This window comes from Podarcis bocagei (assembly GCF_964188305.1).
Source record: "Podarcis bocagei genome assembly, chromosome: 2".
Taxonomy (NCBI): domain Eukaryota; kingdom Metazoa; phylum Chordata; class Lepidosauria; order Squamata; family Lacertidae; genus Podarcis; species Podarcis bocagei.
Genome location: NC_138126.1, coordinates 77,696,093 through 77,768,181, shown reverse-complemented (window position 1 = coordinate 77,768,181; position 72,089 = coordinate 77,696,093). Strand labels below are relative to the sequence as shown.

The 72,089-nt window shown below is 41.6% G+C and overlaps 1 protein-coding gene across 6 annotated transcripts; it reads left to right on the top strand.

Moving 5' to 3' along the window:
• The first annotated feature begins 18,764 nt into the window (after nucleotides 1-18,764).
• YIPF5 (Yip1 domain family member 5) lies at nucleotides 18,765-28,027 on the top strand. 6 transcript variants are annotated; one of them, XM_081181041.1, is made up of 6 exons: nucleotides 18,765-18,920; nucleotides 20,489-20,605; nucleotides 22,444-22,616; nucleotides 23,377-23,522; nucleotides 24,568-24,749; nucleotides 26,326-28,027. In XM_081181041.1, exons 2-6 carry the CDS (start codon nucleotides 20,499-20,501, stop codon nucleotides 26,486-26,488), a joined length of 771 nt encoding a protein of 256 aa, XP_081037167.1. In that variant the 5' UTR covers nucleotides 18,765-18,920; nucleotides 20,489-20,498; the 3' UTR covers nucleotides 26,489-28,027. The 6 variants fall into 6 exon arrangements, with proteins under 6 accessions (XP_081037167.1, XP_081037168.1, XP_081037170.1 ...); XM_081181042.1 differs by lacking the exon at nucleotides 18,765-18,920 and adding an exon at nucleotides 19,105-19,127; XM_081181044.1 differs by lacking the exons at nucleotides 18,765-18,920; nucleotides 20,489-20,605 and adding an exon at nucleotides 21,633-21,751.
• Nucleotides 28,028-72,089: the final 44,062 nt, after the last annotated feature.

Sequence of the window (72,089 nt, the reverse complement as noted above, 5' to 3'; positions counted from 1 at the left end):
AAGTGAAAATTATCCACTGAAATAAGAGGTTATCTATTGTCATAGTGGTAAGACTTACAAGTGGTAAATGTCTACTTAAATGCAGCTGAAATCCTAATAAAAACCTTTCACCACTTAATGGCAGGCTTTATCCCAAACCTGGCAGTCATCAATGTAAGAAGCTGGAGTGCCATAAAATATAATACATTCCAGCAATTTATAGTGTGATATTATACAACTTTGCCCCAGATGCCAAAGAAAAGAATGTCTTCCCCAGCTATTCAGTGTGGGGCGGAGAGAGCGAGAGAGCAAGAGCACGCAAGCAATTACAACACAGGGAAAAGAAAGAAGATAAAGCTTCTTCACATACCTTTGAAGCACATCTAAAGCATATCATTTCCATCCAAGAATTCTGGGCTCTGGAGTTTACCCCTCACAGAGTTACAATTGCCGGCAACACTTAACAAACTACAGCATCCAGAATTCTTTCAGGGGCGAGGTGTTTTAAATGGATAGTTTGTACTCAGCCACAATGTAAATGAAAATGTGTATACGTGGTTTTGCACAGAAAATTGCACATTTCATTTCTTTCACACCAACTGCCATTCTTAGGACCCAGACTCTCCGAAAAGGGAAGACATAGCTTGTATTGTATGTCAAGATGATACGCTGGTTTCGGATGGATGAATCTTTTGTTAGCAAAAGAAGAAGAAGCCTAGACCAGGGGTCAGCAAAATATGGCCCGAGGGCTGGATGCGGCCCAAAAGGGTCGCGAACCCGGCCCGCGCTGCCATTTGAAAACACCCGCCAAGTGGGACTTCCGGGTTGGCGCCATCGCTGAATGGCGGACTCCCTCCGAGCTCCGGAGGGAGTCTGCTCGGCAGGGGCTGGGTCCTACCGCGCTGGCGACACGGGGACCCTTAAAAACCACGGGCACGGAGCCCGTGGACATGGGGACTCGGCTGGTACCATTAGCGCCCTCCCGACTCGTGAAGGAGCCTTTTTAAAGGCTACGGATCGGGTGCCGGGGAGTGGCATGGTGCTGTGAGTCTATCGCTTCCCCTGCCGAGCGCAGCCGCATGCCATTCGTCGGAGAGCGCTGGCTTCTTCCATTGGAAATTCGGCTATTTAACAACAACCCATGAGTAATTGGGCAACCGGGTATAAAAGGAGAAGTCAAAGTAGCTGTCAAATCTTGAGAACATAAAGAGGACTTTGTTATAAGTATTTTGCTGGTAAATTTTGTTATAATTGGACATAAATATGGATACAAAATGTCTGGGGAAAAAGAAACAACAACTTGACTTTTGGATTGAGGATACAAAGTTATTGCAACCCCCCTAGGGGGGCTTTGGGACATTACAAGTGGCGTATGTGGAAAACTACTCTGGGATGTGCACAGGACTTATCTCCTGGGAAAGCAGCTAAACTGAAATATTGTTTTGTCTACAGAGGTGACAACACAATAGAATTTTTCTATTGAAGCAAGGTAGGAACTGGACGTAAGTTTTTGTTCCTGAATAACAAACCTCTGTAGAGATACTAGATTTCGGAATAAGAATGGTTTTGCAGCTGAACAAGAAGAAACCTGAGAAAGTAAGAAATAAAAGAGCAAAGGACCAACTACGCCATGGAAAGAACAATGGGAGGAGCAATTACGATCAAAGGAAATTAAAGGCCTCTATTTGACTGGACTTTTGAAGTTAAACAGCATCAAAATAAGCAAATTTAAAGAAAACCGGCAAGACGGATTGAGGAAAATTTGGCTGTGGACTTGAGACCTCCAGGCCGACAACATACAGACTGATGGACATGGGGAATCTAAACCGGGGAAGGGAGGGGGAATTCTAGAATCCAAAGGCTATGTAACCAACTTTTTGAATCTTCTTCTATCTTTTATCTTTCTATATAACTTTGGTATTTTGATTTAACATGTTTTGGAAAAAAAAGGGGGGAATTCGTGGAAGGAAACGGGGTAGATCTTGGGGGAAAAATCTTTTTTCTATTTTGTTAAAGATGAGGAGTGATGTTAAGATTGTAATTTAAATTGGCTAATAGGCATAACATATTAGGTTTAAATTGGGAATGAGAACTTGTGGAACCAACTTAGGGAAAGGGGAATACAGTCGGGAGGGGAAGGAGGGAGTCCCAGAAAGAAGGATATGAAAATAAGGGTTTAAAATTGGTCTTTCTTTTTCTTTCTTTTCTTTATCTTTTCTATTTTTTCTACTCTGTCATTATTGGAAATTTTAATAAATATGATTAAAAAGAAAAAAGAAAAAAGAAAAAGAAAACACCCGCCAAGTGTCTGAGGCTGAAAGGCCGCATCGGCATTCACCTCAACACGGGGTGGGGCAGGGTGGCAAGCATCTCTAATGCGGCTTTTCAGCAGTGCAGGGACTGATTTGTCAGTCCCTGCGCAGCGCTGAGGTAAACTCCGTTTTGGTCTTTCATTCATAGAGCTGCCGCCAACACACCTGCCTCTCAGTGTTATTCTTTGGAGATTCACGCCCAGCCTCCGATTTTCCTTCATTTGGTGCATAAATACCTACTATGAAAAATTTCTCTCCTTGTGATTGAATTTCAATTGCAACAAATCTTCCTTGGTCATCTTTAAATATAAATTTCGGTGATAGGCTCTCTTGCATAAAGGACTACTCCTCTTTTTTTAACTTTGTCTGATGAAATAAATTCCTGGCCCAATCTTTTATTACTCAATATCTTCCTATGTAGCCTTATCACATGTGTTTCTTGCAGACAAATCAAGTCCAATTGTTCTTTTTTGAGTAAATGAAAGACTCTCCGCCTTTTTTCCGGGGAGTTCAGACCATTAACATTCCAGCTCAATACTTGCAGTGCCATGATGTAGTTACTCTGCTTTTCCTCCAACTGCACCCAATGCCTGCTCTTCTTCTGTTGGTAGTGTCGGTGTCACGTTCACTAGACGGTCCAGCCCAAAAGGTAATGTTGCTATGTCCACTATTCCTCTTTTTGGTGATCTTCTGTCCAATGCTCTTTGCTCTATTCCTCTATCTGACAATCCTCTGTCAGACCCTTTTGACTCTTTTCCAAGTTCCTTCTGCAGATCTTCCTCGTAGCTGTTCAAAAACTTTACCTTGTCTTCTACTGATCTTATTTTTATTTTCCTTCCTTTAAAGCTGAAGGATAGACCTTGGGGAAATTCCCACCTGAAGATGATTTTGTTCCTTCTGAGCAGGGCAACCAAGTCTCCGTAGTTGGACCTAAGATCCAAAAGATATTTCGGGATGTCTTTAAATATTTCCACTCTTGACTGTTGTATTACCAAGGTCTTCTGGTAATGCCAACCCAAAATTCTATCTCTCTCTTCTTTAGATCGGAGGGTAATCAAAGAATCTCTTATTCTGTTCTTCTCTTTCTTCCCTCCTCTTCCAAGTCTAAAGGCCCTCACAATTCTAAATTCCTCTTGTTCCAAATCCAGATCCCAAAAATCTGCAAATTCCTGCATGAGAAAATCTATCAAACTGTCCTTTCCCAGTTCAGGTACAGCTCTGATCCTCAAATTTATCTGTTTTTCCTTGAGCTCAATCATAGAAAGCGTCAACTTGTGGTCTTCAAGTTGCCGCTGCAGGTCTGGAACTCTCTCTGTTTCCAATTGAATTACCTTGGCTTCCACAGCAATAACTTTTTCCTTGGCTTCCTCTGCGGTCTGTCGTGTCAAATTAGATTCCTGTATCAGTTTCTCGATAGTTTGTATTTGTATTAACCTTTTGTCCCAAGCTATTTATACTTTCTGTGTTCTGATCAATTTTAATATTTCCAGCATCTACTTTTTTATTAAGTATTTTTATTATTCATTTATCTTACTTAATGCAAGCGCTAGAGCCTCTTCTGATGGAGAGGATAGTTGAAACAATGTCTCTTATTTGGCTGTCTGTCAGTGAACAGTCTATTTACAGTCAAAGCATGCTCCAAATTACAGCAGTCTTAATGGCAGCCCATTTCCAGGTTCTGAGCAGTGGAGCTTTAGCTTCCTTCCCTCTCTTTTGCAGGCAAATACAGTCCAAAACTCCCCCCCCTCTTCTCCTGCTTCCAAGGGGGGGGGTTCACTATTTTTAATGCTGGGAATTTAGACTTTTACGATAAACTTTCCAGGGCTTTAGCTTGAGCCTGTTTGCTTCTGTCTATTTACAAAAGAGGAAGGCGGACTTCCTGTTTTGAGCCTCCCCCATTTCGTTGCTAAATGTAAACTTTTAAAATTCCAATTCTTCACTCTACTCACGGGTAGTTACTTTTAAATCCAATTGTCCACACGAAAAAGGCAGCGCTCTCTGGCAACAGCTGTGCGGCTTCACTCCGTGGAAGTAGCAGTCGATTCAAAGCACCGTGCCGCTCACCCCACTTTTTTTTTTTAAGAAATTTTTTATTGCGTTTCTTTCCATAGGTTAACAGATTTGTTTACATAACAACATGCAAGAAACATTTTTTATATATAAAGAAAAGTAAAGAAAAAGAAGAAAAAGTTAAGAAACTTTCATAACGTCCTTCGACAATTCGCTTTTGGACCTCCTCGCATCCTCTCGGCATTGCATTCATTGTTCTAGCCAGTTCAGCAATTTGTTATCTTGTTTCCCATCTTATTATACCTTTAAATTTATTATGTTACCAATTTCGAAAATTTGTAATTTAGTTTTAGCACTCTTAATAAACATAATATTTTGTTTCTAATTTGTCTCGTTTTTTTTTCCATCAATACTTACTTTATCATTTACTTAAATAAATTGCAGAAGCATAACGTTTCTTAATCGTGCACAATCTTAACATTCAAACAACTTATAATATTTTTGCAAATAGTCCTTAAATTTTTTCCAGTCCTCCTCCATTGTTTCTTCGCTCAGATCTCGAATTCTGCCAGTCATTTCTGCCAACTCCATGTAGTCCATCAGCTGCGTCTGCCAGTCCTCCAATGTGGGTAAATCTGGTGTCTTCCAGAACTTTGCGATAAGAATCCTAGCTGCTGTGGTTGCATACATAAACAAGGTTCTATCCTTCTTTGGCACCTTCCGGTCCACCATGCCCAGAAGAAAGGCCTCTGGTTTCTTAGAAAAGGTATATCTAAATACCTTTTTCAGCTCATTATGTATCATTTCCCAAAAGGCCTTTACTTTCGGGCAGGTCCACCAGAGGTGAAAGAATGTCCCTTCTGCCTCCTTGCATTTCCAACACTTATTATCAGAAAGATGATATATTTTAGCCAACTTGACTGGGGTCATGTACCACCGGTATACCATTTTCATAATGTTCTCTTTCAAGGCACTACATGCCGTGAATTTCATACCGGTGTTCCATAACCTTTCCCAGTCCTCAGACATAATGTTGTGTCCTACATCCTGTGCCCATTTTATCATAGCAGATTTAACTGTCTCATCCTGTGTGTTCCATTTAAGCAGCAAGTCATACATCCTCGAAAGTACCTTAGTCTTTGGTTCTAGTAACTCCGTCTCCAGTTTCGATTTCTCCAACTGGAAACCCACTTTTTTATCCATTTTAAATACCTCTTGAATTTGAGCATAATGTAACCAATCTCGCACCTTATTTTTTAATTTGTCCTGGCTTTGGAGCTTCCAATTATCTCCAACTCTTTCAATCAATTCCCAATATTTTGGCCAGTAGGCCTCCATATTGGGCCTTTTTTTAGAGATCTTGGCTTCCACTGGTGATAACCACCTCGGGGTCTTGCTTTCTAATAAGTCCTTATACTTCATCCAGACGGCAAAAATTGATTTTCTGACAATATGGTTTTTAAACAATTTATGAACCTTCGCCTTGTCATACCACAAGTATGCATGCCAACCATAAACATTGTCAAACCCTTCCAGATCTAGGACATCGGTGTTTTCCAACAAAAACCAATCCTTCAGCCAGCAGAAGGCTGCAGCCTCATAGTACAACCTTAAATCCGGCAGGGCAAACCCCCCTCTTTCTTTTGAGTCAGTTAGTATTTTGAATTTAATTCGGGGCTTTTTGCCCTGCCAGACAAACTTAGATATATCCTTCTGCCATTTTCCAAAACATTCCATTCTGTCCACGACCTGGAGGGTTTGAAATAAAAATAACATTTTTGGCAGAACACACATCTTTATAGCTGCGATTCGGCCTGACAAGGTAAGTTTCAATCTTGACCAAATATCCAAGTCTTTTTTAATTTCCAACCAACATTTTTCATAATTATCTTTGAATAGATTTAAATTTTTGGTGGACAAAGATACCCCCAGGTATTTCACTTTTTTAACCACACTTAGCTCTGTCTCTTTCTGGTACCCCTCTATCTCTGTAGGCGTCAAATTTTTGGCCAAAACCTTAGTTTTTTGTTTGTTTAGCTTGAATCCCGCCACCCGACCAAACTCCAAAATAAGTTCAAGAACTCTTTTTGTGCTAGATTCTGGCTCCTGTACTGTAATGACTAGGTCATCTGCAAAAGCTTTCAGTTTGTATTGTTTCGCTCCGACCACTATACCCTGCACCAACTGGTCCTCCCTGATCATATTCAGCAATACCTCCAGAACAGAAATAAATAACAGAGGGGATAAAGGGCACCCCTGTCGTGTCCCTTTTTCAATTTGGAGTTCCTCCGATACCACATTGTTCACTATCAATTTAGCTTTTTGTTCTGAGTAGATTGCTTCTAATCCATTTTCAAACCCCCGTCCCACTCCCATCCCTTTCAAGTTTTTCTTCATAAACATCCAAGAAATGTTGTCAAATGCTTTCTCCGCATCAATAAAGATTAAAGCAGCCCTTGTGTTTCTAATTCGCAACAACTCCAGTATATCAATAATGTTCCTAGTGTTGTCAGACATATGTCTCCCAGGGAGAAAGCCTGCTTGGTCCTTGTGAATTACTTCATTTAGTACATTTTTAAGTCTATTTGCTAAAATGTCTGCAAATATTTTGTAATCCACATTCAGGAGTGAGATGGGACGGTAATTCTTAAGCTGAGTCTTTTCCCTTTCTGACTTGGGAATCAATGTGATGAATGCTTCTTTCCACGTTTCCGGTGCCTTTCTCCCCTCCATGATCTGGTTACAAACCTCCAACAACGGTTGTATCAAGAAATCCTTCAAAGTCTTATAATATTTGGAGGTAAGTCCATCCGGGCCTGGAGATTTGCCCAGCTGCATGTTCTGGATGGCACCTTCAATTTCCTGTTGAGTTATCTTGCTGTTAAGAATTGATCTTTTATCTTGACTTATTTTAGATAGTCCATTTATCCTCAAAAATTGATCTATTTCCAGTTCTTTCTGAGGCCCCTGTGCGTAAAGTTCTTTGAAGTATCTGTGGAAGCACTTTCTTATTTCTTCTGGTTTCTGAACTATTTTTCCCTGAATCTCCAAGTTTGTAACCGTATTTAACTTTTGTCTTTTTTTCAGCTGCCAAGCTAGCAACTTTCCACATTTATTTGCTGATTCAAACGATCTCTGCTTCATTTGTTTAATTTTCCACTCAATCTCTTGATTGATCAGTTTCGAATATTGTGCTTGATGGAATTTGATCTCTCTTAGCACCTCTTTTGACTTTGGTTTGGTTCTCAACTTTTTTTCTCCTTCGCTTATTTTCTCTAGAATTTTTTCTTTTTTTCCATTCCAAAGTTTCCTCTTTATTGTATTCTGTTGTATCAGAAACCCTCTCATTACGGCTTTACTTGCGTCCCAGATTGTTCTTTTCTCCACCGTAGTGTTCAAATTTATTTCAAAGTAGTCCTTTAGCGTTTTTTGGGCCTTCTTAACAATCTCTTGATCTCTTAGCAAGGTGTCATTCATTCTCCACCTGAAGGATCCAGTTGGAAAAAGTCTCAATTCCATTTTTAAGGCATTATGGTCGGAGCAGGTTTTTGGGCAGATTTCCACTTTTCTTGTTTTCGGGGCCAGCCCTCTAGATATCCAAATTTGGTCAATTCGTGTCCATGACAAGTGGGCCTCAGAGAAGAAGGTTCCTTCTTTACCCAAGGGGTTCCTTGTCCTCCAAATGTCAATCAAGTCCATATTGTCTGTCATTTCAAAAAAGGTTTTAGGGAGTCTGCCGTCTGTTGTTAAATTTTGATTTTGGGATTTGTCCATGTTTGTAGACACCACCCCATTCATATCTCCCATCACAATAATGTTAGAATAGTCCAAATAGTCCATCATTGTCTCATGCAGCTTCTTATAGAATTCTGATTTTCCATCATTTGGCGCATAAACTCCTAATATCAAAATCTTTTCCCCTTGTGTTTGGATTTCAATTGCGAGAATTCTTCCATGATCATCTTTGAATAGAAATTTTGGTGACAGGTTCTCCTTTGCATAAATTACAACGCCTCTTTTTTTAACTTTATCTGATGAGATAAATTCCTGGCCAAGTCTTTTATTGATTAATACTTTCCTATGGAGCCTAGTCACATGTGTTTCTTGAAGGCATATTACATCCAATTGTTCTTTTTTCAGGATATGAAATATCCTCCTTCTTTTTTCCGGAGAATTCCCGCCATTTATGTTCCAACTAAGTAGCTGCAGAGACATCCTGTTCTAATTAAGATGTTCTTAGGATGAGGTGTCTTCCTTTTGCTCAGATCCCGAGGGTGCAGGCGTTGGCCCGCTTCCAGGCAGTATTGGTACTGGTAAGACTGGAAGCCAATCCACTCCTTTTTGGAGATCTTCTCCGTGGTCGTGAAGGAACTTTTGGTTATCTTCAGGTGTTCTAATTTTAACCTTCCTTTCTTTGTAAGTGAAGGATAATCCTTGTGGAAACTCCCACCTATAGGGAATTGCGTTGTGTTTCAGCAATTTTGCTAGTTCTGAGTAGGTGGCTCTAAGGTCCAGCAACTGTCTCGGAATATCTCTATAAATTTCCACCCTTTTATCTTGTATTTCAATTGCTTTTTTGAAGTGTAGACCTAGGATCTTGTCTCTCTCTTCCTTTGATCTTAAAATTATCAAACAGTCTCTGGATCTGTCTTTCCTTACCAATCTTCCCAGTCTATATGCCGAGACAATCTTGAAGTCTGTGTCCTCCTTTAAGCCCCAGAACTTCGTGAATTCCTGCGTCAAGTATCCAATCAGGTCTCCTTGCTCGAGTTCCGGGATGCCTCTCAATTTGATGTTGCTCTCGCGATTTTTCAGTTCCACCATTGACAGATAGATTTGTTGTTCACGCCGCTCACCCCACTTCTGTCCAGATCCCCGAAAATGGGTTTCCCCGAGAGTAGGGGAGGCGCGAAAGGTGCCCGCCGAATCCCACGTTCACAGGCTTCACCCGCCTGTGATTTTTGAATGGTCCCCGCCTTCGCCGCGGCGGCCAGACCCGATTTCCACAGAGCGGATTCCTCTCATTCAGAGGAATTCCGCCATTACCGATGGTGCTAACCCAGAAGTCCTCACTATTTTATTGTTGTTAGCCGCCCTGAGCCCGGCTTCGGCTAGGGAGGGCAGGATATAAATAAAAAAAAATTGTTATTATTATTATTATTATTATCTGCTTGCACTTTGATGTGCTTTCAAACTGCTAGGTTGGCAGGAGCAGGGATTCGAACCACTGACCTTCTCATCAGCAAGCCCTAGGCTCTGTGGTTTAACCCACAGCGCCACCAGCATCCAGGTGTTTTGGCCAAGAACCCTGTATCTTCATCAAAGAGAAAAGCCTTTCACATTGACTTAACCATATTGAAACTCTGAAGTACTAATACTTTCCTGCTCCTCCACACTGAAAAAGCTGTTAGCAATACAAGATGGAGGAAACTGGAGAGGCATGATAGTTCACCAGAGATCAGGAGCACTGTGTGGTAAGTTGCAAATGCCTCACGGAAAATTGCATTTGAAGCTCAGTTTAAAAACAGCTTGTTACGAAATGAGGTTCAGATGTTCATAGAAAAGTTGTCAAGAAATCCATCATGTGCAGACAAACCCTTGGACAAGTTTGAAGTAGTTAAAGAGGAAGGGCCACATGTCATTGTTGTTTTGCATGCTGAAGGTCTAGGTTCAATCACCAGCTTTTCCAAATAGGGCTGGGAGAGACAGTTCTCTGAAATCCTGGAGAAACACTGCCAGTCAGTGTAGACAATACTGAGCTAAATGAATCAATGATCTGATTGAGTATTACACAGCTTCCTGTGGATTTTATCTGTAAACATGCATGGCATTTTCAGCACAGTAAAGCCAGAGTAAAATTCAAATTGGGCAGTCCAGCAATAACAACACCAACAACAACAACAACTTATTATTTATACCCCGCCCATGTGGCTGGGTTTCCCCAGCCACTCTGGGTGGATTCCAACAAGAGATTAAAAATACATTAAAACATCTGTAATTAAAAACTTCCTTAAACAGGGCTGCCTTCAGATGTCTTCTAAACGTCAGGTAGTTGTTTATTTCTTTGACATCTGATGGGAGGGCATTCCACAGCCCCCAATTTTGGAACACACCTCTCCAACAACAACAAAAATGCATACAAAACATCTCTTAGAGAAAAATGTGCAAAGAAATGTATGTAAGTGAAAAAAGTATACAAGAATGTATTTTTAAGGGGAAATTACTTGAGGAAATGTGTACTTTAGGCAAAATTGAATATGGAAATGTGTTAAGAATTTTTGTCCATACATGAAAAAAGAATTCCAATTAAATCAAGATTGGAAAATGAGAAACTGAAACAAAGATTAATAGACTCACTCATCCAGTGCACAAAGGATCTTCTATCATCTATGTTTAAGACAGCATCTTGCCTCAAATCCAAACATTTTAATACACTGAAAAAGCACAAGGGCCTCACAGTATCTGAATAAAATATATACAGATGGCAATTAGAATTGCTGGATATGCTCCGAATCCAAAGCAGTTTGGTTTTTTTCCATCCTTGATGGGAATACTGAACTCTTAAGCTTGGAGTAGGGATAAAATAAAATAAGCTTTATTCTTGGCTACCCAATAGATTCCAACCTTCTTTTAATGTTACTAGCCTTTACTTTACTTGCTTTGTGGATGGTTCAAGAAGACAAGAAAACTATGAATTATTCTGAAAACTGATAATAATGTTAAGAAAGCTAACTGAACATCAACAACAGCTTATGTCTCCTCCTTTAAAATAATGGCTGACGGAAGTATCGACACTCCCATAAAGATTAAATCTCACCAGAGCAAAAAGTCCTTTTAAAGTTATTATTTCAATTTACCTTGCAACATCCCAGAGTGCCGGGCAAAACCATTAATGGCCTTCAAGAGCTTTAAAAACTTACTTGTTCCAGCTGGCCTTTAATTTGGATGGTTTTTAGGTTGGTGTTGTTTTATGATATGGATTTTGATCTTCCAGTTTTAGATTCTTTGGTTGTTTTATTTTGTAAAAAAATACTTTGGTAAAAGCATCCCCAAGCTGCATGGAGCTGTGAGGTGTAGCTGAGCAAGGGAAGGCTGGCCTGAGGTTGCTCTTGAAGGCTGTGTAATTTGCTGCCTGAAAATCAGGCAAGAGTGGTCATGTTAATTGGCCTCCAGTTGGTCTCAAGTGTGTCACATGCCTGTTTTATCCACACTTTGGGAATGAGTCTTGCTCTTGTTACTTTCAGAATTTTGTGTCATTTTAGCAATATATAAGAAGGATTTAAACCACAATCTGGTGTGATCTCACTGAAGCCAACGAGACTGTCCTGGAGAAAGCTTGTGAGAGAAAGAATCTGATTTATAACATACACACACCTGTCCAACAACAACTTTGCTTCCATAGTCACCTGTAATTAATAAATAATACAACAAAACGCCCCAGATAAGCTGAGAACAGCTATGGAAGCAGAAAGACACCTCATTGTAAATCCATACAATGAACTTTGATATTTTTGACATAAAAGCTTAAACTGAAGACTATCTTACTTGTACTTGTACAACATCGGGTGAAATAAAGTGTGTATCCCAATGAAAAAGAGTTACAGAGTTCAGTATAAATAAACATAGTGGATCTGGCATGCTCTATAAGCAAGGCAGAAACACGGATGAGCTTGAGCTTTGCAAGCCATAATAATAATGAATAATATGCTCACTAAGGGTGAAATTTGTATCACCTGAACAGGGCTGGGGTAAACTGACTTTGTAGAAATGAAAATGAGAAAGAAAGGAGCTGGTAAGGTAAAACCAACTTTTGATCCATTGCCAATGTATAAGGCAGCTATGCTTTCTTCAATATTTCATGTCGTCTCTTCCTAAAAAATTCAGTAGGAGAAACATGAAACATAGCCCTTTTTTCCTTGGGGGCACATCTGAATGTGTTCTCATGTACCATTCCTAATCATATGTTGAAGCTTGAATAGATGAAAGTAATAATCTTTTCCAACACATGGGAACGCATAAGTAGGAAAAAGATATATATGTTTCCATGTTAGGAGCAGTGCAATGCTTTTTCTTTGCACGATCACTTTCAGTTTGAGAAAGATGCTTATCCATAGATGACTCCAAGCACCAAGCGACTCACAGTCCTTTGTAGCTTACAAAAATCCAGAGATCTGTTTGGGTCACATCTTTGTGTTGTAACTGCACCTAGGGGTTCGATACCAACAGACAAGGGAATCTAAGAATTCAAAGACTTAGAGCGAGATTGCAGGAAGCCACATGCAAAAGAGAATCACATATTCAAGTCATTACCTGATAGAGCTATAACAATGATTTGACAAAACAGATTCATTGGAATAAACTGGTAAGCTTAAACGGTTGATATACAATGACTTTCTTTGATGATGAACCACAAAATAAAATGGCACTTGATAGACTTCAGTGGTTATGTTCACAAGGCATACTCAGAAATGATGAGTCTAAGTATCCAGCAGATCATACCTGCACAGTTTTTGGACTATTGGCCAGGAGATAAATAAAGCTGTTGGTTTTCCTCTCAGTTTCAGTGGGTTCATAAGCACCTCGCAGGCCAAAAGCTGATAGAGCTTATTCAGCCTGGAGGGTCACATCTTTTAAACCCTGGGTAGATACTATATGGGACGTGGGTGGCGCTGTGGTCTAAACCACTGAGCCTAGGGCTTGCCAGTCAGAAGGTTGGTGGTTCGAATCCCCGCAACAGGGTGAGCTCACGTTGCTCAGTCCCAGCTCCTGCCAACCTAGCAGTTCGAAAGCACATCAAAGTGCAAGTAGATAAATAGGTACCGTATTTTGCGCCCCATAAGACGCTCCGGCCCATAAGACGCACCTAGTTTTTTGGGGGGGAAATAAAGGGAAAAAATTATTTTCCCCCCAGGCGCGGGGCTGGGGCAGCCCGAGCTTCCCCCGACCCCAGCCCCCAAACAGGCAGCTCTCTGCAAGCCGTGGGAGCCCAGCGGTGGTTCCCGCTGCTTGAGGAGAGATCCGCGAAGCCTGCACGTGCTGGGATCAGCGCTTGCAGGCTTCGGGATGCCTGCAACTCTCCCCAAGCAGTGGGAACGTTCCCGCTGCTTGGGGAGAGATCCGCGAAGCCTGCACGTGCTGGGATCAGCGCGGGCAGGCTTCGGGATGCCTGCAACTCTCCCCAAGCAGTGGGAACGTTCCCGCTGCTTGGGGAGAGATCCGCGAAGCCTGCACGTGCTGGGATCAGCGCTTGCAGGCTTCGGGATGCCGGCAACTCTCCCCAAGCAGTGGGAACGTTCCCGCTGCTTGAGGAGAGGTCCGCGAAGCCTGGAGAGCGAGAGGGGTCGGTGCGCACCTACCGCTCTCGCTCTCCAGGCTTCAGCGAAAGCCTGCATTCGCCCCATAAGACGCACCCACATTTCCCCTTCATTTTTGGAGGGGAAAAAGTGCGTCTTATAGGGCGAAAAATACGGTACTGCTCTGGCGGGAAGGTAAACGCCGTTTCCGTGCGCTGCTCTGGTTTCACCAGAAGCAGCTTAGTCATGCTGGCCACATGACCCAGAAAAACTGTCTGCGGACAAATGTTGGCTCCCTTAGCCAGTAAAGTGAGATGAGCGCTACAACCCCAGAGTCGTTTGCTACTTGACTTAACTGTCAGGGGTCCTTTACCTTTTTAGATACTTTTAATATGCCCCCTTTTAATATGCTTTTCATTTTAGAAAGTTTTTTTTAAAAAAGAAAAATGGCCTAAAAATACCAACAGCAAAGCTTTATTACTTCTTAATATGTTTCAAACCTTGGAGGAGCACATCTGTACTTTGCATTTAAAACATCATCATACCACTCTGAACATTCATGGCCTCCCCCGAAGAATAGCTTGTTAAGGGAGCTGAGCGTTGTGAGATCCCTTTTCCCTTTACAAAGTTACAATTCCCAGAGTTCCCTGGAGAGAGAGATTGCTTTTTAAACCACTCAGTTTAACACATAGCAACCATATGGGTGGTGTCCCTTACAAGAGAGTGGGGGGGTCACTTTGTGGTCATACAAATCTGTCTCTAGACTGCTTTTAGAGCATGCAGAATGTTAAGAAGCTGGCTTAAAAAAATAAGATATCTATTTCTTGAAATTGAATTTCCCTCAAATCTTTGCAAATGTTATTTTCATAAATGTTCTCAGATACAGAGTGTGTCAAACTATAGTACTGCAACTCACAATAAAATAACAGTGTTTTAAAATAAATATGGTATATTCAAAAACAGTATTTTGTCTGTAGACAAATTATGTGGATCAAGATAAAGTGCTTTGATACAGTTCTCATAGACTGAAGTGTAAAAAAGCTGAGGTTGCTCTGGTGTATAAATCATGGCAACCCTGAATCTAAAACTCATCCTTCTGACACACAAAGGAAGATTTAAGCATGAGGTAAAACCAAGCGAGACATACTGATCAAAGGATGCCCAGAAACATCCTTCATACAGGGGGGAAAGGAAAGAAATGATGGCCACAAATGTTTTCATAACCCTAGAAAGTTGTATAAGCTCAAATTCTAACAAACCCCTTATATCAAAGTATGATTAAATATCAGACAAGGACAGAGGGCTTCTCAAATACCAATAGCATGGCTCTCCTAAGTTCTCCATAAATTGCAGTGGTGGCGGCAGTGGAAAGGGGCTGTTTCCTTCAGCCTGGCTTTGCAGAAGGGAGAAGCAGTGCAAGGGACTCTGACTTCTGTAAAAGTCCCACTTAGACCATACCAAGGGACATTTCATTGGATGCCAGCATTGGACACTCACCCACTCTTCTGTTGAAAACAGGAGAGATGTGGAAATAGCTTCTCTCTATAAGGGTGATGATCACTGGTGTGAATGCTTTCTTTCCATTTAAGGGAAATGATGGGAGCCATGCTTGCAATTTTTTCTACTCTTTTAGCTGTGAAACCCATTTTGTATTCTGTCAATCTTTCATGGCAACCATTTTGTGATTGGCACCCTCAACACTTTCTCAGGATTCCAAATATTGTCCCCACTGGCCCATAAAGGTTGGCAACTGCTGTTTTTATCATTGTGTTGATGTGAGGAGGAAAACATGAAGGAGCTTAATGCTGCTTTTTCACCTCCTCTGTACACGCTCCTCTTCTCTACAACAAATTGAGCATGCGCTACTTACTCTACCTCCAAACACTCGTGTGTGTGTGTGTGTGTTTGGATTGCTTGCAATATATATACAGTGTGTGGGTATGTATGTATATGTATGTATGTATGCCAGTAAACATAAAAAATGGAGCCAACATCCTGAAATAATCAGGGCTTAGGCAGAAACAGAAATGGAAGCGAGGAAGAAAGTGGAAGTAGGTGGAGTTGAACCACGCCACACAGGAGATGCAAACCCCCCACTTGTTCTTAGTTGCAATTTGCTCTGAATTTTCCCCTCCTTTCCAGATTATTGTCAAGTGAAGAAAATCTGGATTAAGGGAAAGGAAAATGTGATAGCAATGATTCCTGGGGTATGTCAAACAGACATAGGACATTTTAAGGGTGAGACAAGAAATTTCTGATCCACTTTAAAGGAAGGTATGGAAGGGCCCCATGTCCTGCCTTAAACCTTGCAAAACCAATCCCAGTCAGTGTTGACAATCAATAGTCTTGGCCAGGTATCTTCAACTTTTTCAGACCAGAACCCACTTTTAACCCATTTGGGGACCCATTTCTTAAACCTTTACCATATATTTGTGTGGTGTTAGTGCTCCTGTTGTGACCCTCCTTGGATCAGGCTGTGACCCACTAATGGGTCCTAACTCACCAGCTGAATACCAGTGGTCTAGACTTAGCAGAAGGCAACAGCCAATGTTCCTAATCCTATAACACAATTATTGATGTTGATGCTATTTCTGTGGTTGATTTTGGTCTGTTTCATTTTGTATCATTTTTTTTAAATGTATGAAATCTTTATATTCTACCGAACAGTCTCCTTCCTTCCTTTGGTCCCCTCACCCTCCCCACCCACAGGTATTCTGATTTGTAGTCCGTTGAACAGTATTTTCATCTTTGATTTCAACGCTAACAGAATAACAATCCAACAATAATGCAATTCTGAAAATTGATTCCACACACAAAAAGGAATCATTATAAAATGACAGTTCTCTAACAATGCTTCCACTGTAAAGAAAAGCTTTTTGTATTCAATTATGAATATATATATATATATGTAGGTGCAACCAATTTGTTGGCTTCATTTCCTTCAGTCAAAGTAACATAAAATTAATTTTGCTCCAGGGTTCTCGTTGTAGTTAAATTAACTCTTTGAGGGGTTTTTAAGGTAGAAAAATGTAGAAAGGCATTTAAATCCAGCAGGCTTTAAGAAAAGAAAAAAAATCTCTATTAACTTTAATATGAAATTCTTCTTAGGAACTGACAAGCAGTTCATTGATCTATATGTCTCAAGCCACCTGCAGAATTACATTTCTAAATTACTAAATATATCTCTCTAGCAGATAAATTCCTAAAGGCCACGTGTATAGCATGAAGCTTCAATAGATTATAGGAGACAAGAAGACCAACACTAGGAGCCTTGTGGTATCTCCAAAGCCCATGCACTCAACAAAATGCTCCACTGCCAGCAGAAAACTAAGAAATTGTCCTTCCACCTGGAACACAAGGACCAGGAACATCATGGCGCCCTCAGTGGTGTTCCACCTACCTCCCATGAGCTGATACTTCAGCTATGGGAGCAGGTATGGAGGCCAGTGCTCTGTCACTGGTGGTGGCTCACAGGAGGTGTGGGCCAGGGGTCAGGGAAGCTTGGCATGGGTAACCAAAGGAGGGTTGGCTGCACAACTGCACTTGCCAACAGCCCTTCTCACCCCACAGCGGCCATTACATCTACAGCTGAGCAGCTTACCACCACTGCATCAGGCAAGAGCCACCTTCTCACTGCAGGTCCTCAGCAGCAACTCTGAGGCAGTGGCAAGGCAGACCCCTTCTCCAGCAGTAACATCTGAGTTTGAAGAAGACAGAAATGAAGGAGAGCAGTCTGAGAGGAAGAGCAGAAGCTGAGGCAGCCCATGCCACATCACATCACATCACACCATCAGCATCTACCCCGTCAATACTGAAGGAAGCCCTCTTACACCCAACCATTTTTCTTGCAGGAAATCCACTGCTTTGAACCAGGAAGATGTTCCTGTAAATAGTTCTTCTTCTTCAGGCCTCTACCTATTTTCAGTGTCTTACTTGGCATTCATGTTCAATGGGTTAAGCAGTTTTACTAAATATGTATCTGAAGTGATGAATCCACAAGGGGAAAGTGGAGAACAGGTAAAGTACTGGGAGACTGGCGGCGGGCAAATGTCGTCTCCATCTTCAGAAAGAATTAGGGTCCGCGAAGTAAAGGATCTATGCAACTTACTGACTGGAGCAGGTCAATAACTTTCAGTTTGTGAGCAATTTAGAAGATAATGCTATGATTACAAAGAGCCAGCTTGGTTTTCCTTTAAAACAAGGCAGACTAATCTGAGTGAGAGCGCAACAGGAGCTCAATAGATCAAGAGAAAGCTGTGGAAACAGCATATCTTTATTCTAGCAAGCCTTTCTACAGTTGAGTGAATTTCTGGCTGGTTGGTGGAGTCCTCCTCAACTTGGAAGAGAAGTGGCAAGTGGCAAGCAGGGAAATACTGTGGCTTGGAATGTGGATTCCCCACCTCGGCAAGAGGTTGGGCTAAAATGGCCTTTGAGGCTTCAAACGTCTCTCTAAACCCATCTCCATATTTTTCCCAGTAAAATGAGACCAAGAGCATTTGGTAGACAAAAGAAAAGCGACAAAGAGAGCGCTACGTGTAACACACGGCGTCCAAAGACTGCAGGCAAAGCAGATCAGCGCGGTCTGTTCCGAGTTTTATAAGGCCATGTGACGCCAGAGAACTAAGCCAGCATCGCAGCCGCACGAGGGGTTTCCTGACCTAAATAAATCCTCCTTATCGGAAATGCCTCATGCACTGAAGAAGGAAAGCGGGCCAGCGCGAAAAGGAGCAATGGGCGCCTTATCGCAGGTCAGCACCTGAGCCAGCAGCGCTTAGGAGCGCAATGCACATTAACCTCCCCTCAGAATATATACATATATATTTAAGGACGTTAACTTCAAAGCTCAAAAATTAGAAAGGATCATCGTGAGAAGCAGCTTTAAGGCAAAGCCCTCTATTTCCGAAGAGGCACAACAACAAGAGGGGGTGGTTTCCCTTTACATATGCGTTTGCGTTTGTGTATTCACCGTCCAGCCCGCGAGACCCGCAGGCTCATTCCGCTCTGCGCATGCTCACGGGGCGCCAGGAGGCGGGCAGCCCGCGGCAAGACGCCCACGTTCACGCCGTTCGGGTTGCGGCGCGCGCTGGCGTACGTTAGGCCGTCCTCGCCTCGTCATAGAGACGCGGGGAAAGACCGGCTTCCGCTGGAGGAGGTTGGGAGTGAAGACATCGGCTCTGCACTACGCATGCCCCTGTCGATCCGGAAGTGCTTCTCCTTGAGCGGCTGACACGTAGCGTCTGAGCGAGCGGAGGGGTGAGGGGTCTTCGCGGGGTTGTGGCCGCCGGACGTGCGCGTAGCGAAGGGGGTCTGGTGCCCGGGCCTGAAGGTGAGCTCAGGGGGCTCGTCACACCCGCCGCCCGCCCTCTCTTGGCAACCACAGGCGCCGTGGGAAAGGAAGGGGAGAGGCTGGGGGGGGGCAGGGATCCTGAGCTCCACTCAGCTTTAAATACACCTCCAGCAGGCAGTTCGTCGAGAGACGTGACCCACAAGCGGCCCTCATCGCCTCCCCGGTTCTCTGTTGTGTAGCACGAAGGTCTGCAGTGCTGATCTCCCCCCCCCCCAACTGGGTCTGTTCCTAAAGGCTAGTGGCTTCCAAGCACCCGCATCCCAATTTCATTGATGCCAGAGGTCGGAAGAAATGCTGAAATGATCCCGTTTAAAATAACTGGTTTTAGGGGGGGCAGATAACCTCGCTCAGAACATCCTTTGTAGTAATGTCATGCAGCTTTGTGTGTAGTGGTGATGGTGGTGGGGGTTTTCTCCTTCGGTTGTCTTTCTTGGATAAATTGAAATAATTTATTATGGATAAAACATGGTGGGTGGTGGCTACATATGCCCTGGCATATTTCTCAGTGCAGTGATGGCAGTGTAGAACCTGCCAGGGGGCGGGATCTAGAGTGCTACAAATGCTCTGGGGTATAATTAACAACAAACTGGTTTAAAGAGGTTTTGTTTTAGAGAAGAGCGGTAGCTGAGTGGTAGAGCATATGCACTGCATGTACATGATTCCATATTCAGATCTAGTTTAAAGGTCCTTGACTAGCAGGGCTAAACTAGCCTTCCCCAGCCTGGTGTCCAGCATGGCTAATGGGCATTGTGAAACAGCTGGAGGAGAGCACCACACTGTGAATGGCTGGGCTTGACAGTGCAGAGCCAGATGTGTCAGTAGTCCTACTTGGATACAGAATCTGAGACACTGCCTATACTAAGTTAACATACTTCTAGTATTTCACTTGAAGTTACAGGCATACCATTTTTCAAGAGGTCCTGTATATGCCACTTACTATTTGATTTGGCAATACAGTAGTATCTTTTTGCACTTAATTGATTTCTTTTCTAAGAGCCTTTTTATATCTGTGATTGATTATTAGAACATGTAGTGCTAGAAACGGAGATATGAAAGCTAGGAGCTAAATGACACATTAAACTTATGTTTAATTATGGGTGCAACAACAGAATGTCTAGGCATGCTTTTTATAACAAGAATACAAAGCTAAAAATGAATGCACTGCAGCTAAAATATTATGTTCATTTTTCTAGTCCTTCCTATGCCCACCCCCTAATATTTTTAAGAGGGTCTCTTCTCCAGTCTTCAGAGAGTAGATAGAAGTGGGAAGACAGAAAAAGGTCCCCATTTCCTTCCACTCTGCAGTTTTAATCTGAAATCTTAGGCCCAGAACTCAGAAACTGTTTGTGCTAATGAAATTCTCTGTCTCAAAATGCACCTAGAACAATGGGGGTTTCGAACACTGAGAACATGTGCTGTTGTAGTGGTAGGGCTTTGTATTCTGCTTGAAGGAGCTTCAAAATTACCAGCTGCATCTTAGGAGTGAAGATATAATTAGTTGAATTGTGTTAACTTTTGAATACATTGAAATGTAATTTATTTTGCAGACAGATTGCAATGTCTGGGTTCGACAACTTCAATACAGATTTCTATCAAACAAGTTACAGCATTGATGATCAAGCACAGTCCTATGGAGGAGACTATGCAGGAGGAACATACAACAAGTAACTTGAGTTTCTTTTATTCTTTTAGTAATCATAATAAAAAAAGAAAATGAAAAATGTAGAAATTATTTAATTCCTTAAGATAAACATAGGACATTGGTGCCATAAGCATAAGCCAGTTTTTATATGCAAGTAGAGTGTTTAAAAGTTGGGTGCTTGTAAACATTCACTGTTACTAATAAAACTACAATGCTCTTTAATTACACTTTGCTCCAGTTCATAAAAATTCACATTTAGTCCAATACATTTTATACTGCTATAAGTAGCTCATATATAGAGAGCCCTTTTTATGTATCACCAGTTCATTAATAGCAGGTCTTGTACTTTACTTACCAAAAACTAACTTTGTAAATAAGCCCATCAGTGTTACCAGCCTGCACATTATTCTGCTTACATTTTCTAGCTGGCTGCCATGGACAAGAAGTCTTATTTTCAGCTATCATTGAAATGCAAGCTACTACATAAGCCATTCGTTTTTTAGTGGATTGGTTTTAAAAAAGGAAATTGGGGGTGGGGGGAGTCTACAGCCAAGCAGAGGAAGAGACTTTTTTTATTGTGGCTAGCACAGAAACCAAGGGGAAAAGGGGACTTGGCAATCTTGCCCTCTTCCACCAACCTACACTCACCTGCATGGAATTTCTTGTTGCCTGTGGCAGCCTGGCAGCCAGTCATTTTATTCAATGCAAGCCTGTCTTACAAGGTTTAAAGAGCAGTGAGCCTTAAAATGAATAAATACAATGCATCACTTAGAATGTGTTCTTAGAACCCAATTCTGGATAGGTTCTGCATTCTTGTCTGTGAAGAAGCTTGCTTAGAAATTAGGGAAAAGTACAAATACAAACAACCCAGAAGGCCAGTTGTGGTGGTTTGTGTCATAATGGGTACCAGGTCATTGTGCATGTCACAGGTGTTAAAACAAATGCTACTATCCACTTGATTCATTCAACTCTTTAGAATAGGAGAGTAAGGTGACTTAGATTAGGTCCTCATTTGAGGTCCAGAAATATGTTGGACTACTAAGGAACTTGTAACCAAGCCTTGACAACAATCTTAGTAATGTAATCTGAGTATGCAGTTGGATTTGTCTGGAAGTGATCATTGAAGGGGATGGGGGCGAGGAGAGAAATTGTCAGGAACATTTGACAGGAGGCAAGCACTGTACAAATGACGGCTTAAAAAAAGGAAACAAGGTTTTAATAGGACTGATAGTTGTGAGGCATTCCAAACCATTGAATTCCAGAAAAACAGTGGTAGAGTTCTTTCTACTTCTCCTTTACATGTTGTCGGAATATATTCGTACAGCCATCTTCTAGAAATTGTGTTCCAAGAATTCATGTCTGCAGTGTTGTATTCATTGATATTGTATAAAGGTAAAGGTACCCCTGACCATTAGGGGTTGCACGCTCATCTTGCTCTATAGGCCGAGGGTGCCGGTGTTTGTCCGCAAACAGCTTCCGGGTCATGTGGCGAGCATGACTAAACTGCTTCTGGTGAACCAGAGCAGTGCACGGAAATGCCGTTTACCTTCCCGCCAGAGCAGTACCTATTTATTTACTTGCACTTTGACATCTGTTTGAACTGCAAGGTGGGCAGGAGCAGGGACCGAGCAATGGGAGCTCACCCCATTGCGGGGATTCGAACTGCCGACCTTCCGATCGGCAATCCCTAGGCCCAGTGGTTTAGACCACAGCACCACCCGTGTCCTTGATATTGTATAGGGAATGTTTATATGGAAGTGTCTCTTGTGGAGTAGGTATATAAGGGCTTTGAAAGAGTTTCTAAAATTCCTGTGTTGTAAGCATTCATCTAATACTATTTTTAAAAATTGCTTTCTGCAGACAGTATGCTGGCTACGACTATTCTCAGCAAGGCGGATACGTCCCTCCAGAGATGATGCAGCCACAACAGCCTTACACTGGCCAGATTTTTCAGCCAACGCAAACTTACACTCCATCCTCCCCACAGTCCTTCTATGGAAGCAATTTTGAAGATGAGCCACCCTTACTAGAAGGTATGGTTTTTATTTATTGCATATCTATTTATCTGCTAATATATTTGGGGGACGCTATAAAGGAGCACTGACAGCTGATTTCCAAAAGAATACATGCATATATTTTTTCATTTATCTTTACATAGTAAGACAACTGCTATTGAGTTTTGTTAGCAGTTTCTATGGTCTCTGGTTTTACTCCATTAACTTTCCTCGTACAAACTGCTCTTGTGTGTTTCAAGTGGAAATTAATTACAGGGCTGAGATAAAGTTGAATATGGCCCTACCCCCATCCTCCCCAAAAAACTTCTGGGTTTTTATTTTATTTTAAATATATTTCATAGTGGTGCTATGCTATCTTTTATAACACATTCATACCTTGCGAATATTTTTCCACAATTAATATTTCTTGTTACAGCATGTCTAATAGCTCCTATCTAGTGATGCTTGTGACTCATTGTGCCAGTCCACAAACATATTACAAATCTGTTGATTTTTTTGCCTCCCTTCTTTCACCCTTACGTAACTTGTAAGCTTTCCAATTTCTGCACATTCAGATACGATTTTTTATTTCCATTCTCTCACAGCAGGTACTTTCAAACTTTTCCCCAGTGTTTTGCATAGCAGAATTTTGCAGCTGCAACCATATCTAAGAGTTTGTTTGTTTTCTTTTGGGTCACTTCACGCCTTGCAAGTTTATACAGCAATCCCTGACTGCTTAAAACAACATGTTTCCACTGATGACAAATGTTAAAATACTGTTCTTTGTTTGATAATGCAGAACTAGGAATCAATTTTGACCACATCTGGCAGAAAACTCTTACAGTATTGCACCCGTTAAAAGCAGCAGATGGCAGCATAATGAATGAAACTGATATGGCAGGGCCCATGGTCTTCTGCCTAGCCTTTGGTGCCACATTATTGCTGGTAAGATGTCAGTGGTACGCATATGGGGGTGGGGGGCATCAATCTAAAATTTGTTGAGCAAAAACAAAAGTTGCAAGTTAAGGCATTTCTAGTAGGTGTGGTTTCTTAAAACGTATAAATACATAATGAGGCTGTTTGAAATGCAGAAGAAAAATACAAGAGTAATTTTGTGTGTGCATACTTTCAAAATATAATAGGTTTACAGAGGCAATGTGGTGAATATGCATGAATGTGAAATATTTTGTTAGGACTTTGATGGACAAGTTTCAAAGAAGCTAGATCTAGTTATACAGTTCTTCAGATGAAAAACTGATTTGGGTGGCCTTTTATTTATTAAATTGTTTCTATGCTTTTGATCAAAGATTTCATGTATGTATTTAATTCTCAAAGACCAGCTGAAAAGTTTCTCACCTGCCTTCAGAAAGTGAGCAAGGATAAGAAAGAGGATTCAGTAGTTTGTGGGGCTTCTGCAGATAAGGACTGGCTCCTGGGGGAGACACATGAGCTGGGTCTCATATAAACTTCTGCACCTGGAAAAGCCTTTTTATTAATTTACAGAAACTATATCTCCCCTGCCCCATTACAGTGCTCTGGTGATGTATGGCTCGGTGCTTTTTGGTTTGGAAAGATGTGTAGACGACAGACCTGGCTGCTTGTGGTCCACGCACTGTTGGGAGTATTTATCTCTTGCAATGTTACTCATCTGGTGTCTTGGATCCACCCCACCCTAAAAAACATGCACACACAGTTTTTTTCTTGCAACATCTTCCCCATTCATCTTTTTTATAAGTAAATAAACAACCTAGAGTTTAAAAAAACTATTGTAAACCTAGTAAGTAAAAATATCAAAACAGTAAAGAAAATGATTCTGCCTGTAATCCTTTATTTTCAATGTTAATAAAAAGTAATATTTTCTTTTTCTTCCTCTTTGATTTTACTCTATTTTTCCCATTCTCCAAATAGCTCAGAGTAAGGGGATCTAATATACAAAACTCCTAATAAGACAATGTGGTTTGAACTTTTGATTGTATTCTCTCCTTTCTAGGCTGGCAAAATTCAGTTTGGCTATGTGTATGGGATTAGTGCAATCGGATGCTTAGGAATGTTCTGTCTCCTGAATTTAATGAGCATGACGGGCGTTTCGTTTGGCTGTGTTGCCAGTGTGCTAGGATACTGTCTCCTTCCTATGATCATACTTTCCAGCTTTGCAGTTGTATTTTCTCTACAGTAAGTATTGTCGTCAAATATTATGTTACACTGATATACTGAATGTTACATCTATAAATTCTAGTGGTGGGGAAATCTACAAAAGCAGCTTGTATTAACTTAGGGCTGTGCATTCATCTTGGACACAAAGAGCCACACCTTGTAGATATTAGGATCAGATCAGGTTCAAGGCAATATGAGCTCACCTTGGAGCTTTGAGGGTGCTTCTAAGATTTTGTTTGCCATTTGCTATATTTTTGTAAAAGGGGAAAAAGATGCTCCCCATGAATACAGTACACCAGGCAAAGAGGTAGGGGTGTAGTTCTATGACTGACAGCTCTACTTTCCAATCAAGTGATTTACTTTGGTTCCTTTCTCTTCTGGTCATATTGCTTGTATTTAGGTGGCAATCCTAGCCCATGTCTTGTTGTGTTGGGACTTGTTAGAGCACCGCAGCCCACAGTGGCCTACAGAAAGGGAAGGGGGGGGGGAAATGTCCCTTCACTGTATCAGCTCCCAGGTTGGCACAGTGAAGAGACATGGATTAGGCCAAGCTTCCTCAACCTCGGCCCTCCAGATGTTTTTGGCCTACAACTCCTATGATCCCTAGCTAGCAGGACCAGTGGTCAGGGATGATGGGAATTGTAGTCTCAAAACATCTGGAGGGCCAAGGTTGAGGAGGCCTGGATTAGGCTGTTTCTGTCACATGGTGGCGACAGGATTTGCACAGGCTCCACTGAGCTGGCCCAGTCTCACCCTATTTCAGGGGGTCCCTCTGGCTGCTACCAGCAAGCTTCCCTACTGATGGTGGAGCTTCCCCATTGATGTCAGAGCTCCCCGAAAAGCTGAGGCTGGTAGGGCTTTGGCAGAGGGGCACCTCCACCTCATCCAAAACCTGTCTGGCATGGCAGATGGGAAGTTTGGATTGCTCTGTTAGGTAAATATTGCTTTTCAGTTCAAAAAAAATACAAGCCACATATTAAATGTATAGTAAAAAAAACCCACACAAAGCACCCCTAATATTTGAAAACAGTATTTCAAAATATTTCTAAAAGAGGATCAACACAGCAAAATCAGGTGAAAATCAGGGAGTTCTTCAACGTGGATTAAATTAGTTCCCAAAGGCAGTAGTTAAGATCTACATCTTTAATGCCCATTTAAAATCTGCAAGGGCTGTGGCTTATCTGATGTCCTGTAGAATTTCATTCCACAATTGTGGGGTCACCACTGAGAATGCCATTGTCCCTGTGTTAGCTGGTCTTTCTTTTAAACACAGTTATCTCTGTAGTGCTTCAGCAAGCCTTTCTTTTGGGAAGAACGTAGAAATCCTTCCTTCCTTCCTTCCTTCCTTCCTTCCTTCCTTCCTTTCTTTACTAGTGGGAGGGCTTGAGTGATATAGTTATTTTTTGAAGCCCCAAATACTGGTGCTAGCATGCTTGCGAGTGCTGCTGGATACATTTTTTTATCCTTCCCCAAAATATGCTTAAAAGCCATAGTAACTGGAATACCTTCGAAGAATGCACAGGACTGTTTTGACGTGTGCACAGTGATGCGAAGCTGTTACCCAACATTGTGTTTAAATCATTTTGTTTTTCAGGGGTATGATGGGAGTTATTCTTGCTGCTGGAATTATTGGATGGTGTAGCTTTTCAGCTTCCAAAATCTTCATTTCAGCCTTGGCAATGGAAGGACAACAACTTTTAGTAGCATATCCCTGTGCTTTATTATATGGAGTCTTTGCCCTCATTTCTGTGTTTTGAGCTGACTTATCCTTATTGTTGGACTTAAATGGGCCAAACTGAAAAAGCCTTCACTTTTGAGACACTTAAAACTGGGACCAGAAACCAGCTCTTAGTCACTATCATGCAAGGTTAATGCTTGAATTGTCGTCTGGAGCAACAAAAACAAATGAGCCTTTTGTGTTCCTTTTTATAGGACTCTTGAATACGGTTTTGAACTGTCCTGTAATGTCTATACCTTTAATACAGGTTCATGATTATACTGTTTAAAATGTAACATTTCTTTCCCAGTCCAACAGCCTCTGGCAAAATATTATTATTTTGAAAACTTTTGTAGTTCAGAAGTTTTTATAGATAAGAGGAAATGAAACCATGAACTTTACAGTTGCTTTCCCATGGCAGCATGCAACTACAATCCTAAACAAAAGATATACATTCCCTTTTTTTCTACCAGTTTAGCAAACTAGAAAACTATCTCAATAAAACCTAATCTTGAAGCAAAGCGGAATGAGTCCCACATATAACTTTTGAAGAGTTTACAGCACCAATTTAGATTATGTTTTTGTTTACAGTAAATGGTCCAAAAGGCTTTCCAGGCTCAAAGCTACCGCATTTATAAATGTTTCAGTTTGTATGTATTTTGTAAATAGCTCTATCATAATTGTATAAATCTGAGATGTTCACTTTCATACTAAAAAATCAAGAATAGACTTTCAAATGGTTCCCCAAAAACAACCTGTTTCAGAAAGCGGTTTGGATGAATGTTGTCCTACACCAATTAAATTGTCCCCAAATTGCTCTTTGAAAGTGTTTCAATTTGACCTTTAACAATATATCTTCCCAGTAATGTTGTCCAGCCTTGAATAACAAAAAAAGCCTCATTTATTCAAAGGAGGATTTGTTCCTATTGAGCAAATGCTACATTTCAGTCACGGCGTGCTTGTATCCAATGTGGTTTATCCAAAGACATCCCTGCATGAATGGAGCATAGCACAGGGCTTCGCCTTCCTCTCCTATCCCCTTGCACCCCCATGTGTGCTGTCAAAATCTGCTTCAGAGGTTTGGGGAACCCTTGAGCAGATTTTGGGGTCTATGGGAGCTGCTGGAGAGGAAGGTGAAGTTGCTCATGCCAAATGTTGGATTGCACCAATGGCATTTTATAATTAGGCTTCTTAATTGTAAAGCAAGTGTTGGAATCCTATCCATAATGACAAACAAGTACTTACTTCACATGAAAAACTTGCATGTCTCTGAGAAAGTAATAATTTTGTCATCCTTTGTTGAGAAATGGAAGTAGCTAACAGTATCTCGCAAGTCTTGATTTTGTCATAGTGGTACAGATTTTGAGTATCCCATTGGATAATATCGGTGAACCAGTGTAACTTAACAAATCAGCCTCCTTGTCAGCAAATACCTGGTCATACACTAGGTTTTGCTCCTTTCCATGGCTCTTCACAATTCTCCATGTGATCTGTTTTCATGTAGCCCAGAGTTGTTGGCTAAACACTTTAAATAAATGTTGTGCAAGAAATTCAGATAACTTTGCACATTCAAATCTTGGGTATTTGCAAATTAAATTCTGTGCTTTGGCAGTTTTTCCTCTGAAATATATATATTGATCTTTTTCATTAGTTGTAGTTTAGCAGAGAATGGACGGGACAACATTTTCCCAGAATTTTACCATGATAGGGAAGCAGTCCTCAGATTCATATCCATTCTCCCCACATTGAAAAATAATCTACCTGTGGGTAGCAGGTTCAATGAGATGCATGGTAAAGATACATTTCCAGCTTCTTCCACTTATAGCTTAAAATTTGAGTCTCTAATGCCTCAATCTTTCTTGAATTGAACACAGGTCTGCAATGAATGGTTTCTCTCTGTGTGCTTCTTTATTTTCTAACTTAAAAGATATCTAATTTTCATGTAATATTTCCTACCATTCTACTGAGAGATATCCAATGTAGCATACATTGAAAAATGTTTTAAGAAATCATTGGAAGGTAAAATTAACCAAGGAAGGCTCTGCAACTAGAAATCTGCACAATAAGTAGGCTAGCTATTAATACTTTGGCATTGATTGTGGAGATTGCCTACTATGAGTAATCTGAGCTTCTGCACTTTTATAGTGTGCTTGTATTCCTGGCATTAGTATAGCATGCCCTTGGGAGCTCTGAAAGTATGCATTGTGTGAAGAGTTCAGTCACCAAATTGTTCCTAATTACGTTTTGGGTAACCTATAAAAACTTTTAACTGCAATAGGCAAGCAGCTAATGATGGATTGGAACATTACCTGAGCACAACCTGAGACATAACTTAGGATGGTATAAATCAAGCTGTCTAACCCTTACAGTACTTCTGCAACTTGGAGTTAATTCTTATCCAAAGAAGGACTCAAGGCCTTTCATCTGTTTGCCACACATTCCCACCTGTTGTGGGGTTTTTTAAGTCGGGTGGGTAGCCAATGTGCTTCCCATATACTGCTGTACCTCCCATCATGTCCAGTAGGCATGGTCAAGGATAGCGTTTGTAGCCCAGAAAAATCTTTTCAAAATGCCCAGCATGCTGCTATGACAACAAGCGAAACTAGTATAAAATGGTGGAAAGTACACAACATGTATTGTGTCTAACACAAAGGCATTAGAGAGAGGAAGAAGGAAATGAGGACTGCTCTCTTGTTGGAGTAACAACATAGGTAAGTGAGGGAGGAGATGTGAGCATAGCCTGGCAGGATTTGGATGCCCAGGGCTTGGGTACATGCACTGACTAGTGAGGACTCATGATCTGAGAGTCAAAGTAAATATGACATACGTCACATAGCCTGTCCTTGCTTAGTGTGTGATTTGCTGGCATAGGTCTAAGACAGACAGGGACCGTGATCTGGGAAAGGAGAGCTTTAACCTTTTGCCCCCTCAGTGTCTGAATCAAAATTTCACACACGTCCACACCAAAAAAAGTTCCTGCCCGCAGCCAGAGGGGAGTTGCCATTCAGGGGTGTAGGAAAGACACGACTGGGAGTTTCAGACAGACAAAGTGTCTGCAAGAAGGACTGTTTCTGATACCTCACTGCTTCTGTAATCCAGTGAAGTCTAAAATTTCACAAGTTTCATAGTATTAAGATGAGTTACAGTCTTTGGTTGATGCTAGAATGGAAAAGAATTTTGAAATGAGCAAAAGAAGGATGAATGTTTATCTAACAAAAAGAAGGGGGCTCTCAATAGCAGTGACAAGAGCCTGGTATTTAAGCAAATGGCTTAAACTGGGGAGGGAAAATACACGTGCAAGCCCCTTCCTCTATGACCCCCCCCAATATTTGCATATTCATCCCAAATATACGAAGAGGCGTTTTAAGCACATTCAGCTGAACACATTGAAAACAGCTTGGGTTTCTGTAGTGCATGTGTGGACGTCTGAAGTGCATGCCTGGGGACATCAGGGCTGGGGTTTGCATGCCCTGTCACCCTTTCCCATCTAAACCCTTTTGTGTTCTTTCAAATGCCTTCACAGGGTGCCTTATTGAGTCAGGACATGGAGAAAGTGTAGGTTTTACCAGTTCCAAGAGATCTCAATGTAGGGCGGCAGCAGGAGTTCCAAATGCATTCTTCCCCAACTTGCTAATATTTCTAGGCAGAATGGGAGACTTCTGAGCCAAGGTGATTAGGTAGAGGCCCAAAATGGAAACAACAGGGTATTGTCCATTGGAAAACCCAATAGACCAGTGGTTTCCACCATAGTTGTTATTCTTTGTTGGCTACAGTTGTCATTAGGTTTCAGTGCAGCATTTTGCACATCTATGCATTTAGCATCTAAAAAGAAAAAGCATTTGAACCACAATTATGGGGATAGTGTTGGGACTGGTGGAGATGGAAATGCTTGGAAGTGATCCCTGAAGTCTTCTGGATCCTGTCCATAGGCAGCAGCAATACAGCACTTAGCTCCTTGAAATTAATCACAAGGGATTTCATACGGCTCTTTTATTCATGACACTTGGACATTTCTGCTCATAGCCATCTTTTTAAATCTTACTATCTTACGTAAAGCATTCTGCCAAAAAAAAAAAAAAAGCCCTGTGTTGCAATGGAATGCAGAAGAAGCTATTCTAAAAACGTTAATTTCAACTTTTGCTGATTAAGGTTTACCCATGTCCCTTTGATCTCTTAGTCATGCATCATGGCAAACCTGATTATAATTTTAAAGAGTACTTTTTAACCAGAAATCGTATATTTTCATTGTATCCTGGTTATCACTGTACATCTGCCCCAGTGCACAAAGTTCTTACTCTGCTTTAATGAGGAACATTATCTGTTCATGGATCACAGTGTCCTGTTTCTGCACAACTAAATTAAAATGATTACTTTTTCAAATGAGACCTAATTGTATTCCAAACTGTTCTGGTAAATATGAAAGATCAAATTCTTCTCTGAGCACATCAAGTTCTAACACTAGGATATTGTATAAGGTTAGTATAGCTCACTTCAATTTTATTTTAAATTTGGACCTTTTATGGCAATTAGCTCTTAATTTTTCAGCTAGCTTGCATGGTGACGGACTAGCTGTTATGAACTTAATTTTCAATAGTGTTAGCTCTCTCTTTTCACATAGACGTGTTAATGCTTGGAAAAGAAATCGGATACTACTGGCGTTTGAATTTTCTGAAGTTGAATCTTTAGAATACCAATGTGGGTGGTTATTTTTAAAACCTCAACTGAAACACAATACTAGCATTATTATTTGTAAGGCAGGTTTGTTTGTCCATAAAGGGGGTGGGGGGTCCACAGTTAGTGAATACTGTTGTGAGGATCAATTAAATTGCAAAATAGCATGCGATAATTTTGACTTCCCCAGAAGTCTTTCAGGCACAACATTACACGAAGCTGTAATTTGGAGGACGGGGAACGGGTGTGAAACAGTAGAATGTGTTTTTTGGGGGGGGGTTCGTTTTGGTCATATTAAGATATTCAGATTGACACATGCATTATAATCATTTCATATAATGGAGTCATTGCATATAATGGAGTGGTTAGAGTGCTGGCCTGGGACTTGAAAGACCAGGGTTCAGATCCTGCCTTGATGCTCACTGGGTGATCTTGGGCCAAGTGCCTTCTCTCAGCCTAACTTATCTCACATGGTTACTGTGAGAATAAAATGGGGAGGGATAGATGCATGAACACTACCCTTGAGCTCTTTGGAGGAAAGGTGGGATTTGAATGCAACGGTAAATGAGCAAATGCATCAGTTCTCAGAAATGTCAATGGAAGTAAAAATGCAACACAAGCATGGGTGCAACAGAGAAATCTACCTAAAATGAAGATAGAAGCCACTTTCATGTTCAGATCCTAGAACGATGTGACTATAATTTTAGGATTCTATGAATTGTCAAGAGTTGGAAGGGGCCACCAGGGTCATCTAGTCCAACCCCTTGCAATGCAAGGAATCTTTTTCTGCCCAACCTGGGGCTTGAACCCACAACCCTGGGATTAAGAGTCTCAAACTCGTACCAATTGAGCGATTCAGAAACAAAATATGAATAACCACAAAACCGTTGTGAGGAAAGGTTTAAAAGCAAAATCTGTGCAGTGAAAAGAACTTGGAGCTTTCCCTACGTATAGGCACCCCATGAAGCATACATATAGCTCTAGTGTACATATTGTCTTTTCTTTTCAACTTGATTGTGGTCCCAGCTGAGTAGGGGCATCTATACATGCAAAGAGTTCCATGTGCACCCTGAGAGGCCCCGGAGGTTTCAAGTAGACCCAGCATTTCAAAAATCTGCAATATGTACAGTGGTACCTCGGGTTAGAAACACCTCAGGTTACAAACACTTCAGTTTACAGACTCTGCTAACCCAGAAGTAGTACCTCGGGTTGAGAACTTTACCTCAGGATGAGAACAGAAATCGCGCACCGACGGCAGCGGGAGGCCCCATTAGCTAAAGTGTTACCTCAGGTTAAGAATGGTTTCAGGTGAAGAATGGACCTCCAGAACGAATTAAGTTCATAACCAGAGGTACCACTGTAAACCAGAAAAGTTTCATACCATGACCGATAGTTGAAAGGCTGCCCCAGTGTTAATCTCCCCCCCCCTTTTTATTGGAATTTTATTTACAACATAACACAACCCCCCCACCCCCCAATACACAAATCCACTCTCATTAAACATGAGCATAACATACAACAATACAAACAGCCAAATAAAAGACTTCCTTTGTCCTGTATCTGGCCTCCTTATTTACTTCTTATAAACTGTTTCCTTTATGAATAATTATTAAGATTTTTCTAATTACAACTTAAATATCCACCCCCAGTGTTGATAATCGTTCACATGTGGTTCTATCTTTGGCTTTTTGGTTTTGCAGTTTTGCAGAAGTTTGGTGCACAAGGGATGAAGAAGGATTTTTAAAAGTGATTTCCTCAAACCATTTCACAATTAAAAAAATCACATAGCAAGCTGCTTTTTGCCCTGAACAGGGAACTGTACTATATTGTGTTAGTCAAGAATGGATGAGCACTGCTAATTGCCTGGTTTTTCCTTACACGGCTTGGATTTTCATGTTTCTGAGAACCTAATGTAACAATGAGTGCTAGTCGGGAATTTTATGTGGTTTATCTCTACGGCTCATGGCATTAGAACAGCTGGCATGAACTTAATATAAAATACATCCCTTATGAATGAACTGTGACCCTGGTACAAGCACCTACATTATCTTCTTCTACATGATTTGGAAAGAACAGCTAGCACCCTGACCCTAATGGTTGCAGAAAAGATCAGAACACTAATCCTTGTATTTGCCAGGAAGGCCTGTTTACTGTTTATCAACCTCCTGTAAGCAGGAACCAGACTCCAAAAAGACAATGAAGATCTTTTTTAAAGATAAATTTATGATTCAGGAACTACAGAAATATCGATGTCGTCTTCCCAAAATTAAGGCCCTGTCCTCTTCAAGCTCATCTCACAAAACACAATAGTACACTAGAAGGAACTCATACCAAAGGATGGAGTTCTCTGTTATCCCTTCCCTCAGAATCCCCACCTCTCTTCTCCATAGAAGTTAGGTAGAGTCAAAGTACACTTAAAACTTCAAGGTTTTCAATGGTTGGTTAGCTCACAGCTTTCCAATAATTATTTCTAGAAAAAAGCCCATGGCTCCCTTACGAATGTTTGCAACAGCAGGGAGCACAAATAGGCAAGAGGCAAGAACTTTTGGGTGGCCATGATTCCTTCAAGAATTGTGTGGTCTGGTTCAACTGTGGAAACAGGACAGTTATGCCTAGAGCAGGCATCCCCAACCTTCGGCCCTCCAGATGCTTTGGACTACAATTCCCATCATCCCTGACCACTGGTCCTGTTAGCTAGGGATGATGGGAGTTGTAGTCCCAAAACAGCTGGAGGGCCACAGGTTGGGGGTGCCTAGTCTAGAGGGCTGCTTTCTATAAGGCTGATCAAGTTCTGCCCTCTGCCATACAGAGAAATGGGATGCCAAAGTGAGTTCACGTTTATTTTAATAACAGACTTTCCATTACAGATCCAGCAACAAACATCCCTGTGGGCTTGCTACATGAAGGCCAGGTGATGAAAATAGTCTGGGGATCTCATTGTGTATGATTCCCTCAAAGAGTCCTGGGAGCTATGGTTCATTAAGGGTGCTAGGAATTGTAGCTCTGTGAAGGGTAAACCACAGTTCTGAGGAATGAATGAATGAATGAATCTTTATTTGCGTCAGCCATCGGCCATAGCAATAAAACAACAATACGATATACAAAACAGAAATGAAAAGTCAATTATATAAAATACATTTTAGGGTTTTGAATCAATAGTCTGTTAGTGGGTCTTATTCTGATTGCCCCAGCTAAAAACCATGCAACCTTTGCTGTCACCTGCTCATCTTGATCTGCCAAGAGAAAGGACACTGTGGCACTGGTTGGGAATGGACAATAAGAGAGGGGTAATAATCTCATTCCTCAAGTCTTTATAAAGAGTGCAAGCCAGAAGGCCATGCACCACCGATTCAGTACTGCCATCTCCACAGGGACATGAGCATTTTCCATGTGGAATCTGTTGGAATAGTCCCTCAAGTGCAGCTGAGGGCAATACATTCAATCTTGCGAGTAAAAGCGCATCTGATCAGCGTTTTCAGGATATTGCCAGAGAGAACAGTTCTGAGGATTCTTTGGGTAAGACCATTTGCTTTAAATGTGCACTAGATGTGCTTTAAATGTATGGTGTGGATGTGACCCTTATCTTCAGACACAAATATAACTTTTCACCTTTTGAGGAATATATTTTGACTTGGCAGTAGGGAGCACTGTCCCACCTCATGTTTATTTGGTCCCATGGGATTATTCTTCAACAGCGCCAACCTTTCTGCCCAATTCTATAGTCCTGATCATTGAATGGCATCTGTTTTAAGCAGTGAAGTGGGCTTAGGTACCAGCTATGCATACCAAGAGCAAGACGAGTGCCGCAACCCAGAGTCGTCCGCGACTGGACTTAACTGTCAGGGGTCCTTTACCTTTTATGCACACCAAAGGCACAAATCTATCTGCTTAAAAAGAATTCTATTTCATGTTCAACACTTTACAAAACCATCTAGTTTGATTCACTTCACTTCGCAGTTCAGTTTAAGTTCAGCTAGGGTTGCCATATTTTGAAGAGCAAAAAAGAGGATGTCATGACGACTCTCATTTTAAATACCCCTGCTATACGTAGTAGGGCGGTTCATAAAAAACTTTTTTTTTTAATGCCTGCTCCAAAGGTCTTATCTTACTACACTAGGGATTATATAGCTATATCTAAAATTTCATGTGTATCAGTTAATATCTTGACACTTCTCCACTGAATTGAAATTTCAGCCTTCACGACATAGGAAAATGGCCAAGTAAACAGCTATTTTCATGGAGAAGGGTCAAGATATTAACTGATACAGTGGTGCCTCGCAAGACGAAATTAATTCGTTCCGCGAGTTTTTTCGTCTTGCGAAGCACAGTGTCGGAAAAGTTTTGGAAAAGCTTCAAAAATCACCAAAAACCTCAAAAAAGGCTACCACACCGCGTTCTATGAGTTGCTCCTCAAAGTCAAGTCGCAACTGTATTAACGGTGTTAAGAAAAAGGAAACAAACTTGCAAAAAACGCAAGACGTTTTCGTCTTGCAAAGCAAGCCCATAGGGAAATTCATCTTGCGAAGCAGCTCAAAAACCGCAAAACCCTTTCGTCTAGCGAGTTTTTCGTCTTGCGAGGCATTCGTCTTTCGGGGCACCACTGTATGCATGACATTTCAGATATAGCTATATAATCCCTAGTGTAGTAAGGTAAGACATTTGGAGCAGGCATTTTCAAAAAAAAGTTTTTTATGAACTGCCCTAATATGTAGGCTATAGAAGCTGTGATATATTGCTGAGGGGGGCAGGAAAAGAGAAGCGGAAAGCAAGTCTTTAACCACTAATTATGTCTATGTCTCATCTGGAAAGTATAGCCAGAGACATTTTCACAAATTTAAAAAATCCACCCAGACAGAAATTTTACCCCTGAAATAGAGGACATGTCCTGGAAAAAGAGGACATGTGGCAACCCTAGAAATGAGCCTTGGCAAAAAAATTCCTAGTATTCAGGATGTTGCATGGCTCCATGTTGAAATATAAAGATATTTTTGAAGACTAAGAAAACATCAAAACACACACATAGTGGAATGCAGTGTGTGTGTGTGTATCTTTAAGCATAAAGCCCAAAGTAGCATTCAGATGTAGTTAAGAACTTTTTGAACTAATTCAGCGAACTTGCTTAAACCAAACTAATTCATTCCAAGTACTGGCTTTATCCTATGCTTTCTCCATGTTATGCTTCAAAGTGCACAAGCGAAAGTCAGCAAAGGTTAGATATAATCTTAAACCTCAATAAGTAGTTTATGAAAAAAAGCATTTTGCAGTGTTTACATTTTTACTTGTGTCATGTTCTAGTTCTCCACTGGGTGGGCCTATAGCATATCTCACAGAGTCTACTTTACAATTTACTCATTCACAGCTAAATCCAAAGCTGCCACAGCCGATACTTAGAAAAGATTTATATTCTTCTTTCATCCTAAATTCTATCCAGAGGAATTCACCAAGCGAGTTGCTAAATTCACCACTTTAGCAATTCAGGCCTCTGTTTCCTGAAAAACACAAGGGATTTGTTTTAATCATGGCCTTTCAAATTAGCACAGATGCTGTTGCAAGCCTGAGTGAGCTGGGTAACCCTGGTGATGGGTGAGAAAGCATTGCTACTTCATGGTATGCTTAACGCTCCAGTTCTGCAGTTTAAGCCAATCCTCTCTCCCTCTCTCTCGTAAAATCAGCTTTTTTCCATTCCAAAAAGAATTCTCCTGCCTTCCTCCATTCAAAGTTTTCTTTTCTGCATAATTTCAGAGTTGTTCTCATTTTCCTTTGACAGTATTATTAACAGGGATGGAGGGGTTGCATTTGGTTTTTGTGGGTAATAATTTTATTTATATTGAGCTCCCACCCCAACACAAAGAGTTTTTACATAAATTTGTGTTAAGCTATCCTTGATGCAGCACAGAGCTAGGATTCTCTCACTAAGCCTATGTCAGCCTTTCAGTCCACACCCTAGTCTCTGCTCCTCAACTAGAGTAAATCCTCTTTCCAACACTATAAAAATAAAGAAGCTTCCTCTCCACATATGCTCACACTCTGATACACACACACACACACACACACACACACACACTGTAGCGTAGCTTTCTTTCATAGAGCCCATTAGCAAGCACCAAAGAGCATTTGTGACTTGTGTTATTTTCAGTGCATCATGTGCGCTCTGAACAATTTCTCACCTGAGGAATGAGAAGGAGTAACTTATACAAAAGTGAAAAACAGAAATCTTACTTATGTTTTTGCAAGCTTGACATTCAAAAAGATTGGTAATCAAAAAAGACAGATCTATTCTTTTGTTTTTCACGCTAATGCAGAAACAGTTTCAGCTGCTTGTTGTGGTCAGAGCACTCATATCTCCCTCTTTGCTCACGTCACTTCCAACAAGAGAAATCTTTGTTTTTTTCGGTAGAAACAAGGACATACTCCGATAAACACTGAGCCTGATGTTCTTTAGCTATTGTTGCACATAAGTTTAAGAATCATTAGCAATGGAAATCTACCAAATTAGCAGGGAAAGATTATCTCTGAGATGCACTTCTGAGGTGAACAGACACATATCATGTGGGAAATTGTACCAAATAATCTTTCCAATAGATAATTTCAACCTGACATTTTCACCACACTCTAGACTTTGACAGTCATTTTTAGCACTGGAAAACTTGCCAATGTTATTTTATTTTTAATTTAAGGTAAAGTAATACATTTGTTGTCATTAAAAGCAAATACAGTGGTACCTTGGGTTACAAACACCTGGGGTTACAAACACTTTGGGTTACAAACTCTGCTAACCCGAAAGTAGTAACTTGGGTTAAGAAATTTGCCCCAGGATGGGAATAGAAATTGCATGCTGACAGCACGGCAGCAGTGGGAGGCCCCATTAGCTAAAGTGGTACCTCAGGTTAAGAACGGTTTCAGGTTAAGAATGGTCCTCCGGAATGAATTAAGTTCGTAACCAGAGGTACCACTGTATAGCACTCCTCATTTCACAGGTAAGGAAAGCCATAAGTCAAACATCACATAACGGCATCACATCAGTACTAATCACTCCAAGGTAGCAATATATGATTTGATCCAAACATGTTAAAAGTTCCATTGGTTTTAGTAAATATCTGCCCATTGGATTGTCAGAATACAGAATATCAGGCATTGCCCACCATACCACTCAAAAACAACCCCTATGTTGCATTACAACTCAGTGCAAATTACATTCTCACAAACACATTTTTACAAATGAAGTCAAGGTCAGGACTGAAAAAGCCCCATTCAGAAAGTGCTACCAATTTCAGCCTTTCACATTGTGTTGAATCTTGCTCAGGTCTGAGAAAGCAGGATTTGTTTCCCAGCCTGCACTGAGAAGTGGGGTTAGAAAAGGACCAGTGAATGCAAAGCCCTTTGGCCTTCTGCACCCCCTCCCCTCTCCACAGCAGCCCACAAAAGTGGGAATGCTAATGGTTGGTTATATTGCCCATTCACAGTCAGATTGCAGTGTGGATTACCAGTAAACCATGGAACCTAGCTCCTGCCAACCTAGCAGTTCGAAAGCACATCAAGTGCAAGTAGATAAATAGGTACCGCTCCGGTGGGAAGGTAAACGATGTTTCCGTGCACTGCTCTGGTTCGCCAGAAACGGCTTAGTCATGCTGGCCACATGACCCGGAAGCTGTACGCCAGCTCACTCGGCCAATAAAGCAAGATGAGCACTGCAACCCCAGAGTCGTCCGCGACTGGACCTAATGGTCAGGGGTCCCTTTACCTTTACCTTTATGGAGACAAATACTAAACATTTGTTGGATGGCCCATGATAACTTTAATGAACTCAATCAATGCCTTTTGCTTTGATGACTTAATTTTTGCTTTATTAAAATGAGGCCATCAGTTGATTTCACCCTCCCTTATTGCTTCAAATGTTAATTATCAACAGGAGAAGTTAATCTAGCATCTTGGCAAAGATATGTGGCAACTATGGCATCTTTATTGGATCACAGCTGGCAATGTTTAAATTCAGTATAATTTTCTTGTTCTGAGGCTATTTGTCCTAATTAGAAGTTCTTGGTTCAGACAAGGTTAGGAGATGCAACGTATAGACTCTACAGAGAGCCATACTTAGCCACAGTCAGTGACAGATGTCAGATTTCCCTCCCCTCACATCCTTGTGGCTCTCTTCCCAGATTCACTTTACAGCATTTAGGCAAGCAACTAATTTGGTTTCTGTTTATAGGAGCCCCAAGCTGGCTCTTGAAGGTTCCAAATGTAGATATATTCCCCCAAAGGGCACTGTGATATCAACACATACAGTCACCCCATTTCCCTGATCCTTCTATAAACCCAGATCTCATTCGGGTAAATAGCAAAGCAAAGCAAATGAATGATGAAAAAATTGGATTGTATGCAACAAAGTTATCCTGTTCTCACAAGGACTTCTACTTACACAGCAGAACTTACCTTTCCTCTCCTCCCACTGCGAAACACCCCACATCTCTTTCTGCGGGTCCCCAGCAACTCCCTAGAGCAAACCTTGTTAGAGGATTACAGGGATAAGAGAGGGAGGGGAAGGTTAAAAGGGGGAGGAGGAAGAAGAAGAGGAGGAGGAGGAGGAGTTTGGATTTGATATCCCGCTTTATCACTACCCAAAGGAGTCAAAGCAGCTAACATTCTCCTTTCCCTTCCTCCCCCACAACAAACACTCTGTGAGGTGAGTGGGGCTGAGAGACGTCAGAGATCTGCTTGGTCCCCTCCTCCTCTATCAGCCAGCTGGCAGCCACAGCAGTCCACTCAATGTCATTTTAACTTTTCCCAGCGGGTGCAGTGCTGCTGGAGCAAAGCTCCAATTAGTTGTATACATTCTCTTCAGTCCTCTGAGGTACTCAGTTCTCCAAGTGGGGTCCAAAAGCAAGGAACTAAAGGTGGAGAGGAGGGCTTTCAAAGCTTCACTCTGACAGCAGTACATCCACTGTGAAAAATAAAAAGAAAGATGTTGTGGAAACTGCGACTACGACAGTATTGTTTGGGAAGGGAAGGGCTACCAGCTTTTAAAGGCCTTAAGGTGATCATACCTGCACCCAGCAGTCTAGCCCTAGCACAGGCATCCCCCAAACTTGGCCTTCCAGCTGTTTTGAGACTACAGTTCCCATCATCCCTGACCACTGGTCCTGTTAGCTAGGGATGATGGGTGTTGTAGTCCCAAAACAGCTGGAGGGCTGTCCATGTGCAATCCATATTAATTTTCTTAAGCACAGAACTCCTTGTTGCACACCACCCATGTTCAGGTACACTGCAGCAATGCCAGTCTGGTTCCACAGCTCTGCTATGGAATGATGCTACTTCTCCTCAAATATGATGCTACATCTTCTCAGATGAAGGTTTTCTTGGTGTCAGTGGGTAAGAACGCTAAATTTTTAAAAACCAGCTTGGACAGCTTTTACATTCCATTACATTGACTGAGAAATAATACATTAGAGCTTGCAATATCCTTAGATCATTCAGTAACTTACACAGAAGAATTCATAACTCTATGCATGTTTACTCAGAAAGTAAGTCTCATTGGGTTCAATAGGACATACTCTCAAGTGTGTTTAGGATCGTAGCTTTGAATTTTTGAAAGTTATTAATATTTGTTGTTGTTTAGTCGTTTAGTCGTGTCCGACTCTTTGTGACCCCATGGACCAGAGCACGCCAGGCACTCCTGTCTTCCACTGCCTCCCGCAGTTTGGTCAAACTCATGCTGGTAGCTTCGAGAACATCCCCTTCTCCTTGTGCCCTCCATCTTTCCCAACATCGGGGTCTTTTCTAGGGAGTCTTCTCTTCTCATGAGGTGGCCAAAGTATTGGAGTCTCAGCATCAGGATCTGTCCTTCCAGTACTAGGAAATGCTTTTAACATGCCTTCAGGGAGGCAGCTAAGATGACTATGAGTCCTTCCAGAAGTCATTTTTATTGTGCATTCAGGATGATTTGTGGCCTTAACAGTGTTGTGGTGGTCACATGGCATAAGGAGCACTCTGTGTGTGGTACATAGCTTCCAGCAAATATCCCAAAAAAATTATACCAGAAATGCTGCAGTGTTGTTTTCTGCCACCACCTTTGATGCATTATGGCGCCACGGCATTGTGCTGTGTTGAAGCTGCTTCTTCATGACATTGCTTCTTGATGGGAGTGACAGGGCACAGTCTGAAGGCCATGATGTAGCTACCTTTCTGAAGCTAAATAGGTTTGGCCTCGGTCAGTACCTGGATGGGAGACCGAGGAACCCCATGTATATTGCCTTAGGTTCTATGGTGGGGAAAAGGTGGGATAGAAAGGTATGGAAACAAGTCATTCTGATCGGCAGAGCCTTCAGACAGGACCTGGTTGCATAAAATCTAACAGGCAGAAGCCCATTTCAGCCTGACAGTATCCCTGATGAAGCCCAGGAACAGACTGCCTAATCTAAGCTCATGCACACTGGATTGGTGCATATAGGCCATATAGTTAAAGTTGCACCCTTGTGGGGCTCTCCAGGTACATTGCAGACCGAGCAAATGCACCAGGCAGTCTGGTGCACTCTTGCTCCTCATAATAAGCATGGTACCAAACCAGGGGAAAGCATTGTCTGATCTGGTCAATTACAACTTTGGGTTCATTTTGATGCAGTGGTTTCTTATTTATGTCAGAAATACATATACAGTGGTACCTCGGGTTAAGTACTTAGTACGTTCTGGAGGTCCATACTTAACCTGAAACTGTTCTTAACCTGAAGCACCACTTTAGCTAAAGGGGCCTCCTGCTGCTGCCGTGCTGCCGGAGCACGATTTCTGTTCTTATCCTGAAGCAAAGTTCTTAACCTGAGGTACTATTTCTGGGTTAGCGGAGTCTGTAACCTGAAGCGTATGTAACCCGAGGTACCATTGTATGTAGATCCTTATCCTGGTTTTATGTTAACATTAATATAAATGGTACAAAACATGCAGACCCTCCAAGTGTCCCTATTTTCACCTTGATCCCGGAATGTCCCAGTTTTTCTTTGGACGTCCATATTTTCATCAGTGAAATGTTGGACAGTACGGAGTTATGTGACTCCCAAGCCAAGGAGATAAGTAACCATACAACCTTAGAAGACATATGAAGGCAGCCCTGAATAGAGAAGTTTTTTTAATGTTTAATGTTTTATTGTGTTTTTATATATGTTGGAAGCTGCCCAAAGTGGCTAGGGCAACCCAGTCAGATGGTTGGGGTATAAATAATAAAATTATTATTATCATGGAATAGGGTGTCTTTTTTTTTCATTGGAGAAATGTTGGAGGCTATGAACACGTGGTTCCAACTGATTAAACTGGACCGGTTCATACATTCAAAAAAATATGGAACATTAAAAAAGAGAGAAAATCTTAATCTTGGAAATCTTTCTGTGTTCTTGGTGGTCATTATTACTTTCTGGTATGGGAACATCTGACATGTTCATACAGGAGGTGCAGAATTTCATTGTAGCGACTGACACAGCTGAATAAAATATGAATTGGACTGTATCATAACTCAGAGGACATCTTTCACCCTTTACCCAGCTTTTCCCCTTTTTACTGCTATCATATTTCACTGCAAACTGCCTAAACTTATGGAAACATATGGATAAAGAGAACAGTTTGCAGATGTGCTTAAAAAAAAACCTGTTGCATGTCTGCATTGATTTTCTTGTGGAATTTCTTGTGGGAAGGAGCCTCAGAAAGGTCTCCAAGTTTCATAATGAGGTAAACAGCATTTCATAGCGTTTAGTTAATAAAAATTAAAAACAAAGACAAAGGGAAAAAAGAAAAACAATTCCCAATGCATTGTCTGGATCAGATGTTCCAGTATTTAGGCAGAGAATGCACTTCAGAAGGGAATAAATTTCCTTGGCTTTCCTACACATTGATAAATCACTATATACTGTATAGAATGAACCAAGGATATGTCAGTAAGTTAATTCCCTGGAGACACTTTTTCCATGGCAACATTTTGTCCCAGAACCATATAGGCAAACAGGCTTATTCCTGCATATTAAATAGCTGTGGGATGGAAATAAATAGAGTGCTTCAGATTCAAAGAGCAAACATGAACATTTAATTAACTGTACAATGCCCCAATATTCAGCCTCTGAAAATAGTGGCTTAATTGTCTAAAAAATGTTGCCAATTATTTAGGAATCTAATCATATAGAACTTGCATCTGCAGACATAGTGTGTTGGTTCTTTCACATTGTAATATTTCAACACAATCAACATCATCATCTTCAACTGTTTGATTACTGTTTCATCTTTGAGTGTCTAGTAATACTCAACAACTGTCTTAATGGTGGTGTCACTGTTTTCATGTTCACATTCAAGTTTGCTAGATGTCACCACACCTAGAAATTGGCTAGAGTTATTCCAAGTTACAATAGCCTAGGGTAGTTCAGATGGGATAATTTGAAGACACTACAAGCCCTCATAAAGGGGGGAGGAAATGGGTGTTTCCAGGGGAAGGGAGAGGAAAATTGGGGGAGTTGCCAACTTTCTCTGGCTCCTATCTTCCCCCAGAGCTAAGTTCCACCATCCCACCAGCATACATTTTATGACAGCAAAAGAGCTGTCCACAGATGAAGTGATTCAATGGGAAGCTCCAGAAAGCTTCCCCACATACCTGCTCCCATTCCAGCCAAATTCAGCATAGTATAGAAAAACCTGACAGGAAAACTATAGCTCAGAAGAAGCCATGTGGTTGGTATGGGGTTGTCACCGACGTGCGCCTCATTTGATCCTTGCATTGCAAGGGGTTGGATTAGATGACCCTTAGTGTCCATTCCAACTTTACAATTCTACGATTCTGCCATTTTCTGCTGAGTAGAAACTTTGGAGAACTTTGATGGCAGGTACAATCATGAAAGGGCTCTTGGCACACAAAGGGAGAACTCTGTCTGGCTTCAGAACAAATACAGGAAGCATATATTGCTGGTTTTCTCCTCAGAACACTTAACGTAGCCTGCTTCAGAAGCCCACACAGTTGGGGATGAAGAGACAAAACACCCCTCAGATGTAAGCAATTAATTGCCGTAATTGATTGCCATAAGAGGCTGTGTGGAGTCACCGGGTGGAGCTGTTTAACATTGCAACTGGGGATCGTGGGGAATCATCAGTTCTGCAAAACTGTCAAGCTTTGCAGCTGGGAAATGTTTCCGTCACCAGGTGAAAATGCCTTTATTTGTCCAGTTTTTATATAGTGTTTGGGTTTGTTTGTTTCGAACCTCACTCATTGGTTCATTCTGCTGCTGTTTCACCCTGTCCTTAAAAAAAAAAAAGGTGGTAATATTCTACTGAACTTTATTAAAAAATAGACCTACTGAAATTAATGGATATACTGTAACTTAGTCAAGTGCATTAATTTCAATGGGTCTACTCTGAGTAAAACTGAGTTGAATACCCCACCCTACCCCAAAAACATCTTGTGTTTTTAGTTCTGCTTGTTTCACTTCTGTTAGCTATGCTGGGAGGTACTTTACCTGACCGATGTGATGTATGTTTTAAATAAGACAAGCATTCCCTCTGGTGCATGTCTTTGACGTTTCTTCCTCTGATTTCTCCCTTAAGCAATTTGTTTTCTGCTGTCTGAGGAAAAAGAGGGCAGCAAGAAGAAGGGGGCGGAGAATCCTGGATACAGCTGGCTTCCGGATAGCAAGAAGTGGCAGAGTGCTGGCAAAAGCCTATCCATTTTCTGTACTTAAGATCACCCTACTGAATCTCAAAGCACTGCTTTCAGGTTTTTTTACTCCACGTAGTAAGGCAGCAGGAAGGAGGTTTTACGAGAATATTTTCCATGGAAACTGACAGTGTAATCCTGCACATAGCTCTTTCCGTTATAATATATACAGGCTTGGTGTTTGGATACCAAGCAACTGTGTCAGCTTGGTTGCTATGGCCGTGTTTTCTGTTTTCTCCCCAGCTTTGATTAAAACAACAGCAGTGAAGAAAACATTTGGGCAAGTGTGATTCCAGTATCTGAAGCCGACATCCAGACTATGCTAGCAAGCTAATGACAGGCTTGACACAGACGGGCCGGTTTGTACATTTGAGCACTTAGCAGTTTTTGGCCTCGTACGTGCTTGTTGTCATTGGAGTCCTGTGCTGTCACACAGCTCTGGCAAAAGCATCTTAACAGTTGATTTTCAGTCCTGCTATGTATAATATTTTCCCACACACACTTTTAAGTCTACAGTAAGTTTGCTCAAAGATGTCAATTAGAAGTCCTCAAATATTCTATGTGACTGCAAGCATTGCCATTCCAAGTTTCCTTGCCAGTACACATGGCACGTGTACAATGCTGGAGTTCTTCCACAAGTTCCTTCCACACATCATTAAAATTCACTTCATACAGAAGTGGCTGACCTTTTCTGGCCCCAAGGCTGCATTCACCCTTGGCCAACCCCCCAAGGGCCACGAGGGTGTGACCACCCCCTCTCTTACACTCAGATTCTCTCTCACACACAGACTGAGCTATGCTATATAATGACCAGGGAGGGGTACATTTACATCCCCCATCAGAGTGCCCCAGTGCTCCATCTACTTTAATTTCATTTTTCTTTTTGTCACTGCTGCCAAAATTGGTGAGGTCTTGCAGAGAGAAGAAATATTGGGGCCCAGTTCCAGGTTAGCCACCCTGACTTTAAAGTTTAATACATCTTTACTATCTCTGAGAAGATCTGTATTGGAATCTCAGAGATGAACTTGTATATTGTAAAAATAAATAAAAAATGCAACTAGGAAAGTAATCTCTGAAGGCTGGTGACAGAGGATATATAGCACTTTATTCCATGGAACTGTTATTTCAGTGAATGAACGAATTGAAAATTCAAGCATGAAATGGTATATTTGAATAATATCTCAAATAGAAGGCGATGAAATCTGATTGAGAAAGGGGAGACAGAATTATGAGGCTCTGAAATAAACGGCATGAAAATGCAGAATGCATCTGCTTCTCCAGTAATAAATCTCTGGATTTAATATGAGCTTTCCACAACAGTAATGGCAACCTGAAATATAAACTCTTTGGACTGTATCCAGTGTAGTCCTGCTCAGAGTAGACCAATTGAAATGAATGAAGATCACTAGCTGAGTGATAGCTGAGTGATGTAGAGAAATTACTGGCCAGAGAACAGGGGATTCACGGAAATGCCCCCCTGAGCTGAATTCAAATGGATTATAGAAAGGTGTGTGGGATAGAAAAGAGTGTGGGTTTGAGATTTTGGAGGGAAACTTTAAAAATAATTGCTTGATATTTGGCTTGGTAGGGCTAAAGTCTGGTTACCCAAATGGACAAGCCTCCACTAACTTTAATCAGGGATTACAGAAGAAATGAAACGGCATAACACACCAAAATACTAGAATTCAGCAATGGCCAGTCACTATTTCTAGTCACACCTCAAAGGTATCTTCTAAAATTTACTAAAGACTTGGAAGGCCCTTAGCAGCTGCTCTTATTAGATGCTTACTCTGCATGCTTATAAATCCACTGCTGCTGTCTGCCGCATCGAAACATGCCACTCTCCACCCTCTTTGAAGACCCTCAACTCTCTGGAGCCAATCTTTGAGAGTGCTACAGGGAGGGTAGCAAAAAATTTCCTCCCATCTTCTTTCATGGGCCGAGGTATCCAGTGAAGATGCAATGACACCAACTGGATTCCACACTTGGTATGCGCAGGCTTGCAAAGAATCTAATCCTTCATTGTGGGGAGTTAAGTTTCTGTACAAGAACTAAAAAAAATGCACTGGAAGTGAATGGCAGCAAAGCAGCAGAAGATAGTTGGCAAGCTGGTTGGTTACGTATTTGGCATCAGGTACGCAATAAACGACAAAGAACACCCTTCCTAGCCCTAAGCCCTAAGGTTTATAGTATGGGAATACTTAATAGGTCTGAATCAGATTCTGAGCAGGCCAGTTCAGCTTGCTTTCTGTAGTTACATGTTTGTTGGTTTGTAGAGAAATGACAGAGTGGCCTTCGCCCACCCCAGCACACCCAGGCACCTGTCCTTTTAAACAGCTGCTGATAAATTCAACAAGTGCAGCTCTTCCCAGTGTAGAGATGATACAGTGATAGGAAATTCATGTACTGAATTTCTGCCTTTCAGGCAGCTGTAAGCAACAGGACTCAAGGGAGAGGGACAGCCCACACACAAAGAGTTTGGCTTGCACTTAAAGGAGGAAAACTTTATATTTCTCCCAACTAGAATAATTTGGATTTATTTTATTTCAAAAGAAAATATTAGAAAAGAGAACTTGAAAATGGCATAACACCTACTGAAAGTAAATACCTCATAGTTTTGTAAATAAATACATGTACAGCTATTTAATTTCTTCACTTACCACTAGGGGCTGCTTTTGCACGAAAGTTTGCTGGAAATTACTATCACAGGGATATATAAATGGAGGGGTGGGTGGAGAGGACTGGGTGTGGGGAACAGCCTTGTTGTGTCAGGATTTGGGTTGCAGCTGCAGTCCTCTTATAAATTGTAATTAAATTCCCATGGCTGGAGAGTAGTGGTGTTCATGAATGCAACAGTTGATGAGGACAGAGTCTCTTCAGCTGTATTAATGTAATTCACCAGGGAAGATGGTGGAAAAAGCGTTCGGAAATATCAATTTAGCACTGGGAGAGAAAAAAAGGACAGAAAAGTTGCTTGTTGTGCCATCATCTCAAAGTGAATTTCAAGCTTCTAGCATGCAAGCTGTGCAGCCCAACTCTAGATAAGTTGACTCTGAAATAAATCCCTATGTAATGACACTTCATCCCAAGTTAGCATACATATAAGGCTACAGGTTTAATTGGTAGCTAGTTCAACCAAGGTTTCTGTTTTGATGAATAAGTGGAGGCAGCTTAAAAGAGGGTGAGTTTTAATTGTGGGGCTAAGAAGTAAAGGCTGCCTTGAGGTTATTTCGATTCTGGTGTGCTACTGAAACAGGAAACAAAATAAATTGCTAAAGGTGCCTTTCCTTTTGACAGTTAACTCTGACTTATTATGTTGTAAATTCTTCCTCTTTCTTCAGAATTTCAAAGGCACCAATGATAAGGTTTTGACTGTCATCATCCCAGTCACCTTCTGACTCATTGAAGGAAGCCTCTTGAAGCGGGGAGCCTTCGTAAAGGTTGCCTTTCATGAGTTGGAAGGTTACCAGAATGGTGACACATTCATGTTTATGCCTCCTGCATGTGTTTAGCTTATAAGCTTTAGAATAAGATGTCTTATTTTTTTATTTGGAATTTACATAGAATCATAGAATAGAATCATAGAATCATAGAGTTGGAAGAGACCACAAGGGCCATCGAGTCCAACCCCCTGCCAAGCAGGAAACACCATCAGAGCACTCCTGACATATGGTTGTCAAGCCTCTGCTTAAAGACCTCCAAAGAAGGAGACTCCACCACACTCCTTGGCAGCAAATTCCACTGTTAAACAGCTCTTACTGTCTTATACATGAAATACATAGGGCATGAAGGGACACGGGTGGCGCTGTGGGTTAAACCACAGAGCCTAGGACTTGCCAATCAGAAGGTCGGTGGTTCGAATCCCCGCGACTGAGTGAGCTCCCGTTGCTCAGTCCCTGCCTAGCAGTTCAAAAGCATGTCAAAGCGCAAGTAAATAGGTACCGCTCCGGCGGGAAGGTAAACGGCGTTTCCGTGTGCTGCTCTGGTTCACCAGAAGCGGCTTAGTCATGCTGGACACATGACCTGGAAGCTGTACGCCGGCTCCCTTGGCCAATAAAGCGAGATGAGCGCCGCAACCCCAGAGTCAGTCACAACTGGACCTAATGGCCAGGGGTCCCTTTACCTTTACATAGGGCATAGGTTCTGGTGCAGCAGCAGTTGTGCCCAATCCATATTAGGACACCAGCAAGGGTAACACCATCCTTGATGAAACAGCGCTGCGTGGAGACCTGTGTGTCTTTGCAAAGAGCACAAAACAAAGGGGTGCAAGATGTAGTCCCATGCAGAAATGACCCTCCATTTTACATCACTCTATTAGCAAAATGTTCCAGGGGCTTGGGGTGTGTGGCCTTTTGATTGATAGTGTTGCAAGGATGAGGGCTGATTAAAACTGTAGGTGCTCATTTGCAGACCAGCACTGTCTGTCTACATCCCGCTCTCAACTTGCATCTTTGTAACTAAACAGATATAAATAAAACACCATAAATAAAACACCATACATCTCCAACACTTTCTTCTCACAAGGGAAGCTGCCCCTGTAAAAAATAATGATGATGAATCGGGGTAATTCAAGACTGCCACCTGAGATGTAGAGAAAGACTAGGAAAACATTGTTCAGTTTCTAGATGCAAGTTCAAATGATGAGCAAGATCGGCATAAGTTATTGGTAGGAAAATTATTTGCCCCTTTCCCCCTGACGTTGCTGAGCTTTTCAGGATGCAGTGGGTTTTGTGAGAGGGTTCTGTGGAAATTTGAAAGCTGGGTGGGGGAACGGCTACTCTTTTCAATTAGCTGGAACAGAAACCCCCCACAGACATCTCAAAATATATTCTAGGAATTTCCCATTCTTTTCCTGCTGAGCTGCAAGTCATATTAGGTGTTCCCACAGCAAAATTACACATTGGGTCTCTGTACATCCTAGAATTTCAGGGGTTGAACTGTTCTTAACACTCTCTTCCTCATGACAAGTTAAAACGGAAGGTCAGGTCACAGTCAACTGATAGTACAATGAATTTTCAAGAGTTTCTCTCCCACTTGTGTGCCAGTTTAGTATTGCTTGTCATATGAATCAGCAGGTGGGGATTACAGATAGGCACATTTCAGAAGAAATGCATATTGCTGCCTTTATGCAATGAGACAGGGTTCTGTTTTGTGCATTAACCTTGTGCTGAGAATGGTCAAAGAAATAGATCTTAAAACTGCAATTTTTATTTCTTTTCAGCACATCTCTCCAAATTAGCTCCTGAAACTCCTTTGTAGTATTCTTTTGTCAGTGCCAAATTGAACAAGGAAGAATGTCTGTCAAGATTTGTTCAGACTTGTTTAAAAAACAAATAAAAAACCCACCTGCTGAATGTTACCCTCTATTACCCCAAAGCAATTTACCACAGGTATCAGTACAGACCTAGTGACAAGGAAACGGTAGGTGTTAGTTGCATGGGGGACGGGGGGGGGGGAAGAGTCCCCATCCCATCTCATAAGGGCTTTGATAACTGGAAGGAAATCGTTTGCTGATTTTCAACCAGTGGGAGTGGGAAGCTGAGCAGTTCAGCAAAACCTGATGTAAATCTTTTCCACTGAAATACACCATCAGGATAATTTTAACCAAAATGTTTTTTCCAAATAGAGCTTTCTCAGTGCTCTATTGTTTTCAATTGTTATTTATTTCGGTTTCTGTGATTATGGTTCCCCCACCCCCACCCACTGGGGAAAGGGATGACAAGCTAAAACAGAAAAAGTCAGTGTGAAATTGGGGAAAGGAGAGAAGTTTAAAATCAATATTATTTTTTTAAAAAAGGATGTCAAATTTGAAAATAAATTAGGTGGAAATACTGTTGTTGCTGCTGCATAAATCTCCATTGTTCATGCTGCCTCTGAGGCAGCTTCAGGAGACCAACACATTACACAATGGAAAAACACTAAAATGACTTTATTTCTTTCAACTAGTTGCACCCACATTAACCTTTCTGGTAGCATATAGCTTCCATACAAAACCACAAGCCTAATTCTTGCTACTTGTAAAAAAGGCCAAACAGTCAATTATGTCAGCAGCAGAGGCGCTGGGTGGCTAAATTTAAACAGGTGAATTTCCAAAGCATCTGATGCTATAGAACACAACAAAGACTTAATGGGAAAATGGTGTTCTTCGACTTTCACAACACAGGTGTGAAAGAGACCGAGAACATCGTTATTCTGGAAGAAAAATAAAAGCTTGTCACTTTCAGTAACCGTCCAAGCTAGGAATTTGTAATAAACAGAGCTCCCTTTCTAAAGCAGTAGAGGCTGGCTCATTAAGATGAATGGGGCTCTGCCTAACACCAACCTGTCTCCCTTCTACTTGCCAGTCTCCACCTGCCTGCCTTCTTAGAAACAGCCCCAGGGGTGGCACTGGCTGTCAGTTACTTCCTCCTCCTTAGTCCCTAAACAACTCAAGGGGGAGGAGGATGGGGCAAAACTAGAATTGGTTGTCTGTGCCTGCCCTCAGCTCTGGCTCTATAGGCCGGCCTGCCTGCCTTTCGCCTTACAGCCCCCATGTACACCTCCCGCCACTGTTCTGAATTTAGTCCAGTCACTGGAGGCCCAAACTCAGTAAAAAAGGGGGGGAACCATCTATGGAAAGAGTGCAGAGTAGCCTTGTGCACTGTCATGTATGTGGGAACCTGTGACATTCAAAGCTCTCCTCAGGTTTTTGGAATCTGTATCCATGGAGAGAGTATGCTACTGTGTGAGTCTGCCCTCTCCACCACCCAGACCTTCAATGTTTAGTAAGAATTTTTGAAGGGGAATTATATCTGTATCTAGCTGAACTTGTATGCAGTCTTTCCCATGCTCAGGAACTCTGTGGTATCAGAGTTCCAAAGTGTGGGGTGAATTGTGTTGACAACCCCCCTCTAGACCTTCCTGCTCATCGTATGAAGATTGGGAGTGGAGGGAATGGGGCTGGCTTCACAGATACAAGGATGTCACTGCATGTGCTAAAATAAACAAAGCTTTCTTCTTCCTAGGTCAGTGTGGGATGATGGGGAGCAGTCCTGTGCTGTAAGGGAATATTCAAGTTGCTCAGTTCTGCAGGTACACTTCATCTCTGAATGTTCTTTCCTTCCTTGTCTCTGTTGGAGGAGGAGGATGTGCCACAAAGCTCCTTTGCTTGAGCTCAGAAATTTCTGTCAGTAATACTTTGGCTGCAATAGAAGACAGGGAGCTGAGGAGGTGAGAGAAGAGGCTCTGTCTGATGCATGATCTTCTTCCTGGGGTCCTGCTAACTTCAGGAGTCCTATATACCCAAAGTCCATGCCAATGTGGGAGCAGCCAACTCACTAATCTCCTGTCAATCAGATTCAGCTAAAAGACAGGACTTGGTGTGACTGACCCAGGGCTCCAGTGATGTCTTCCAATAGAAAAAGCAAGCCAATCCTACTTGACTACTTTCTCGTTTGACTGCAGCTGAAGCGCAGCTCATTTGTTCTGAAATAAGGTAAAGTCTCACACAGTAACTTTACTTTGCAATTTTCATGCGGTGGGAATGCTCTCATATAAAATTCCATGTGGAAAGATGGAAAAATAGCCCATCATCACAGAAGTGTTTTGTTGTCATTGCTGCAGATGTTGTAACCAAGGTCACATCCACACAATACATTTATCAGTAGTTTTAGATTGCCTATTGTAAGCACCACAGCCAAATAATTCTGATCTACCACAGCCCCCACAGAGGTCTTGGCCCATGCAACCATAGTTGCCATTTGAATTAAGCTAGTTAGTACACCTAGATGACTGCCACCTAGTTGAGTTTCATGAGCTGCAATAGTAGGAATTGTAAGGGACCCAGCATTGATCTCACTGTACTGATTGCTGGTGCTGGGCCTGATGCATATTAGCAAGGGTGAAGGGTTTGACTGATATCAAGTCTGGCTTGACAATAACTGTTAGCAGCTTTTTAAAATGTATGTCTTCCTGACAGCATTAGACAAAACAAAGAAGTGAAATCCGATCAAGGCAGCCTAGGCTAGATCTGACTAGGCAGATCTATCAAGTTATGTGTTCAAGCAGAAAAAATAAATGCCACAGCCTGTTTTGCAGGTGGGAGGTACGGACAAGGTAAAGGAATATTAAGATTCATTGAGGTAACACAACCCAAGTTAGAGGAGGTACTATAAGCTTTCCTATTGATTTATAACTAGGACTTGTATGTCAATGCTGCACTGTAGTTATATAACCCAGGGATGGATTACCTGTGTCCCTCCAGATGTTGCTGGACTCACATTGCTCCTGACCATTAATTGATTGATTGATTGATTGATTGATGATTGATTGATTTTTCATACATGTATATACTACAATTCATTAAAAAACAATATCAGACTACTGTGAGACAATATATATTGTTACTGGCCATCCCAACTTGGCACTTAAGCAGGGTTTATGTTTCCTTCAGTCTCTGTTGTGCCATTATGAAATATGAATTATTCACACATATTTACACTGAGTCTACTGTTGAGGAAGTTCCCAGCATTCACACTTCAAGAGTGGCTTGCTTCCTGCAGGAGCGCAGCATTGGATTCAAAGGCATCCCAAGCGACCTCTCTGTGTCTCTCCTCCAGCTTGCCTCTGCCAACCTGCCCAAAGTTCTCCTCATGCCCCCCTTTCCAAACCTCTTTTTTTAAATGACACATTTTTTCCCCTCAGCCTACGTCACCACACACTGCCCACCTGGAACTCCCCCTCCCAGCTTACATTATTGAACACTGAAACCCTAAACCGGCTCACTCAGCAGCCATTTCACTCTCTCCGCTCTGGTTAGATTTGCTTCCTTCGTGAAAAGAGGTTTTATGAATTGGTTTATTGGGTCTGTATATAGTGGGCATTGTACAGTGGTACCTCAGTTTATGAGCTTAACCCATTCCGGAAGTCCGTTCTTAAACCAAAACTGTTCTCAAACTGAGGCGCCCTTTCCCTAATGAGGCCTCCCACCACCAGTGCCCTTCCACCGCTTGGCTTCCATTCTTAGACTGAGGTAAAGTTCTCAAACAGGGACACGACTTCCGGTTTTGCGGAGTTTGTAAACTGAATTGTTCGTAAATAGGGCTGTTCTTAAACCGAGGTACCACTGTAGTAAGAAATGGCAAAGGTTCTCCACACATAGTTGCCCACACAGACAGAGTCTCTCTTCACAAGGTATTTTGTTGTATCATTAAAAGCATAGTTCTGTGAAGGCGGCTCTTAATGAGGCAGGTGGAAGATTTGTCAAATATCTGGCTCGAAAGTGCATCTTTTTAGTAAGCAGAAACCATAGTGAACACTTGGAAGAAGTGATCATAAGTAAGTCTCTTTCTGCTTCAGTCCTATAAAGGCAGTCCCTTAAATGCCTCTTAGGCCTTTGTTTCTGCTCCCCATCCCCTCAGGGGAGGAGGGGCTCACACTCTCTGTTGCCCCCCCCACACACAGGATAACTGTTTGTGTCAATCACCCATTATCTTCCTTTGTACTACCATGATGGTTCTTCTCCCCAGGCGATTCCTGGCCAGGAAACTGATTTAGCCTGCAGTTTTACACTGCTAAACTGTCTCTCACCTGGGTGAAGACTTCAAGCATTTCGTAATCTCCTACATTTACTAAATTATGGGGGTTGGGATATGTCCCTCCCCTACAAACTCATAACAACACATTAAAAACCACATTTTTTAAAAGTGCAGATCAACTGACTGTTACAGAAATGATTTCTCTTAATTGCCTGCTTGCACAGTTATAAGGGTGCTCCTCAAATTCCTACTTAGCCCATCAAAACAGTGACTAGCCATTCCCATGCTACCTCTTTAAGGGGGGTTGGGTGTGCTGCCTCTTGGAGAAATGGCCTGAGCTGCTGGAGATGGAACAAGCCTTTTAAGGAGTAGGTGGGCTGAGTCCCACTGGTTGTGGCTTCCCACTCTTCCGGGTTAACATGCCCAGGGCTCTGAGGGTCAGTAAAAAACTGCTCACTCAGTGGATGATTGAGGGAGGCATACTAGATTTAGAATAGTATGTACCAGGAAGAAGGCTTTCCATTGCTGAGGAATGCTCTTCCTCAGGAGCTCTGCAAAACCCTTTCTTTGTTGCATGTGGGGCAAAGTTTTTATTCGATAAAGGCCTTTCCCTTTTTGGAATGATCTGCTTTTATGAATTTTACAGCTGTATTTTCACTTCAACTGTTGTTGTTGTTTTTGGTAAGCCACCTAGAAAGTATTGGTATTCTTAAAGACAGGATATAAACTAGGTATCAAATTAATATTATCAGTGAGAACCTTCTGACTTGTGCAGAGCACTGGCTTGGAAATTGTTAAATCTTTTTACATTACTTTCTGGGGATCTTATATAGAAAGGTGTAATTTCAAAGGAACAGTGTCATATCTGAGAAGTAAGCAGAACTTTCCTAGCAGAAAAGGAAGATGATTTCCCTTCACATTTGGTGGTTTCTGCTCTTGCTTAAACATACTAAATATGTCCAAACACTTCCAAGAAATGTTTCAGGTACAGTAAGATATTTGCTTTGACTGATGAGTTGTACTTTTTTGAACTCTTTGGCTATTTCCACACACTTCCTGATTGATGTTCTTTGATTGATTGCTGCATGGGAATCACTTAGTTGGTTAATTGTTTTCCTTCCTGAGCAAAAGGGTTCTGAATGCGGTCACCTGGAGTGGAAATTGCAAATAAATGGTCTTGCCATTATTTTTTAAAGGTCTTGTCATTATTATTTTTTAAAGGTCTATCATGAGCCAATGCCCTAGCTCCTGTGCTGAATGGGCAGTTTTAGTGCTTGACAAAATTTTGGGGTAATCACAAAGTGATGCTCTCTGATCTGACAAATCTAACAAAGAAGTAAACTGGGGGAACATTGATTATCAACCCCAGTTAGGTGTCTTACGCAATGAACAGTCTATGTATCAAATCCCATTCTCTGCTCTTATGAAATGTCTCAAGTCATCTGTGGCTGTAGAAAGATGCAAGCCCATTGGGAGAAACGCAGCACTACCCCACCAGCCTTAGTCTGCCCTCAGCATGCCACCATCTGACTTCCTTCCTACGTAGGGGGTGGAACTGCCTCTCAGCTACTGTCTCCTTAGTCTCAGTGTTGTCCTCATAGAACTTAGCATGGACAAGTATGAGAATAAAACTAGAATCAGTTGGCTGCACTTGTCTCTGTCTCTGTCTCTGTCTCTGTCTACTGTTGGTCTCCCTGCCTTCCACTGCACCAGTCCCAATGGGCACCAGCACCACTGGAATAGGAGCTGAGGGGAGGATCTCCATTCAAAGGATGTTTTGTCAGCTCAAGGACAACTTAGTAAAACAAAACAGATAGCTCCAGCTAGTGGGGAAGGCTCCACCTTCTAGAACAGGCATGAATACAATTCAAATCATGATTCATCAAACCATGAGTACAGTTATACATTGGAAGTCAAATGGAATCCGTTACGGAAGTCTGTTCAACTTCCAAAACTTTCAGAAACCAAAGCGTGGCTTCTGATAGGCTGCAGGAAGCTCCTGCAGCCAATCGGAAGCCACAGAAGTCCTGTTGGACGTTCAACTTCCAAAAATAGTTGGCAAACCAGAACAGTCACATGTTTGTGGCATTCAGGAGCCAAAACATTCAAGAATAAGCTGTTTGAAAACCAAGGTATGACTGTATGCACAGCAGCTTATTAGTGGCAGTGAACCATTAGTGCATAGGTTTCTCAATCTGTGGTCCACTGACCTTTGGTGGTTGGGAAGCTTCATGCAGGTGGTCCACCGTGTGTTTGTAAAAATACAATTAAAAATAATTAATGCCTACTGAACAGGCAGGAAAGGCATTAAGTGGTCCTCCAAGACTCTCAGCAATTTTCAGGTGATCAGTGGTGGAGGAGGATTTGTGAGCCAGTGCACTAATGGGTTGGAAAACCTCCTGGTTTTATTGGTTTAGCTGCCTGATTGAGGAGGGTTCAGGCACAATACATAGCTGGTGGATTGTGTCCAATGTGGTGGGTCCCAAGCTGTGCAGGCCTGCACAGAAAAGGGCAAAAAGAACCTCCAGGTCCCTAGACAGACTGATCTCACTGAGTTAAATGCATTTTCCCTGACCCTTGCTTCCTAAGAGAGCACCAAGACTATTTGATATCCACATTCTACAGTACCATCATCTTTTATATACCAACCATATGAGGGCAACTGGAGACCCATAAAGAAATATGGAATAAAGTTATTAGCTATTAACTTGGCCAATTTGGGACCAGTACAGAGAGCCACTCTTTTCATTTCCCTCCTACTCACTGCAGATGAGTCACCTAAGAAATTTGCCACAAGCAGAACCTGGTGTGAAAAACTGCAGTCTTTGTGACGAATGTTTAGCCTCTGAATGGAGAAGAGAAGACTAGATTTTTGGGTCACTTTCACAATGCTCTGATGTACTTCTGAAATGTAATGGTGGTGGTTTGATTTTCAGATTCCTTTACTTTATTATGCATTATGTGTTTTCGTGCCATAGTCCCTCTGTGATTGGTTTTAATTGAGAACAAGTTATAAATCACCTAAATAAACACATATATAACTAAATAGGTGGTATGCTAGTCATCTTCAAATATTTGAAGGACTATCACATAGAGCTGGCGTGTGACACTTCTTTTCAGTTTTAGGGCCGCATTCCCATGAGAACAACTTCCCAGGGGTACTAACTACAGTGGTACCACGCGTTAAGAACTTAATTCATTCTGGAGGTCCGTTTTTAACCTGAAACTGTTCTTAACCTGAAGCACCACTTTAGCTAATGGGGCCTCCTGCTGCCGCTGCACCACCAGATCACGGTTTCTGTTCTCATCCTGAAGCAAAGTTCTTAACCCGAGGTACTATTTCTGGGTTAGCGGAGTCTGTAACCTGAAGCGTCTGTAACCTGAAGTGTCTGTAACCCGAGGTACCACTGTATAGAGTGTTCTATAGTCACACATCTCTCTCCATCCTCCAGCTAGGCAAGTAAAAGGCAGCGTCACAGTTCAATGACATGTTTCAGTCAGGCAAAAGTAGTCGAGGAGAGTGTGGAGCAGAATTGGTGAGGAGTGTGGTCCAGAGAGCAGGAATGTGGTCTGGGGATGGGTGTAGCCTTGGGGATGGTCCCAATAGATAGAGAGGGCTGGAGGGCCACAATCAGCCCCAGCCCTGACATAGATGATGAAATATTTTTTTTTTCTTGTTGCTCCAAAAGGTAGGGCTTAAACCATCAGTCAAACTTCCAAGAGAAAGAATAAAAAAATTCCTTCCAGTAGCACCTTAAAGACCAGCTAAGTTAGTTCTTGGTATGAGCTTTCGTGTGCATGCACACTTCTTCAGATACACTGAAACAGAAGTTGCCAGAGAAAGAGAAGTTCCAAGAGAAAGGAATGAGACTAAACATTAGGAAGTAGCATAAGCAGTTCAGCAGTGGAACACTGTTGCCTTGGAAGACAGTGGGCTTTTCTCCATTAGGGATTTTAAGCAGAGGCTGGATGGCCGTCTCTCAGGGACGCTGCTATTTTCCCAGATCAGCAGCAGGTTGAACTAGAGGGCCTTTGATGTCACTCCCAACTCTGTGGTTCTAATTATTCTGATAACAGAAAGCAGAGGGTAAAAAAAAAAGATTAATCATCTGAGTAGTCTTCTGCATTGACTGACTTTAGGATTAGCTTAATAAAAGGCAAGTTTGGTTAACTCTAGCAGTTGTACATTGATATTTGGAAGCCCATCTTTATCTAATTTATTCCCTGGTCTGCATACTGATTGAAATGACCAGGTTATGACCTTACTCTGCTAAGTGCAAAGCAACCCTGCAAATCTCACTGAAGCAATGAGAACAGCTCACATTGTGAGCCATTTAGTTAATCATATAGCTCATTATTGCAAAGAATATTATAGTTGTTTTCTTTTTGTCACAGCATTTTGATCTGAGAGATCACATTTTTATTTGAGAGAACCAAAATAGCCTCTGAACTGACATAATTAAACAAAGTATTCTGAAGAGAAAAAAGACATATTGTCTAACCCCTGTAAAAAAAGGTTTGTAACATAATGTAAAAATGTCACACTTCACACCAAGCACACTTAATTAGCAGTCACTCTTCGCAGACCTTCTTTTTTATCACAGTGCTGCCACTGAAATGGCATTTTCTCTCTGGATTCCCACCCCGCATTGCTGATTTATTTAGTTTTGTCAGTCAAACCAAGGAACTTCTGTACCAAGTCCAAAACATAATTCATTCTGGGCAGAGATGCCCCGAATAAAAGAACAGCATTGCTTGTGACAATATGTTGCTTAAGGCACTTGTGAAAAAGCAAGCAACATAGCATGTGGATGGGCCAGAGCCTGCAAAACAAACAAACAAACAAAAGACTCACCCAATCTTATTCCAAAAGAGCCAAGCTTTTGAAACTTCAAAAAGGAGCTGTGAAACTTGCCCATCAGCTCCATCGCATCTGAGATAAGCCAACTCGTAATTCAGCTCAAATCAAATGAAACTTGAAATGATTGCAGGAACAGAGGTAGAGGGGAAGAGGGGGGGCCATAAACTGAGGTCTTATTAACATACTAGTAGCTTAGTGCTGTGGTCTAAACCACTGAGGCTCTTGGGCTTGCCGATCGGAAGGTTGGCGGTTTGAATCCCCGCGGCAGGGTGAGCTCCCTTTGCTCTGTCCCAGCTCCTGCCAATGTCGCAGTTCAAAAGCACATAAAAGTGCAAGTAGATAAATAGGTACCGCTGCGTTGGGAAGATAAACGACATTTCCATGCACCCTGGTTTCCTTCATGGTGCCCCGTTGTGCCAGAAGTGGTTTAATCATGCTGGCCACATGACTCAGAAAGCTGTCTGTGGACAAACACCAGCTCCCTCAACCTGAAAGCGAGATGAGCGCCACAACCATAGCTGTCAACTTTTCCCTTTTCTTGCGAGGAATCCTATTCGGAATAAGGGAATTTCCCTTAAAGAATGGGAAACATTGACACCTTTGGCCGCAACCCCATAGTCACCTTTGACTGGACTTAACCATCCAGGGGCCCTTTATCTTTACCTTTTACCTACACAGGGTTGTCTCTAGCAGCCAAACAAAAAGGAACATTTACCTGCATGTGAGCTATGTGGATGGTGGTTGAGAGAGGCAGAAATTCATGTCTGTAGGCACCATTGTACACATATGTATGATGGATGTGCATAGTCAGGCAAGACATTTAAGGAAACAAATTTGAGACAAAGGAAAAGAAAGAGTCCTCTGTAGATCCTGAGCAAAGAATACAGTGGCCATTGCAGAAAGGGACAGTGAGCTTCTGTTTCTGTTAAATATGTGAAGTAAGGTGACTAGGTGAAAAAGGGGACAGTGCAAGGTTCTCTGGCCATGAGCCAGACCATCAGGCTCAGAGTCAGACTAGGAAGAACAGTAGGCATCCCCTGGTTAGCAATCATCCACCACTCTGAAACCATCTAGGAGATGGCCTTGCTTGAGTGCTCTGGCTCATATGACACCCTTCCAGTACAGCAGTCCTCATTGGCTCTGCAGCAGCAAAAGTATTTTTTCAGCCATTATAAGGCCTCATAAAGCTTCAGCATGTTATTGAAGCAACAGCTTTCCCTGAGAGGTGTAGGACCACAGGGAGCTCTCCAGGGTACTGTCCACCTCTCCTGTTCATCTGGCAGCACCTATCTGTATTGAACTGGACTTGCCCTGTCCTTTGAGATGTGGCACCTTCAATCCAGTCTCCCTGGGACCTCAGTATAGGAGAAGACAATAAAGGTACGAATCCTAGGTGCTTAATAATTGTCTAAAAGAGGAACTTCAGAGGAAGTGCAATTCAAGTTAAACTTGTTAAAATTTCCTCTTCTACACAATTGTTAAACACTGCCTGGTTTTTCATCTAGCCACCTACAAAGAGGAGCAGGGAGCTAGACTTCTGAAGAGGCATCATGCTATGAAAAAGCAGCTATTTCCAGTGTGTGTGTGTGTGTGTGTGTGTGTGTGTGTGTGTGTGTGCATGCACACACCCACACACAGTAGGAAGTAACTCCGTACTGAAAACTGAGGACATTCAACTTCAGAAATGCATGGATCTCAGCCCTTGAGGCTGCAATCCAATGTTTACTTTCCTGGGAGTAAATTGCCATTGAACACAGTGGCATTTCTGTGTAAACATACGGAGGAGCAGGCCTCAGATGTTGACCTGACTTGAATGTGTGAGTAGCCACATTCATGAAAAAGAAGTCTTTTCTATATCCTAGTCCCCGATTATATAACCTTAAAACTGCCTACAGTTGTGCCTGTGACTTTTCTTAAGTGTCAAGATTAATCACAGTACAAGGCATATAAGGCCTCATAAAGGGAAATGACTGCTAAGGAACCATTCAAATTAAACCAATAATGAAAGTAACTCTAATTACCAAGTATTTTTAGGCACTGAACTCAGACATTATGACAATTTCTTGAAGAGACTCCAAAGCTTTTAGAGGATAAAAAGGCTGAAGACAAAGGATAGGCCCCTTGGGCACTATTACCACAAAGATATTGGGCAAAATGGTTAAATTAGAGATGAATGGCCAAAATACATTCAGTTAATGGTGAGATTTGGGCAACTGGTGAAACGGAAAATGACTAAGTAACCAATTAGTCATTGTGAAGGAGATCACATTTCAGTAATCAAAAACTTCTCAGCCTCTGTGACAAAATTGAAATCTGCATAGACAATCATTGCCCTGATCTCGTGACCTAAATCTCCCATTTAAAACACTGCTTTCAATGTTTGCAAGGACTTGTTTTTAATGGACATTTTAATTGTGGGTGTTTATTTTAATGTTTTGATGAGATGGTTTTATTACGTATTTTAATTATGTGGATGATCGATTTGATACTTGCAAACCACTTAGAAGGCACTTTGGCAATTAAGCAGTATATTAATTAATTAATAATCAGTGCAATATTTCAGTTTTGATTTGCCTGATGGCTTTATTAATACTACCATCTTTAAATAGTTTTTAAAAACAACAACAACAACAACACCATGCTTCATGCTCTTTAGTCAACATTTGCTCATTTTTAACATGTCTCTTTCACAATGATGTCCTCTTTTAACTATATACTATGCAAAAAAGTACTTTCTTTTGCCTGGCCTGACTCTTCCAATGTTATTTATTAATATTATTTATTAGCTGATATATAATTTGCATGCAAAAATGGCCATTCCATTCAGCGTCATTGGACGGCTCCAAGTTCTAGCACTATGAGAGAGGAAGAAAAACAGCTCTCACAAATGTTTTGCAGCAGGCCTGAGGGAAAAGCACATCCACTACTACATCAGAGGGTGCTTGGGTATTTTACTTTAATTTTTGCAAAGCAAACACTCGCCTTAAAAATATTCTAAGGATAATTTGTGAAATGTTCATATTTGCAAAGTTCCCACGATTCATCTCCATAAATACTTGGTGAAATAAGTTTTGTTTCAAGGATCCATACAGTTGGACAAACTAGACCACTCCCATCAAACCTTACAAAACAACAAACTGCCTGAATTAAAGTTATGGGTTTAGATTTTACAATCTCAGTCCAGAGGTGAAAAACAATTATGCCTCGATATGGCGAAGCATTCAACTTTCTCAGTCTTAAGTCTGGCTGTACTGTATTTCAATGAAGCACTGGGAAAAGCTTGTCCTGACCTGCTTCTCCTGACCTTCTGTGTCTTAGTTACTTCCAGAGAGACTGATGAAGCATCAACAGTGTCTGGACCCTGCTTGAGACCTTCGTAAACAGAACACACACAAAAACTCCTTGTCTCTGCCATCCCTTGGTCATAGCGACATATGTGTGTGCCCTGAGAAGGACAGCACAGCACACTACTCTGAAAGCTCAATGTGCTCAAGCATGTCCAAACAATTCAGCTACAACTGAGCCCTGATTCATGGAAAAGAAATTACTCAGCCTATCAGTCTGTGCATAGAAATCATGTTCTTTGTAAAAGGATAAATTGGTAGCATGAGTCATGACTGGTAGCATCTATTTGATTCTCTTGAAATGTCCGCTCTATACTTAAAGGTACCATAGTTCAGTGATTTCTTCATGGGGAACACTGTAGGTCTGTGGTTGAGAGCACACTTCTGCATGCAAAAAGTCTCCAGTTTCAATCCCTGGCATCTTCCATTTAAATGATCAGGTAGCAGGTGACGTCGGGGGATGGGGGACACTCTCTATGCCTCAGACCTTGGAGAGCTCTAGTAGAAACAATTGCAGGAGGAAGCAGTCTGCCTGGGCGATGGCGCACACAAGGCGTCCTGGTGGCGGACGTTGAGCAATGTGCAGGTGGAACTGGTGGGTCAATCTGGTGGGTCACAGCTGCTGCCTTGCCCCTCTCTCCCTCCCAGTAAGACTCAGCAGCACCAGAGCCGGGATGCCAGGCAAACACCGCCAGCCAGTCCTGCTGTTCTGGACTAGACAGACAAAGGGCATAAGGCATTGCTTTCTGTGTTTCTTAAATCAATCTAGGAGCATTGTATGCTTCTTTTCTATGTCCTATGGATCTGAATATTTGGATATGTCATCTTTAGTGCCCGCTTGCTTACTGAGCCCCCACCCCAAAAGATGCTCCAACTATCTCATACAGTGGTACCTTGGTTCTCAGACTTCATCCGTTTCGGAAGTCCGTTCCAAAACCAAAGCGTTCCAAAACCAAGGCGCGCTTTCCCATAGAAAGTAATGCAAAAAGGCAAAGATGATGGACTTTGCAGAACAGGCCAGACTGACTTGCAGGATTCGAGATCAGGACGATTAAAAATTCCAAAGGGACTGGAGTAAATTTATTGTATATGTCAGGGAACTGCCATCAGAGGCGAGAGGAGAGGTAAGACGCTCCAATGATGCAGGGGAGGGAACTAGCAAGGAGAGAGAGAGAGCTTCCGCTGGGGAAGGAAATCCAGGGGACACCAGGGAGAAAGGGGAGGCTGAGAGTACTGCGGAGGGGAGGCTCCGAGACTCTTCCAGTGAAATCAGCAGAGAGAGCACAGGACCTCCGCTTGGCACGCCCACACTGCGCAGAAGGCTTCCGCGCAGAGAATCTAGGAGGAGACTTGGAGTCAAAGAATTTTTATGTTGGAGGAAGTTTAGGAGACGCCCACTGATGGATTCTGCCAGTGACTAAGACAGTCGTGTTGTAAGGGCTGTCAAACCAGGGAAAGGTTTAGCTATACGACCAGCTTGGAGCAGTTTGCAGTTTACGCACAAGCAACCCCAATTCCCATTACAGTATATTTGAATAATAATTGCAAAAATCTGAAGACACTAGCAGGACTGAAATAAATCCTACAATGTGGATAATAGGTTAAAGATCGAAATTGCGAGAATGGATTTGAAAGTGGAAAACCTGCTGAAGGGAAGGAGGGAAGTTGCCTGCTCAGCAGAACAGAAAGTTTTTGGTATTGTATTGTTGAAAATATTGTTCAAGGAGGAAAATAATAAAAATATTTTAAAAAGAAATGCAAAAAGGATTAATCCATTCCAGACTTTTAAAAACAACCCCTAAAACAGCAATTTAACATGGATTTTACTATCTAATGAGACCATTGAACCATAAAATGAAAGCAATAATCAATGTGCTGTGCTATAAAATAAATAAGACAGTATTGTAGATGATAAAAATTAGAATTATTTTTTTTTCTTAGCTGCACTGATGATAGTCATTGTTTGGATGGGGGGCTTTTATCCATTTCCGCAGTCACACAATCAATCAATCAATCAGTAGCTGAATTGGGTTCCACACAGTCACAAAAACAAATTAACCGAAAAAGTCTCAAAAACAAAAACATAAAATAAATAGCAAAAACAAAAGCGCCAAACTTAATCCGTTCCGGAAGTCCATTTGACTTCCGAAATGTTCAAAAACCAAGGTGCAGCTTCTGATTGGTGCAAGCGCCCCAGAAACAATAGCCAACAATCACATCAGACATTCGACTTCTGAAAAGCGTTCGAAAACTGGAACACTTACTTCCGGGTTTTCGGCGTTTGGGAACCAAGGCGTTTGAGTATAAGCTACCACTGTAAGTACAAATATGCTTTTATATTATTGTTGTTGTTGTTGTTGTTGTTGTTGTTGTTGTTGTTGTTGTTATCATCATCATCATCATCATCATCATTAATGTATTAACCACCCTTCACCCTAAGGTCCTAGGGTGGGTCACAACATTAAAACACGACGTTGCAACATTAAATGCTTTGATTCCCTCTCTTTCACTGTTTGAGTCTTGTGCCCTCACATCCATTCATAGCTGCCACTTTTTAACCAGGTCTTTGCTTAGCCTGGATAACAGGTGTTTTGCTTTCCAGCTAATCTCTTGCCTCCATTATCCACTCCAGTTAATTCCTCTGAGAGCTGTTCTGTATATACTGGGTCTTGACATAAGGATTACATTTAATTTTTATTATTATTATCCAAAGCCTAAGGCACCTTGGTAACAGTTTCAATCCACCCTACTACCAGACTGTTAAAGTCTTTGAAATGATTACACAGTAGAACACCACAAGAGCTGAAAATGAAAACCACATGTTCCAGACGTCTGTGTTCCTGCGCGTACGCCATAACTTCAGGCCGCGTTTCCCCAGGTGTAAGCATCATGGAGGAGAAAGAAAGAAAGAAAGAAAGAAAGAAAGAAAGAAAGAAAGAAAGAAAGAAAGAAAGACAGCAAGGAAGAAAACGTGCAGGGCAACTGCTGACGGCAGGTTTAGACATTTTCTTTTCTTGTATCACTGACTGTCTGCAACTTCAACGGTCTGCAGGAAACCAGACCAAAACTGCCTGAACATTTGTGGCATTCACCCCCTATAAGAAATGTTCTAATTTTACTTGTAGATAATAGCTCTAATTCAGGGATTTTCGTGTGCAGCTCTGAACACCTCCTGCCAGTGCTCCCCCCCTTAAAAAAATATGTTTAGGGGTACTCTCATTTTGACTCAAGAAAATCACCATTTTATAGTTCAAATTGAGGGAAATAAATACAGTAAATGGACAAAAGTGCAAAGAACATGCATTACCCGTATTGAAATACTGTGCCTCAATGAGGCCAAACTTTCATCAGTAAAACACCACACATCCACATTCCACACTGCTTCACACATTAAACGCTCGCTTCTGTCTGAGACTCAGGAAACACTGGGAAAGGAAAGGAAGTCGCCATTGGAGGTGGTAACAACGAAACTGACCAATCACTGTGCTATTCAACAGAACTGATGATTCAGCGTGCTAGAGAAGAAATTAATATTAATTTTTTTTTGTTTCTTCACCCTTTAGATTCACGAAATGTTCAGGAGTATGTGTACCCCTGCGTCGTCCCCCCCTCAGAAAAAAGCACTGCCTCCTGCTATGTGCAAATAATAAAGGGAATGCCATCTGCAAGATGCTACCACAGAGAATGCCATATCTGTTATCACCAACCACTCCAATATATGGGACATCAGGTAAGCCTATCCAGATTCCAGACATGTAGAAGATGCATATATTTTATTTCTTTTTAGCTACTGGTGACTATAAAATCCTTTTTTTGTAATATGTTTAAATACATGTTTTAAACCATTTTTTTTTTTTTGCAAACTATTTTAAGATATTTATTTCTTTTTAAAAAACATTCAAGTGGCATATACATTTTTACAACCAAGCAATACCATATATCAACTAATTACCGTATTTTTCCCTCTATAAGATGCACCAGACCACAAGACGCACCTAGTTTTTGGAGGAGGAAAACAAGAAGAAAAAAATTCTGAATCTCAGAAGCCAGAACAGCAAGAGGCATCGCTGTGCAGTGAAAGCAACAATCCCTCTTACTGTTCTGGCTTCTGGGATAGCTGCGCAGCCTGCATTCGCTCCCTAAGACACACACACATTTCCCTTTACTTTTTAGGAGGGAAAAAGTGAGGAAAAAATACGGTACTTGCATTTATGATGTGGCATATTACAATTTTTTGTATTATTTCTTGCAAAGCTGCCTTGAATCCTGACAAAGAAAGCTGGCATATACTTTTTTTGAAAAATAAATATTTAAAATAAATGCATGTTAACATTCACTGCCATTCAATGTATTGAGAGCACCACATACTGGTCCTGTCCCACCTGTGAAAGGGACCTGCGGAGGGTTCACCCCTTCTGGATCCAGCCCACCAGCTGGATCCAATTCCCTACCTCTTATCTAGTGTGTGCTTCCTTAAAAATGGCTGGGGAGAACTACAGGTATAAAAGCATAAATGTGTACAGGGCTGACTCAAGACATTTTGCTCTCTGAGGCAAAGCAGCAAATGGTGTCCCCAATGTGATTTTTTAACAGCAAATGATGTTTCCCCATGCTGACCAAATTATTTTTGTTCCTGAGGCAGAAAATCCCACAAGCATCTCCTCCCCTCCCTAGATGTAAAAACATTGCATTAATAAATTATATAACAATGAGCTTTCTACTGCCTTTTTTGACTGATAATGAGCTGCTTGAGGTAATAATAATAATAATAATAATAATAATAATAATAATAATAATAATAATAATAATTTATTACTTATACCCCGCCCATCTGGCCGGGCCTCCCCAGCAACTCTGGGCGGCTTCCAACAGGATATCAAAAACACAATAAAACATCAAACATTAAAAAATAAATAAATGCCTACCAGTGGAAGTGGCCCTGAATACATCAATAAAATTTCTTGGCTAGACTTCCCCCATATTAGAAATACTGTCATGAGGAAGTTGGGACATAGATGCTAGAAAATAAAATAATATCCTCTATCATCTTCACTATGGGAGACATTTATGGAGGCAGTTCCCTAGAAAGCTGAATGGCCTGAAAGTAAACAAATACACTCAAAGGAGATTAGAGTAAAATGACCCAGATTCCCTTTTTGTTTGCTGTTGGTCACCACATGGCTAAACCAGGAAATGTGGCTGGTAATAACTGCATGTTTAACTCAGACTAGAAGGAAGTTTCAGCATATTTCTCAATTAAAGCCGATGAAAATTATACATTGGAAATCATGCATCTTCTAGGGATAAACTGGCGAGGATGTCAGAAGGAGGACCATTGCATTTCCTTTGCCAGGTCATTGTGAGCACCAACATGGCAGTAAGTTTCTTTGCATGCTGCCTTCATTTGGAGGAGCAATGGCATGTGCTGCAGGCAAGCAGATCCAAGGCACAACATTTCTTCATTAAAGAACGAGTCTCCAAGAGAGCAAACAACTGGAGATCTAGGAAATGGCTCTGCCTATTGTTATGTAATGCAACAGCTCTTAATTATTATTATGTCGCTTTTTAACTGAGTCAGTAAGCAGTTGGTGGACACAGCAAGGAAACATGACAAATCAATGCCATTCAGAGTGCAACAGAATAAATTGCCAATACAGTGGTACCTCAGGTTACATACGCTTCAGGTTACATACGCTTCAGGTTAAAGACTCCACTAACCCAGAAATAGTGCTTCAGGTTAAGAACTTTGCTTCAGGGTGAGAACAGAAATCGGGCTCCGGCGGCGCAGCAGCTGCAGGAGGCCCCATTAGCTAAAGTGGTGCTTCAGGTTAAGAACAGTTTCAGGTTAAGTACGGACCTCCGGAACGAATTAAGTACTTAACCTGAGGTACCACTGTGGTCTAGTCAACACAGCAGTTGCTAGAGAAGGGGTCCGTGGTACAAAGGCAGAGAGCCTCTGACGCACTATCATTTGTGGCTACAAGAGCATGCTAAGGAAATTCATTACAGTGAGGAGACGACCAGTGAGAGGAGGGTGGAGTTACAAACTGTCGTAGCGGAGGCAGGGAGGAGTAAGTCCAGTGGTCTCTTGGGTGGCTCTGGGAATCTAAACACAGGACTCAGCTATACAGTTGCCAATAAAATGTTTTAAGTGCAATATACCATGTGCCACTAGTAGGCAATGGGGAGCCTTATGGAAAATTCAATGTATTTTTTTTTTAAAAAAACACACACACCAAAAAAAGCATTTTCAGAACCTTTTTGTGTATGTTTGTAGATTCCACCACAGTGATAGATAGCACTGGATTTCCCTGAGCTCTGCCAGAAGCCAATATTACATTGTAAGAATGGGAGGTGATGCTTATTTGTGTATTCTGCACTCAGCAATGGATCACAGCCTGTTCAAAAGTGGTTCATAGCAGCATCACAACCACCATACAAATATATGGTGAGAGAAATAAAGAAATTGAACCCCAAATGCAAGTTTGGGTGGGTCCTGAGGTAGAAGAGGTTGAAGCCTACTGGTCTAGACCACAGCAGTGCTACTCATCTGGGAAGACTGATCAACAGAAAAATTCAGGGAACTAGCAATAAATAAATATAACAGCCACAGATGCAACATTGTGCAATATCCTTCCCCCCTGCCATTTAAAAAGTAAACATTGCTATATGGATATGATAAACGTAGCTGCCACAATCTAGCCACAGAACTAGTCATGCTTTGGCCCATTGAAATAAATCCCCTTGGCTATGCTTAACACTCTGTTGGACTATGGCCAACATGTCTATAATTTCAGAAGGAATTGCATTTGAGTAATTCAGTCATTGTCAGGCTGTTATTTTTAATGGTGTCTTCTTGATACATTTCCATTGGCTTCTATGATTCATGTGTAGTTGTTGTTTTTTATAGTAGATGGCTCAAGGAAAAAAGCTCCATGCCAGAACTAGAAGTGATTTATATCCATGAGTTTTCAGTAATTCTCATGTTTTCAGAGCAACCTGTGAGTGCTTTTAGACAGCTCCTTGTTTTCCATTTAAAGGCACAAAGAATCAGGCCTGGCTTACAGTGAAATCCTAATACTTGGAAAACTGTAGGCAATGGGGGTTATTCCCTAATACGTGCGCATAGAATTGCACTCAATTCACAAAACATTTTGTAAAGGTCCTCCACTCTCCCCACCTGCCAATGTATCCACTTTAATGTTTGGGATCTTGTGCAATATTTGTGACACACTTGCGAATATGTAATTTTCAACATTGTGGTGGTGGTGGGAAGATCAAATATTTTTCTTGCTTTCTGTAGGTCATCACATTGTGGCATTTCTAACACCAAGCGTTTTCTTGATGCTAAATGTTTAGTCAACATACAAGGTTTCCTGCCCCCCCCCCATTTGTTCTAGAATTTTTAAAGATTAAAAAAAATAAATTTGAAATTCAGCCAGAAAGAGAATATTCATTTCAAATGCTGATTCCTCAGTAAAACTGTGAAACTTTAGATCAAGGCCTATGATCAAAGCCTATTAACCACAGACAATGCAAGAATTTCATTACCGGAGGAGGCGAAACCATGATGAACTTTATGATAAAAGATATAAAGAATGATCTAAAACACTCTCAGTAGTTTTGTAGTCTTTATGATACAGTATAATAGACTCCCTATTTCCTGTGGCTTTGCTGCTAGGAAATGAATAATTTCAGGCAAATGTTATCAGATCTGAAGCTTATGTTTTTGTGCAATGCTGTTATTGTCCAGCTTCACATAATGTACTTAACACCTCAAGGCTAGACCCTTTAAAAACCCTTCTTTGTGGAAATGTGGGTGGTGGGTGGAATCAAGAGGTCTGCGCTATTATGCTAGGATGAAAACATGTAGTTGGCACACATAAAAACATCTAGATAAAATTCACCCATTGGTAGGTTAGCAAATGAGGATTGCAAATATCTGTATTGCTTGGAACACATAAAATGTCTCAGGGCTAAGCATCAATATTCATTTGATAAAGGTAAAGGTAAAGGTACCCCTGCCCGTACGGGCCAATCTTGCCAGACTCTAGGGTTGTGCGCTCATCTCACTCTATAGGCCGGGAGCCAGCGCTGTCTGCAGACACTTCTGGGTCACGTGGCCAGCGTGACAAGCTGCATCTGGCGAGCCAGCGCAGCACACGGAACGCCGTTTACCTTCCCGCTGGTAAGCGGTCCCTATTTATCTACTTGCACCCGGAGGTGCTTTCAAACTGCTAGGTTGGCAGGCGCTGGGAACGAACGATGGGAGCGCACCCCGCCGTGGGGATTCGAACCGCCAACCATGCGATCGGCAAGTCCTAAACGCTGAGGTTTTACCCACAGCGCCACCCGCGTCCCCTATTCATTTGATACTCCATTGCAAAAACAAGAAGCATAGTCTACATTGCTGAAAAGCTTGTGAAAGCCACAAAGACAAAAAACTGTGTACAGTGGTACCTCAGGTTACATACGCTTCATGTTACATATGCTTCAGGTTAAAGACTCCGTTAACCCAGAAATAGTACTTCAGGTTAAAAACTTTGCTTCAGGATGAGAACAGAAATTGGGCTCCGGTGGCGCAGCAGCTGCAGGAGGCCCCATTAGCTAAAGTGGTGCTTCAGATTAAGAACAGTTTCAGGTTAAGTACGGACCTCCAGAATTAAGTATTTAACCTGAGGTACCACTGTACATCCACCATTGCTCCATTAGCAGCATTTCTTTTCTAACACTTGCAACATGTCTACATGCCCCTTGAAGAAAAGTTAATGGAACTCACCGAGTTCTTTCACGATGACATGGCAGAGAAATATTAAATCTCTTCTACGTACAAATTTTGGTGTCAATGCAACATTAATTAAAAATAGAGAGGAGTACATTTTGTCCATGCAGGTTCTGTTGTTTTGAGTACTCTTTCAGTAAAACATGTCCACCTGAATATTCATAGTCATTCAGAATGCAAGCTGACTCCACAAGCTCAACAAATAATTTCTACTGAAACCCAACTTCTGCCCTCATTAAAACTTCACCATCATTTTACATTAGGCTAGGAAGCAGTTTAAAAAGAAAAAAAGAAAGCCAGGTGGGGTGAACTGTTTCAAATAAGCCATTTGTAAATCAAAGTTGCTTAGGGTTACACCATCCCCACCAGCATCCTTCTACAATGGAGAATATGATTATAAGATCATTTCAAATCTGCATTGTTAATCTGCAACTGATGAATTAAGCAATCTATCCGTTAATGATTTCATCCAAGTTCTTAGAGGCCATATTAACCTACACTCTCATTTTTAAACAATTATGTTCTCTTGCTCTATTTACACAAATTTAATTTTCTATAACTTTCCAGTGATGGGCATATTGAAGCAAATTTTGCATACTGATAATATTTTATTCTATCCTTAACTACTGGGCCCATGCATACCTCTACATTTATTTTATTTTAATTTAGTTCCTTCCATTATAAGCTTGCCCTTTGTTGTTTAGTGACACCAGGGCTGCTGCTTCTTCATATTGTAGCAAGAGAGGTAGAGGGAGCAATGTTTGCAGCAGGTGTTAATTTTTTTTCTGCACTGAAAGAT

Excerpts from the sequence above, each read along its gene's own strand:
- YIPF5 (XM_081181041.1), top strand. The coding sequence starts at position 20,499 with ATGTCTGGGTTCGACAACTTCAATACAGATTTCTATCAAACAAGTTAC. Across the intron at positions 22,617-23,376 it reads TGAGCCACCCTTACTAGAAG|AACTAGGAATCAATTTTGAC; the intron begins GTATGGTTTTTA and ends TTGATAATGCAG. Across the intron at positions 24,750-26,325 it reads GCAGTTGTATTTTCTCTACA|GGGTATGATGGGAGTTATTC; the intron begins GTAAGTATTGTC and ends TTTGTTTTTCAG.